This window comes from Centropristis striata, chromosome 11 (genome assembly GCF_030273125.1).
Source record: "Centropristis striata isolate RG_2023a ecotype Rhode Island chromosome 11, C.striata_1.0, whole genome shotgun sequence".
Classification (NCBI taxonomy): Eukaryota; Metazoa; Chordata; class Actinopteri; order Perciformes; family Serranidae; genus Centropristis; species Centropristis striata.
In genome coordinates this window covers 36,986,941-37,041,427 of record NC_081527.1, presented here as the reverse complement: position 1 = coordinate 37,041,427, position 54,487 = coordinate 36,986,941, and the positions used below count along the sequence as shown (strand labels likewise).

At 37.8% G+C, this 54,487-nt stretch overlaps 1 protein-coding gene and 1 pseudogene across 1 annotated transcript; both read right to left on the bottom strand.

Annotated features, from left to right (window-relative positions):
* Positions 1-29,647: 29,647 nt before the first annotated feature.
* Positions 29,648-31,261, bottom strand: LOC131981019 (tripartite motif-containing protein 16-like; annotated as a pseudogene).
* Positions 31,262-39,115: 7,854 nt separating this feature from the next.
* Positions 39,116-44,522, bottom strand: LOC131981018 (proton-coupled zinc antiporter SLC30A1-like). The gene is made up of 5 exons (XM_059345311.1): positions 44,337-44,522; positions 42,570-43,148; positions 41,595-41,861; positions 40,569-40,846; positions 39,116-39,307 (listed from the first exon to the last, which is right to left on the bottom strand). The coding sequence occupies exons 2-5, from the start codon at positions 43,138-43,140 to the stop codon at positions 39,116-39,118; spliced, it is 1,308 nt and encodes a 435-aa protein (XP_059201294.1). The 5' UTR covers positions 43,141-43,148; positions 44,337-44,522.
* Between the last annotated feature and the right edge of the window lie 9,965 nt (positions 44,523-54,487).

The following is a 54,487-nucleotide window of genomic DNA, read 5'->3' as shown; positions in this document are numbered from 1 at the left end:
TTCTGATAACTCTTATTTCTTTGTTGTGAAATTCAGTCATTAGCGAAAGCTAGCGGCTAACTGATGCTAGCGGCTAACGGATGCTAGCGGCTAACGGATGCTAGCGGCTAATTGATGCTAGCGGCTAACTGATGCTAGCGGCGCTGCTTGTTACAGCTACAAGAGTAGCCATTAGCGTATCAATGCTAACTCAAAATTGTGGTCACAATATTAGCTAACATTGGTGTTACAATCATGCCAGAGAAATTCAGAGTTGAGCAAACTCAAAAACAAAACTTAAAATATTTAGTTTAATTGTCCAACTTAAAATTTTATCGAAGTTTGTTGCCTTGAAATTTTGAGTTCACCCAACTTTTCTTTTTGTGCAGTGTAGAGCAGCATTCCAGCGTTTCATGTAAGAGAGTTTCCCGTAAATGGTAAATGGACCTGCACTTATATAGCACTTTTGTTGTCACTTTGCGACCACTCAAAGGGCTTTACACTATTCACCCACACACACACACATTCATACTGGTGGCAGAGGCGACCCTAAACGGTGCCACCTGCCACCATCAGGAATTCATTCACAGACCGATGAACGCAGCATCGGGAGCCATTTGGGGTTCAGTATCAGTATTTCCAATTTGTGGGCTCTACCAACTGAGCCAGAGCCTCTATTTCAACCCGAACTTGATGAAAACATCTGAAAGATAAGATATAAAGCTGAGATGTTTCCCCACACTTCCCATCAAATAATCCACAGAATGAAATGAGTCACTAACATCCAAGACAAGCTGCTGAGGGAGATGGAGGAGTAATCCTGAAAATATAACCCCTTTTCCTCATGAAGGCATTAAATCTCTCTGTAACATGCCTTCTAGCCTACATGAACATCTACATTTCACCACCAGAGTAGAGTGGATTACAGTAAACTAAATATTCACAGCTACATCCCTTAATCTCCTATTAACTGCTGCTGACACCACAGCAAGGTCTGTGTAAATTGAAGCTGGGCATCCACAAACAGGAGGACGCAGCTTACTGCGAGAGTGTTCAGTTTCATGTTCAGTTATAGTGTAAAGGAAGATTTGTGTTTTATTTTGAGACTTTACTTCAGAACACACAGTTTCCACTCCTCATGCACCTTTACTTTCTATAGGTTTAAAGGTTTTATGTGTAACTTTTTTCCAACCTGGTCTCACAGGAACCCGTGAAATAGCCACGGATTTGCTTAACTCAAAATCCGTGGAATAGCCACGGAATCACTAAAATTTCCGTGAAACTGACACGGATTTCGCTACAATGCAAGTTAATGACAGTCATATCCCGTGGCTATTCCAACATACAAAGTGATTATGTACATTCACTGAGTGAATATTTAGAAAATAAAACATATATTTCTCGCTAGAAATGTGATCAAAATCCATTTTTATGCAGAAATTAAGTCAAAGTATTGTTTTTTTCACTAAAAATGAGAGAACTGTCCACCATGTTTTTTGTTCTGACCGCCGGGACCTTGAAAGTCACGTGACTTGGAACAAACCAATAGGAACAAATATCCATGGAATAGCCACGGGATATGACTGTCATTAACTTGCATTGTAGCGAAATCCGTGTCAGTTTCACGGAAATTTGAGTGATTCCGTGGCTATTCCACGGATTTTGAGTTAAGCGAATCCGTGGCTATTTCACGGATTCCTGTGAGACCAGGTTCCTTTTTTCATATCTTAACTACTTTTTATTGCCAAAAGGTGAAAAGATAGTAGCTTAATTTAAAAACTGAGATCTTCGACGACTTTCTTGGTGGCTAAACCAGCCTTCTATGTAAAAAAAACAACTTTAGCCAGTTTTTCTGAGAAAATCCAACGACTGTGACATTTATGTGCAGTCACAACCGTTGCGTCTCTTCAGTGTCACTGCAGAACCAGCAGTGTGCAACACGAGCTAACATTGGCTTAGCAATAGTGTTTCCATTTCCTTGTGTAGTATTGTTGTCTAAACTTAACATACACTGCAAAAAAAGAAAAGTTGGGATTATTATTAGTCATTTGGTTTATGATTGTTATTTTATTCTCACATTCATATTTAGCCTGTGGAAAAAGATTACTGTTAAATTTAAATTTAAAGAAGGTCGCATATAAACTAAAGGGACATACGATTTTTATTTAAATTTTATTTAAGAAATGAATGCCATTGATGTGTTTGTTTGTTTTATTTGATATTCGATTTTGCATGTTTGCAATATTAAGTTAGATCAAGCTTTGCTTGTTCCATTTCGTTTGAACTTGTTTAGGTCCATTTTTTCAATAAATATCAATGTTGGCCCGCGACTTTGTCCAAGTTTTAAATTATGGCCCATTGTGTATTTGAGTTTGACACCCCTGGCTTAGATGCTGCAATAGCATCAGTTCTTACATGCTAACAACAGCACCTAAACTTCAGCAGATAAACAGTTTAGCACTGATATTCTTTAACAGCTCGGGGTCATTAAGAACACGATCAGACAATATTTAAACAATAAACTATTATGGTGGCACACTTCTATTTCCTAACTGTATGTGTTCATGTTTCCATGGAAATACAATGCTGATATTGTTGTTTTGAGACACTGTTGAGAATCAAAGAAATATAATAGAGATGGTGAAGGAACATGAGCATGAGTCTCTCTACCTTTATAATCATTATTCCATTCCTGTTTCCTCCTCTCTCTCTCTCTCTCTCTCTCTCTCTCTCTCTCTCTCTCTCTCTCTCTCTCTCTCTCTCTCTCTCTCGTTGACAAAGCAGATCTGATTGATCTAGTTCAGTGTAGGCCTGGAGGTAACACTCTTTCTGCTCTTCACTGTGCTTGAAAGACCTGCGATTATATGTGGTTCCCACAAGGACAGTCAGTAGGACAGTCAGTCAGTCAGGCCAATTAGCTAGTTAGTTAGCAAGGCAACATCCGATTAGCCAGTCAGCCAGCCATTTTTCTATTGTCTTAATTAATACCCTAATGCTCTCTGAGATTAGTCTTGAAACAAGAATACCTCTGAGGTTATTCTTGATTTTTCCTATTGTCAAAAAACCTTATAAATATATTCATATTCGTACTAATTTCATACTCGTCATACACATTTAATACTTTTTTAAATAGTCAGTAAACATTTTTCAGACAGCAGGAGATTGTGCATGTATAGGGCCTACTTTCAGTGGTAGATTAATCTACATTTGGTGCTCTAGTGAGCATTTGGGGCAGCAGGACAGTGTATTTGGAACTAAGTCAAAATAAACCACAGTGTGTGTGTTCATGGTAATAAAGGGACATGTCACCCAGTGCTACAGAGTCTGTCTGATGCAACAATGGAGCTCTGTGGAACAGTGGAAGAAGATTTATCAGGCTTCGATAGAAACAGTCATTGTAGGTAGATAGCCTACATCAGGGGTGTCAAACTCAAATACACAGTGGGCCAAAATTTAAAACTTGGACAAAGTCGCGGGCCAACATTGATATTTATTGAAAAAATTGACCTAAACAAGTTCAAACGAAATGGAACAAGCAAAGCTTGATATAACTTAATATTGCAAACATGCAAAATTGAATATCAAATAAAACAAACAAACACATCAATGGCATTCATTTCTTAAATAAAATTTAAATAAAAATCGTATGTCCCTTTATTTTATATGCGGCCTTCTTTAAATTTAAATTTAACAGTAATCTTTTTCCACAGGCTAAAAATAAATGTAAGAATAAAATAACAATAATAAACCAAATGACTAATAATAATATCCTTCAATGAATGTGCAGCCATTCAAGCCTTGGACTAGCAAGAAAAAGTGCATAAAGACAACTTTAATTGTTGCTCAGTTTGCTCCACACTGATCTACTGTGTTCAAGCCAAAACACCAGCAGAGCATTCTGGGATTTGTAGTATTATTTGCGCTGTATAATACCGGCGGGCCAGCTCTGGTTGTCATTTGGTATTTCCTCGCGGGCCAAATATAATTATACTGCGGGCCAAATTTGGCCCACGGGCCAGAGTTTGACACCTCTGGCCTACATTCATTGTTGTTTGAAAGACAGCGTATAACTGGCCATATATTTAGAAGCACATGATCATTCATTATCCTTAACCACTTCTCCGAACTCCAGGCAAGTCAAGTTGTCTCATTGAACATTTGTAGGAAAATATGTACTGGCGCAACCGCTTACCTTACCTTACCGCAGCTATTCTCAACCTTGGGGTCGGGACCCCAATTGGGGTCGAGAGATGATTTCTGGGGGTCGCCAAATCATTTTGGAAGTCAGCTCTGTCTCCACTGTGTTAAAGTGTTCATGTGTTAATGTGTTTTAGTCTTTTTGGTCACTTAATGTTTTTTTTTAGTCATTTTGTGTCTTTTTTGGTCATTTTGTGTCCTTTTTTGGTCAATTTGTGTCTTTTTTTTGGGTCATTTTGTGTCTTTTTATGATCATTTTGTGGTCAATTTGTGTTTTTTTGGTAATTTTGTTTACTAATTTGGTCATTTTGTGTCTTTTTGGTAATTTTATGTCTTTTTTGGTCATTTTGTGTCTTTTTTTGGTCATTTTGTGTCTTTTTTGGTCATTTTGTGTCTTTTTTGATCATTTTGTGGTCAATTTGTGTCTTTTTTGGTCATTTTGTTTCCTTTTTTTTGGTCATTTTGTTTCTTTTTTGGGTGATCTGAACTGTGCGTGTGAGATTGTGTTCAGTGAGCGGGGGTCGCGGACAACATGCATGTTAAATTGGGGGTCGCAACTCAAAAAGGTTGAGAACTACTGCCTTACCTTACCTTACCTTTTTCCTTATTTGATAACATAGCCAGTTACATGATTTGTACTGGCAAAACACAGACATAGCCACACTAGGGGCATGATAAAGAATAATCGCTGGAAACTGTGTCATAAGTTTTATTCACAGAGACATGCAGCTCCATGTGAAGCCTGAATGATCAAAAATGTACTTTGGAGATGTTTGCTGACCAGCTGTTTCCCAAGGCTCTCAGTGCTCAGTGAGGCACACAACACAAGATTCTGACTGCAAGACAAATGAATTGCACAAGAATGTGAAGATGGATGGAAAGATGTCTGAGATAAATTCACAGGGTTGCTGTCAGGATAAATCACCAACTCAGACAAGTAGCAACAGAAAGCAGATCCTTCTGTGACAAGGTAAAGAATAGAACGATGGAGAGAAAGGCAGAGAAACTAGTCCTTTATCATTTCCCTGTTTCTGAATTGGAGAGAAAATGTACTGAATGAAAAGTTGGAGTGTGACTGGTAAGGGGAAGCGTCTGGACACACGACTGGATCTGCTTCTGACACTATATCGCATTTAAAAATCATTGGGAATCATGTATGTTATATGTCATAACCATAGACTGTAAAACATAATTCATTGACTAGATTCATGAAGTTGAACGGTGGTTTGCCGAAACATTGTATTGAATATGGACCACATGTAAGCAGATATAAACAAAGGGATTTTGCTGTGAAATATTAATACTGATGATGAAAAAACAATTTACTCTGTGAAACACAGAAGAAAATTATTCTAATTATGAGGCCTTTTCACCCAATGAAGGATGATTAGAACTAGCCTAAATGATTTTTTTTAAAGAGTGAGAGCTGTGTCTGCATACTCGGCACAACGTCAAACACGTTCCCAGTGGGTGTTGGCCTCCGCCAGGGTTGCCCCTTGTCTCTCGATTCTGTTGGTGGTTTTCATGGACAGGATCTCAAGGAGCAGCCGGGGGGAGGAAGGGATCCGGTTTGGTGACCTTAGAATTACATCTCTTTGCAGATGATGTGGTTCTTTTGGCTTCATCAAGCCGGGACCTCCAGCACTCGTTGGGGCGGTTTGCAACCGAGTGTGAAGCGGTTGGGATGAGAGTCAGCACCTCCAAGTCTGAGGCCATGGTTCTCTGCCGGAAAACGGTGGACTGCCCCCTCTGGGTGGAGAGAGGTACTGCCTCAAGAGAAGGAGTTCCAGTATCTGGGGGTCTTGTTCAGCAGTGAGGGTAGAACGGAGCGTGAGATGGACAGGCGGTTTGGTGCGGCGTCAGCAGTGATGCGGGCGTTGTACCGGACCGTCGTGGTGAAGAAGGAGCTGAGCCTGAAGGCAAAGCTCTCGATTTACCGCTCCATCTACGTTCCAACCCTCACCTATGGTCATGAGCTTTGGGTAGTGACCGAAAGAACAAGATCGCGGATACAAGCGGCCGAAATGAGCTTCCTCCGTAGGGTGGCTGGGCTCAGCCTTAGAGATAGGGGGAGGAGCTCAGACATCTGGAGGGAGCTCGGAGTAGAGACGCTGCTCCTTCGCGTCGAAAGGAGCCAGCTGAGGTGGTTTGGGTATCTGGTAAGGATCCTCCCGGGCGCCTCCTGTTAGAGGAGTTCCGGGTACGTCCAACTGGTAGGAGGCCCTGGGGAAGACCCAGAACACGGTGGAGGGATTAAATCTCTCTCCTGGCCTGGGAACGCCTCGGGGTCCAGGAGGAGCTGGACGTTGTGGCTGGGGAGAGGGACGTCTGGAATGCCCTGCTTAGCCTGCTGCCCCCGCGACCCGGCCCCGGATAAGCGGACGAGAATGGATGAATGGATGGATAATAAAAAAGATACACACAATTTTTTTGCCAATAAAAAAGTATCAAAAGAAGAAAAGAGATGAAGGAGACAGTTAAGTTTGAGGTCTGCACATTACTCCTGGTGGTTAATGTGAAAATGTTGCAGCCTTTTATTGCCTAGCAACTGGGACTTTGCTGCTCAGCTTGTGTGTCTGTGTGTGTCTGTGTGTGAGAGTCTTGACAAGGACATGTAGCCTGGCAGGGACAGCTGGACAGAGACAAGACAGCCATGGGAAATATCATTTCTGCTTGTTAAACATCACACACGTACACACATGCCATCGTAGCCTGCAGTCCTTCTTAGAATCACTGACTGGATCAAACCTCTGAGGAAAGATCTCCATCCTTTATTTCTTCTCAGGCTAGGACCAAATCAGAATTTTATTATGTTAAAATGTTTTTAAGCATGATCATAGACGGGTTCATAATATTTTAGCAATCAGCATTGGTAAGCTATCAAGTGTTATTAATATGAAGTATGTACTAACATTTATTGTATAACAGTTATTTTTAGGGAGAACATTGTCAGAACAAGCACTGTGTTGTAAGTTAGAGACAGAGACAGGTCAACATGGCTTTGTGGTATTTTCATTCCAGTTTGACTTGATTTCATGCTGTTTTGTAGCCTGGGTATACCCAGACTGCCTTGCACGCTCAAATTTCATTTTGAACCTCCATCCAGTCTGGCAACCAGAGAGGTTTCTTAGCCCTGTTTTAGGGATCCAATCACAGAGCGGGGAGGGACGGCAAGACGATGACGCGTACTACTCGGCAGACGGAAGCTTGTAGTTTTGTAGTTCTCTTACGGATCCAACATGGCTGCTGCAGACGCGAAATTCTCTTTAGCTGTATATGGTGTTTTAAATAGTTTAGAGCGAAAGTTGAAAGGCGAAAGGTCTCTCGGCGGCTCCGCTGTCCCCCGGCTCGTAGCCAGATCACCGGCGTTACAGTACCGGGGCTATTAGCCCCTAGCGGCGCTATCGGGACAGCGGAGCCCCCAGAGACCCGCAGCAGCTTGTTTGTTGCCCATAAAATCAGTGGATGTGTGGCTGAATGACATGAGGGGGAATAAAGCGTGAAAATAAATAATCTTGCAGAAAGCGAGAACTGGAGAAGCAAAGCAGCAGCAACACTCTCTCACAGACACACACACAACAAACATCCATCTCTGTTGCTCTACTACGTCATCTGGTATAACTGATCTGATTGGCTAAGAGCTACCTACAGACGCTTTGATAGACATTCTAAGCGCCCAATAAACGGCTCCGGAGGATCGTAAACCACGCCTCCTCTACGGAGAAATGAATGGCTGGTTTCCAGACTAGATCTCATTTGAAATTAGTCTGGTGTTAGCCAGGCTAGCTGTTTTGTGTCCGTAAAGGCGAATTGTAGATATTGTGTTAGCCAGGAAATGACGACGCGCTTGCTAGTCACCGATTGGCTGATGCGGTTGAGTGATATTAAGGTGGGAGGGTTCAGCGGTGAACGGCCCTGGAATATGTAGACACTTCTTCACTGTAGCATCAGCGGAAGCGTCAGTCTTCATTGTGTGAAGACCGAATTGGGCAAGGACACGGACTGTAAATCCCTTTCTACTCACTCAAGCAACATGTGCTATGAAAACATTCCTGTCGCAGAACCTTTCCACACTCAGGAAAGCCTTACCCACTCTCTCTTCTTTCACCTTTGGCTTATGGAACTGCTAATCGGCTGTAAACAAGACTGAATTAATTCAAGCGCAGGTTAATCCGCCCAGATAACACTGCCACACCAGCAGCACTCTCTGCTGACTCAAGCTTCTTCCACACATCCAGATCTGCTGGACGCTGAGGCGGGACTGGTGCCCTCATTTGTAAAAGCTGGAAATTCACCAAGCTGTCTCTGCTCAGCAACATCTCCTCCTTTGAACACAACGTAATGAGGGTTATATTGCCAGCTAAACTCATTGTAAACACCACTGATTAGCTTGTGCTTCATTAGCACTAGTTGGTACAACAGATCATTTAACCACATCTGTAGTTTCCAAACAGTAGTTCCCCAAATGCGATTATTATTATTTATTTATTTATTTTTACCATTTTTTCCAGCATTTTCTTTAATTTTCTAGGTAATATTTTCTGTTTCAGGACAGAGGGAAATCACTCCTTGATCAAACTGCTCATAACTCTTGCAGCAAGCCAAGACATTATATGAGGTATCACAATTGGTTACAACTGACTTTCATCTTCACCGATATTACATATTTGTTGCAGTCTTCTCACAGGCGAGGGAGGATAAAGTTTGTATCAATTTGAACATGAAATATTGTGCCAATGTTTACTGAATGCTGTCTTTTAACAATGGTATTGTAGTCAAGGCTATGTGGGACCTATGAAAAGCGAGTCAGTTTTTCTTTTTCTCTTTACTAAGCTCATCGGTTTCTGCATGACAAGTTTGCAAAAGCACATGTTCCAATTTATTGGCCATCCCACCATTTGCCTTTCTCTCCCTCCCCCTCTGACTCTCCATCCCTCCCTTCCTCTTCCCTCCAGCTTTTCAAGTGGCGAGCATGAAGAGATTAGCTTCACTTTATAGTCAAAGGGCGGAATGTGATGATACGAGAGGGAATGTAACTAATCAGCAGCAGGCTGTAATCCACAGGGACAAGACAGGACAATACTGCTGGACTCCAACTCCCCACTCTGGAATGTATGACAGGACAGAAAACGCTCCAAATGCCAACCAGGAGCAGCTGGTTATTACTGTAATATGTTAATACTGAAGAAGTGAATACTGTACACATACAACTCTGTGTTTTACTGGTATTACACATATTGTGGGGACAGAAATCTCTCCACAGTCACATTAATGGGACTCTATACAAGTTTAAGTATTACATTTTAAGCAACTTTAAATTGAACCGAAATTAAAAAAAAGCCAACTTGTATTTTTTGGCCTAAAACAGTGATTTAAGCTGGTAAAACTTGGAAATATAAATTATTGACATTTAGGGCAATAATGTAAGTTAGCACAACAAAGGAAGCCAGTTGTCTGCTCAAAAACAAGTTGGTGAGTTGTTGTTACTAATATCTTTAAGTTGGGGTTCACAACAAGGGACAATAGTTCTGATAACTCTTATTTCTTTGTTGTGAAATTAGCGAAAGCTAGCGGCTAACTGATGCTAGCAGCGCTGCTTGTTACATCTACAAGCGTAGCCATTAGCGTATCAATGCTAACTCAAAATTGTGGTCGCAACATTAGCTAACATTTCATAGCGGCGTTACAATCGTGCCAATTCAGCACATTGCAGAAGTTAGCAGAAGTAAGGATTAAAAGTTATTACAATGTAAAATTATAAGTTAGTACAACTTACAGTTGAGTTGACAAAAATCTGAATTCAGAGTTGAGCCAACTCAAAAACAAAACTTAAAATATTTCTTTTAATTGTCCAACTTAAAATTTTATCGAAGTTTGTTGCCTTGAAATTTCGAGTTCAACCAACTTTTCTTTTTTTGCAGTGCACCAGGTCTGAACAACCTCATTAGCCTTGTTGTATCCATGCTATCCAACTCCAGTGTAGCTGAAAACATTCTTGCTTTCATTATATGTTTTGTGTGCCTAGAGTTGTAATCAACCCTGGTAGTGTGCTATTGACATTGAGATCAACCCGTGTCTGACTCAACTCTTGACTTGGATGGTAAAGTAGAGTAAGGCGACATGGGTTAACCCTTTCAAACACAAAATCAACCGATTCAACCCTGGTTAATCCCTTGCTGTTAAAGAGGTTTGGTGGTGACATAGCACACAAACTTCAAAATTAAATTAAATTTAGTTAAATTCTTTTGACAATTTGTGTAAATGTACCTGCACAGCAAAATCAGGAGTGTTAATTCAACTCACATAGTGTTAAATTTAACACATTTTCTGAGTTTATATAGTTCTCACAGATTCTGAGTTAAAATTACACTTTGAAAAGTGTTAATATTTTAACTCTTTAATAGTGTTAAATATTTGACACCCTTGGTGTTGTTTTATGACACCACATAAATTCACTTTAACTCCAAATTGTGTTATTCCTTTTCACTTTGTTATTTTATGACTCAAAGTGTATTTTCAACACTAAAATCATGTTACTCCCTTTCATTTTTAACATACATTATGTTACTTTGACACATTAAAGTGTATTTTTTAACCCTAAAATCATGCTATTTCCTTTCACTAATGTGATAATTAACATTCATTGTTTTGTTTTACGATACATTAAAAGTGCATTCTGTCTTTAGCCGAACATACAAGTCACAAAATGTGAAAATCAACTCCAACTGAAGTGAATCTAACTCAGGTGTTAACATGCAACAACGCTGGCAGAGCTTTTTGATCACTATAAGTGTTAAAAGAACTCCACAATCAATACTCACCAACTCAAAATTATCAACACTGAAAAAACAACACTACAGATTTTGCTGTGTGCGTAAAACCAAATTAATGAACTGATCTCCAAAAGTCGTAGAAACTATCACATTTTGAGTTATGTGACTATCTGGGACATTAAGTAACCTTTGACATTGACTTCTATCAGCAAACAAGACACTGAAACAACACTGACAAGTTTTCATGACTCTCAGGCCACACGGCCCCCCCGCTCCCTCCCTCACTGGCTGCCAAACAGTGGCATGCACTGATGAAAATAATGAGGTCTCTTTTCCCAGAACACAGGAGCGTAAGCTGACTGGAGCACATATAGTTTTTGACTTGGCAAGAGAACTTTTTCACTGAAATGTGCCGTGACGCAAATAGTTCTCCAACTCACAGCACTGATCTCCATCCCAAGGCAGTTAAAACGGAGTGGGCCGGTGGTGAAGGGGGACTCTGAAACTGCAGAGTATAAGGAGTGTTTCCCCCAAAACAAAGAATTGGCCATACAGTTTTCATGTCACTGAAAATGTAGCCCTCAACAGCATTCAGATGTATTGTATAATGGTAAAATAGGACATTAAACCTAACTTATTGCACTTTTAATGGCTTCATCCTATGTTACAAACTAACATCATTGTTGCGATCCGGGGAAGCAATGCTGTGACAACAATTTCATAGTTTGCACAGGCACAAGCAAAAAACATTCCAATTTAACTGTATTTGCTGAGCCACTTATTAATTAGGGCCTCGGGGCAATCGCACCGAGCACTGGTCCCATACAGCAATATCTGTAGGGACCAGTGCTACACTACTGTTATACTGTGGATTTCTTCTTCTTCCTCTTCCGGACGCAATTTCGTCCCGCTACTAGTCCTACAACTTGAAGAGTTGCAGGACAAATTATATATCAAAATGTGCGGTTTGATCGGGATCGGTGTGCTATTACTTTTCTCTACACAATACGAATTTGCCAAAAATTTTGCATTGAAATGAATGGGACGGCCGAAAAAAAATGAGCGAAAAAGAACAATAATTGGAGATTTTTAAACGTCTACTTCTCCGGCATAATTTCACCTAGAGACTCCATTTAAACTTTAAACAGTAGACACAAGTCTTGTGTATGGGTGTATTAATCCACGTTTCGATAGGTCATATAGTTTTTTATCAATCCCTGTTCAATGACCATGATCATTTTTGGAGAAATTCTGAGATTATAATGGGTGTGTATTGCACGGAATGTTCGTGTCACAGTGTGTGACATCATCGCCAGAGTGTAGAGTGAGAGAAGAAACTGTCAAGAAATACATTTGAAAACTGCGCTCCAGGCCGCAAATTCCACTCTACAGAAATAATTTATACATAGAAACGTAGGAAAATTAGTCTTCTCCCTCACAATCCTCTGGTAAAGCTGTCAGAGTTATAGTTTGGGCGTAAGACGCACAGATGATCCACCAACACCACCAACAGCCTCATTGGCTCCCATATTAAAAACGCAGGAAGATTTCAGAAAAAAAGGAGATGGAACAGGTTTTTTAGATCGCTCTAACAAAGCTATTTTTAAAAAAAAATTTAAATGAAGATATGGCAGTTACTATTGTCCATTGTTTTGAACTATGCAAGCAGAATTATGGTACAGACTTTGTATTTTTAAAAGTGTATTATAACTTGCAGCACTGCTTCCTGTTTATGTTTTGGCTTCAGCCCAACAAAACGTGGTGCAGCTCTATAAATGTCTGTCAATGAGTTAGTGAGTAATATGTTTGCAGACATTTGTAATATATACTGCTACAATTCAAGTAAGAGCCTTATTGAAGAAGTTAAACAATCTCTCAGCCCATCTCTGACACACAGTGATTCCTGGATTTATAGAATATGGAAGAATGCAGAATTATTTTCCTTGCAAATATAAGACAAATGCTTGGTTTGCTGGCTTTGTCTATCATGGTGGTTATGTTGAGAGGTAACCGTGGGCATTTACATAGCAGCACAATGGGACATTTTCCAGAGACATAGTGCTCCTTTTCCCGCCAGAGGAAATAAATAAATAAATAATAAAACCAAATAGGTACATAAAACACAGTAATACAAGCAGATTACAAAGTCACAGGCACCTTTCAAATTTCAATTGGCCCTCATTTATCAAACGAGCGTAGAAACAAGCGCAGATCTGAGCGTATATTCCAAATTTACGACAGTGTTCATGTGTGATTTATCAAACGTTTGTATCTCTCCAATCACAGCATAACAATGGTCGGCAGTTGATAAATGTGGCGGCTTGAAACAAACGTAATTTAAATACCACGCCCTAAAATATACCAGATGGCTCACCTCGAGAGATATTTTAATTCCAAAAGAAGATTAATTCTGTGTTACTATACAAGCCTGTGGGGGCAATGTTGTGGTCTGGGTTGCTTCAGTTGCTCAGGTTGAGCAACGATATCTGGTCAGCTGACTACCTGAAGATACTACATCTCCAGGTTTTTCCATCAATGGATTTTTTATATTCCATCATATATTCATATAGATGACAATGCCACGATTCATCGGACTCAAATTGTGAAAGAGTGGTTCGGAGAGCATGAGACATGGTTTCCATGTGCTGGAGAAGACTATCCTGTCATATTAGCTGGAAAAACAAAAAGCAACTCTGGACAGAAATAAATGTGTGTGACATTGTGACATTGCATAAGCTTTTCGAAACGATGCCATGGCAAATGCATGCCAGTGTAGTTTACATAACTATTACTTGCAACTATCACAAAGACCAACAATGTTCTTCTCTTCTTTCAACATTTTAACATACAAATAAACTGCACAGATTGATAAATAGGAAACAATGTGCTTTTAAGACCCCACAGAATTTGCTTTTTACTTTCAAAGTAGTTCAGGTGGGTTAATTACAGGGTCAGATCACCTCAGACCCTGAGACAACTGTGTTTCACAAACTGCTGGAAAGCTCTTTAATTTCATGTGCAAGGTGACCTAGACCAGCTGTTCTCAACCTTGGGGTCGGGACCCCAATTGGGGTCGCGAGATGATTTCTGGGGGTCGCCAAATCATTTTGGAAGTCAGCTCTGTCTCCATTGTGTTAAAGTGTTCATGTGTTTTAGTCTTTTTGGTCATTTAATGTCTTTTTTTAGTCATTTTGTGTCCTTTTTTGGTCAATTTGTGTCTTTTCTTTTGGTCAATTTGTGTCCTTTTTGGGTCAATTTGTGTCTTTTTTTTGGGTCATTTTGTGTCTTTTTTTGATCATTTTGTGGTCAATTTGTGTCTTTTTTGGTAATTTTGTTTACTTATTTGGTCATTTTGTGTCTTTTTTTGGTAATTTTATGTCTTTTTTCAAATAATAGTCTGGTTCATTACATACTGTCGCTATGCACTTTATGTGTTTTTTATGCACACTGTTCATTGCACCTTATTTGTTTCACAGCACCAAACATTTTTAAACTGTATATTCATATTTATTCTGCACTGGAATTCTACTCCTTAATACATACTCCTTCTTTAGACACTTTATTTTTTATTGTATTTTTATTGTATTTTTATATTTTATTGCTTGAAGTATGCCTAGGTTGTTCTTTTTATTTAATTGTGTTGTTATTGTCTCTGTGTGTAATGCTGCTGCTACACTGTAATTTCCCAGCTTGGAATAAATAAAGTCTATCTATCTATCTATCTATCTATCTATCTATCTATCTATCTATAGATCTTTCCGGCAATATAGTACATATAGGACATTTGTGGTCTGACACTATGAAAGGGGCTTATATCACACCATGACCTTAATCAGAGGTGCACAGTTCTAGCATTTATTTAGTAACTCTGATCTACTCACTCAGTCACTTACTCCAAATTAGATTTGACCCCCATGAGATGTCATGTCATTAATTTAAATAATTAATAAATGAAACCTGATTTGTGCATGTAGCAATGCATTAACACATGACTTAGACATGTAGCCTCATTATGAAGTGTTTCAGAAATGTCCTCTGAAAGAAAGTAATAGTCTATTTGCACACACACACACACACACACACACACACACACACACACAAAATGCTGTAGGCTCTCATGACTCATGGATGCACGTGTCTGTAAAAAGCTATGTTAGCTGACTGCATCAAGGAGAGCAGGATTATTTCCTGTGGTAAAGCCTGAGCTGCTACTGTATCTCTCCCAGTGTTTCTTTTGTTAGAGAGAATTTGACCTGGAAAAGAAATGATGCTCGTATTGGTATGCAGACATTATAAATTTGTATGCACATTAAGTGTGTCTGTGTTTGTTGTCATATATATTTGAACCTGGTCTCACAGGAATCCGTGGAATAGCCACGGAATCACTCAAATTTCCGTGAAACTGACACGGATTTCGCTACAATGCAAGTTAATGACAGTCATATCCCGTGGCTATTCCATGGATATTTGTTCCTATTGGTTTGTTCCAAGTCACGTGACTTTCAAGGTCCCGGCGGTCAGAACAAAAAAACATGGCGGACAGTTATCTCATTTTTAGTGAAAAAAATCAATATTTTGACTTAGTTTCTGCATAAAAATGGATTTTGATCACATTTCTAGTGAGAAATATATGTTTTATTTTCTAAATATTCACTCAGTGAATGTACATAATCACTTTGTATGTTGGAATAGCCACGGGATATGACTGGCATTAACTTGCATTGTAGCGAAATCCGTGTCAGTTTCACGGAAATTTGAGTGATTCCGTGGCTATTTCACGGATTCCTGTGAGAGTTGATATGAGTATGAGTATGATATGAGTTGATATATTGCCTTATTAACACCATTAATCAGATTTTTTTTTAAAGCTATAAGCTTTTATCACATGCTATTAACATCAGTGATACATGATTTGATTTGTTAGATATTGGCCGTTATGTACTTATATACATTGAAAAAATATTGTATGTATGTACACAGTATTATGTGGACATTTGAGAATTAAGAAGAAAATAACTTTCAAACTTGTGAAATTAGTGCCTAGTACACAGACTATGTAATGTAGACAGTGTCCAAATTATATTATGACATTTCAGCAAAAAAATCAGCCTAGCCCAGGGGTGTCAAACTCAGGCCCGCGGGCCAAATTTGGCTCGCAGTGTAATTTTATTTGGCCCGCGAGGCAATACCAAATTATTATCTTATTATTGTACTATAAAAGCTGACCCGCCGGTATTATACGGCGCATTTACCGCTAATACTACAAATCCCACAATGCCCTGCTGTTGTTTTGGCGCGTCAATCAGGACAGTCGTCATAGCAACCTCAAGCTAGAGCTGTCTCCCAGCTACCCCTTCCCAAAAATGGCGAAAAGAAAGGCAGAATTTATTAACCTGCTGAAAAAGTTTATTTTGATATTTAAATCAGAAGGATGCAAATAGAAAAGAGGCATACGATTTTTATTTATTTTTTATTTAATAAATTAATGACATTGATGTGCTTTTACTTTGAAATTTGATTTTGCATGTCTGCACTATTTAGTTATATATTGTATGTTTATAAGCGTTGCTGGTTCCATATTTAATGTTAAAGCAAAACATGTTTGGTAAATATTAAAAGGTTTATTTGTTCAATGTTGGCCCGCGATTTTATTCAAGTTTTACATTTTGGCCCATTGTGTATTTGAGTTTGACACCCCTGGCCTAGAATATCAGCCTTTAGTCAGACGGTCTCTATGTGAGTGTATCAGTGCAGTCTTCCCACTGCGGAGTGACACACTGACACTATTATGGATCACAGATTACACATGAACTCTGACAGCATGACAGGAACTAATCCAGCCCTTCAGCAGCAGCAGCACTTTGAGCAGTGAGGACACTCATGCTGCTTTTCCAACTGCGGTTTGAAATGTGCATATTTTAATATGAAGAAAAACATTTGACAAAGATCATGCTTATCTATGTCAGTTAAGTATGTGTACGCCTGAAATAAAGTTTGAAAACTCTGATACAGACTACAGAATAGCCAAACCCATTATTATATGAAATGTCACATGCTTTTCATTCTTCCTCTGTCGCTTTTGCTGTGTTCACATCATACAGTGTGGACCTTAGCTAAGAGCAGTAGTTGTCAACCTTTTTGAGTCGCGACCCCCAATTTTACATTGTGACCCCCGCTCACTGAACAGAATCTCACACGCACAGTTCAGATCATACAAAAAAGAAACAAAATGACCAAAAAAGACACAAATTGACCACAAAATGATCAAAAAAAGACACAAAAGGACCAAAAAAAGACACAAAATTACTAAAAAAAAGACACAAAATGACTAAAAAAAGTCACAGAATGACCAAAAAAAGGAAACAAAATGACCAAAAAAGACACAAATTGACCACAAAATGATCAAAAAAAGACATAAAATGACATGAAAAGACACAAAATGAACAAAAAAAGACATTAAGTGACCAAAAAGACTAAAACACATGAACACTTTAACACAGTGGAGACAGAGCTGACTTCCAAAATGATTTGGCGACCCCCAGAAATCATCTCACGACCCCAATTGGGGTCCCAACCCCAAGGTTGAGAATAGCTGGCTAAGAGCAAACGTGGGAATAACCATTCACTTCAGCCTCTCAGTTTTAATTGCAAGACAGCAGTATCAGGAATTTATCTCAGTAATATATCTAATAATATATCTAATAAATCTCTGACAAAAAAACCCAACTACAAATCCACTATCAGCCACAGCTGGCCAACATCAGGATTACATAAGTATGAAAGCCATACAAACACTATTCAGCTTATTTAAACAATAGCTTTACATTATTATTTATATGTAGCTATTGGCAGCATTGTCTTACAGGCGGTTCTCACATTTTTTCCATTCTGAACATTAAAAATAAATAAATTGAGCTTTAGTAGGTCAGTCAAGAATAGAGTCCTACATATCTAAACAGCAGCGAACTGAAACTAGTCATAAACTAGTTTCAGTTCGCTGAATTGCTCTTACAATTTTGACATATTATACAATTTCTTGCTTATCTTACTGGCGTCTGTATTTGTAACTTATTATAATCATATCTACATTGACAACAAGCAGCAGGTCTGTTTAAATGTTCCTGACACAACAGATATTTACTGACATAATAACAAGAAAACACAAGCACAAAAGAAACAGCAACTCTTCTTCTCCTTCTTCTAAAAATTCAGTAAAATACAGTTTGAAGTCCTCTGATTAGTAATAAAGACATCACAGATACAGTATTCCACTGATAGCTCCGCTATAAAATGAGATAAATCTATGCACTAAATCTACGCACAACACTTTGCTATGTTATTAATTTTATTACTATTATTATTATTATTATATATACTGTTGCTGCCATTACTATTATTACTATATACTGTAATATACTACTATTATTATTATACCGGCCTTACCGGCCTTATTTATAATTATTATTATTACTATTATTATTATTATTATTATATATTATATATCATATTATTTTACTTAAAATTACTTTATTTATATTTTTCATTTTATTTATTTTTATATTGTTTATTATCTATTATAACATATTAGATTATATATATTATATTATATACTGTACTATTATTATTATTATATACCGTCTAGTCACTATAGCATTGTTGCCATCATATCATCAGTATAATTACCAACTGATCTTCTTTTTTAACTTCTTCAGTGTCCTTGTTCTATTCTGTGTTTTTTTCTATTGTTGTTTTTATTTATGCTACCTCAGTATTTTATTCTATTGTATTTCATTGTACTTGAATACCGGACTGCTGTGACAACTGAATTTCCCTTCGGGGATGAATAAAGTAATCTATCTATCTATCTAAAACAGATAAATATAGGCTAACCAGTCTGCTTACCCATTCTCAGAGATAAAGTCCTCTTACTCTAAAATCTGACCTTCCGTCCCACTGCCTTGGGTAATGTAACATAAAGCGTCATGTTAGATTAAGCATGTTTATTTAAAGAGCGAGAAAGAGAAGCCCCATACCTTTGCTGGAGTTATTTGCAGCAGGTTTGTCCTCCGTGGCTGCAGCTTGTTTCTGCCCATTTGATCCTTGCTGCCAAAACACAGCAGAGGACGCCTGGCTCCGGCTCTGGACTGGTCCTGGTCCGGGTCTCTGGACCAGGTTCCCCTCGCTGCCGGCTCTCATCAGCCTCTCTCCGATCCGCAGCATGCATGAGCGGTTACTCTGTGGCTCCTTTCTCAGGCAGTGGCTCTTAGAGCCTGCTGATCCGGGTCGACCCAGACGTGGGGAGGACTTGGACATCTTCTCTGCTGGGCTGAGCAGAGCGCTGGTTAAATACTCCAGGGTGAAGATAATCCCTCTCTCCTTCCTCCTTTAGTCTCCTCTTTATCCTCCTGCTGCTCTCCTTTATATGCTCCTCTTGTTTCCTGCCTCTGTCTCTGATTTCTTCCTCTCATATGTAAAGAGGAGAGTTGAAGAGTTAGTTTTAGAAGAGCAGGTTTTGTCATCCAACTGACTTCTTCCTTCCAATTTTTTGGAGCATTAAGCGTTATCTCTTCTTCTCTTCTTCTTCTATTCTCTTCTTTCAGTGTCTGGATGTTTCTTCTGGAGTGTTTGTGATGGTGTCTTACACTGTAAAAAAGGTTTGTAGAAATAACAGTAAAACACTGTCAAATACATCTAAAAAGAAACAAATACGTCTAAAAAGACACAAAATGACCAAAAAAGACACAAATTGACCAAAAAAGACACAAAAGGACCAAAAAAAGACACAAAATGAATAAAAAACAACACAAAATGACTAAAAAAAAGACACAAAATGACTAAAAAAAGACACAAAATGACTAAAAAAAGACACAAAATGACCAAAAAAAGACACAAAATGACCAAAAACACACAAAATGACTAAAAAAAGACACAAAATGACTAAAAAAAGACACAAAATGACCAAAAACACACAAAATGACCAAAAAAAGACACAAAATGACCAAAAAAGACGCAAATTGACCACAAAATGATTTAAAAAAAGACACAAAATTACCAAAACTGATCAAACTGTCTTCTTCCTCCAATTTTTTGCAACATGAAGCGTTATCTCTTCTTCTCCTCTTTCAGTGTCTGGATGTTTCTTCTGGAGTGTTTGTGATGGTGTCTTACACTGTAAAAAAGGTTTGTAGAAATAACAGTAAAACACTGTCAAATACATCTAAAAAGAAACAAATACGTCTAAAAAGACACAAAATGACCAAAAAAGACACAAATTGACCAAAAAAGACACAAAAGGACCAAAAAAGACACAAAATGACTAAAAAACAACACAAAATGACTAAAAAAAGGCACAAAATGACTAAAAAAAGACACAAAATGACCAAAAAAGACACAGAATGACCAAAAAAAGGAAACAAAATGACCAAAAAAAGACACAAAATGACCAAAAAGACACAAAATGACCAAAAAAAGACACAAAATGACTAAAAAACAACACAAAATGACTAAAAAAAAGACACAAAATGACCAAAAAAGACACAAAATGACCAAAAAGACACAAAATGACCAAAAAAAGACACAAAATGACCAAAAAGACACAAAATGACCAAAAAAAGACACAAAATGACTAAAAAACAACACAAAATGACTAAAAAAAAGACACAAAATGACCAAAAAAAGACACAAAATGACCAAAAAGACACAAAATGACCAAAAAAGACACAGAATGACCAAAAAAAGGAAACAAAATGACCAAAAAAGACGCAAATTGACCACAAAATGATTAAAAAAAGACACAAAATTACCAAAAAAGACACAAAATTACCAAAAAGACACAAAATGACCAAAAAAAAAGACACAAAATGACCAAAAAGACACAAAATGACCAAAAAAGACACAAATTGACCAAAAAAGACACAAAAGGACCAAAAAAAGACACAAAATGACTAAAAAACAACAGAAAATGACCAAAAAAAGACACAAAATGACCAAAAAGACACAAAATGACCAAAAAGACACAGAATGACCAAAAAAAGGAAACAAAATGACCAAAAAAGACGCAAATTGACCACAAAATGATTAAAAAAAAGACACAAAATTACCAAAAAAGACACAAAATTACCAAAAAAAAGACATTAAGTGACCAAAAAGACTAACACACATTAACACATGAACACTTTAACACAATGGAGACAGAGCTGACTTCCAAAATCTCTCAAAAAGTCTTCTTCCTTCCAATTTTTTGCAACATGAAGCGTTATCTCTTCTTCTCCTCTTTCAGTGTCTGGATGTTTCTTCTGGAGTGTTTGTGATGGTGTCTTACACTGTAAAAAAGGTTTGTAGAAATAACAGTAAAACACTGTCAAATACATCAGAAATAGGGCATAAAATGAAAAATTGTATATCACTGTACACTGTAAAAAATATTTGTAGAAATTACAGTAAAACACTGTCAAATTGCATGAGAAATAGGGCGTAAAATAAAAAATTGCATATCACCGTAACAGACACCTTAAATTACCGAAAAATCGACTTTTGAAAACACAGTTTTACTGTAAAAATATAAAACAATTCTTGTAAAATGAATGGAAAAAAATACCATAATGTCACAAGGACACAATTACCCTAAAAACAACAGGAATATTCAGTCTAAATTACAGTTTTAGATCGTATTTACATTTAAATTTACAGTAGAAAACCCACTCACTTTTTTTTTTACGGTAAAATTCTGGCAACCACAGCTGCCGGTATTTTACTGTAAATTAAACAAAACATTTTTTTACAGTGTATTAGACGCTTTTTATTACCGTAAATCAAAGAATAGCACAAAACTTTTACTTTTTTTTTTGTCATAAACTGGAAGAAACACACAGGTTTTAGGTAAAATATAACATTTTCATGCAAAATTTGTGGAGAAATACCATGATGTATGAATTAATGACACAATTATCCTAAAAAATAACAAGATTATTCAGACTAAATCACAGTTTTTGCTGATATTTACATCAGAAATAGGGCATAAAATAAAAAAATTGTATATCACTGTATTAGACGCTTTTAATTACCGTAAATCAAAGAATAGCACAAAACTTTTACTTTTTTCTGTCATAAACTGTAGGAAACACACAGTTTTGCTGTAAAAATATAACATTTTTCATGCAAAATTTGTGGAGAAATACCATGATGTGTGAATTAATGACACAATTATCCTAAAAAATAACAAGATTATTCAGACTAAATCACAGTTTTTGCTGATATTTACATCAGAAATAGGGCATAAAATGAAAAATTGTATATCACTGTATTAGACGCTTTTAATTACCGTAAATCAAAGAATAGCACAAAACTTTTACTTTTTTTCTGTCATAAACTGGAAGAAACACACAGGTTTTTAGGTAAAATATAACATTTTCATGCAAAATTTGTGGAGAAATACCATGATGTGTGAATTAATGACACAATTATCCTAAAAAATAACAAGATTATTCAGACTAAATCACAGTTTTTGCTGATATTTACATCAGAAATAGGGCATAAAATGAAAAATTGTATATCACTGTATTAGACGCTTTTAATTACCGTAAATCAAAGAATAGCACAAAACTTTTACTTTTTTTCTGTCATAAACTGTAGGAAACACACAGTTTTGCTGTAAAAATATAACATTTTCATGCAAAATTTGTGGAGAAATACCATGATGGATGAATTAATGACACAATTATCCTAAAAAATAACAAGATTATTCAGACTAAATCACAGTTTTTGCTGATATTTACATCAGAAATATAACATAAAAAAACATAAAACATAAAACATAAAATGAAAAATTGTATATCACTGTATTAGACGCTTTTAATTACCGTAGCACAAAACTTTTACTTTTTTTCTGTCATAAACTGGAAGAAACACACAGGTTTTTAGGTAAAATATAACATTTTCATGCAAAATTTGTGGAGAAATACCATGATGTATGAATTAATGACACAATTATCCTAAAAAATAACAAGATTATTCAGACTAAATCACAAATTTTTGCTGATATTTACATTTAAATTTAGAATAGAAAATCCACTCACTGTAATTTTTATGGTGAAGTTCTGGCCGGTATTTTTCCGTAAATTAAACAGATTATTTTTTACAGTGTAGTTCTCTCTTCAGCTCAGTTCCTGTCTTTGCTACCTTGCTCCTCTGTTATTTCTGCATCACATTACTGTCCTCCAGTCAGTCTGTCCCTTTTCTTTTGTCTTTCTTCTTTGTCCCTCTGCAGGTATCTTTGTCCCTGTGTTTACAGCAGTGATCAGTGTGCAAAGCAGCAGCAGTTAACAGTGTAAAGCCAGAACACTGTATAATACTATAATACTTCCTGTCTTTCTCACGCTGTCTCATTGTCAGCACTGAGCTCCCTCTGTGCGCCCAAACTCCTCTGGGAGATTTCTCTCTCTCTTTCTCTCTGTCTCTCTCCTCCCCCTCTCTCTCTCTTTCACCTTCCACCTCCTCCTCTTTTTTCCCATTTCTTCCCCCCATGAATCTATCTTTCTATCTTTTCTTTTCCTTCCATCTCTCTTCACTAAGCTGTGTCCACATGAAAATGCGGCTCACACGTTGGCTTCTCAATCCAACATGTCTCAATCCTCACATTAGCCTGAACTAGAAATTGTAATGTTCTTTGCTTTCATCCCTGAGCTTTTATATAGTTTTAGAACACCCCAATTTTTCCATTTTTTTATTGAAAATCAAGCAGTTCAAGTCAAATCAACAGCTTGAAAGGGTACAAAGGTAAGTGGTGAACTGCCAGAGGTAAATAAAAAAAGGTCAAATATAATGTACGTTTCAGAATTATACAAGTAGGCCTTTTTTCAGGGAACAAGATAAGGAGAAGAGGGAACTCTATGGAGTCTTGGGCTATTTTGTCCATTTTTGAATTCTTTTCATGTCTTTGTAAGTCATTTTGTGTCTTTTTTTAGCCATTTTGTGTCTTTTTTGTCATTTTGTGTCTTTTGGTGTCTTTTTTTGGTCATTTTGTGTCTTTTTTTAGTCCTTTAGTCCAACATAAAATGTTATTTTGAATCTTTTTTTTTACTTTCAAAACACTATCATGCTCAATAAAGAATTTTAAATGTTGCAAATGTGCATTGATTTCAGAGTACACTGAGACATTAAACTGCATCATTTTCAATTAAATTCTGGAAAAATTGGGGTGTTCTAAAACTTTTGACTGGTAGTGTATATATATATATATATATATATATATATATATATCAAGAACATTAAGAACCAAGTTTATAAAAGCTGCAGTTTACTGCACATCTATCATGACAGTTTTGTAGTTGTGTACACTTGGACAATGGATTGTTGTGGGATTGTGGGAATAAGATTCTTAGATTGCACAAACCAGGTGTGTGTCCTTTGTGAGAGTGTTGGGCATGGATCTAAAACTTTGTTAATCCAGACATGGCTGCAGTTCTAAGAGAGCAACAGTTCATAAACTGGTTCAAGACTTGCTACTTTTGACACCAGAGCTCAGAGGTGTATGTTGACGACACCAACCAGTTTCTGCTAAAGCTCTGTGCAGAACTTTCCTTTTCATGTTCGGAGAGATAAAGGAGACAGTTAACCTGAAAGTTGTTTTACTTTAACAATTTAAGTAGAAACATCTTTTAACATTAAGTTGGATTACATTACTTAATTAACTTGTTGTTGTTAGTTGTCAACAAAGAACAGAGAAGCTCAGATCAAAATCCACACAGAGCAAGTGTGACTTAATCAAAATCAATCAAATCAAATCAAAATTACTTTATTTATCCCCGTTTCCATCAATTTCCATCAGATAACAATGGGTTTCCTTTGAAGAAAACTTTCCCCAGGATTCACAAAGTGTCAGTATATCATGATGGGGTTAGCTCTGTTATTAATGTACTGAATGTACCCGTGTTACCTGGAATCTAATATGTTTTCTGTTGCCTTTTGTTCTACAACTACTTGCTAAATATGATGACCAGATCATGCCCTGCCTTTAAATGTTGCTGCACAAAAAAACAGGATGTACACTTTTGACAATGCGTCATTCTCCTGTGGTTTGATAAGGCTACACATCTACCGTCTTGTTACGGTTTCCCACAATGCAGAGGACGCTGCATTCTGATTCTTTGACGACAAGAATCTTAATGGCTTTAATAATGTGTGCGTGTGTGTGTGCATGTGCACCCACATGAGTTGATATGGTCTATTTTTGGTGATTCAACATCCCCATTGTAGCATGCATAGACATGTAGACATGACATATACACACACACTGGATCATGGCAGTAGTAACATGACAAAAGAAGACAAACTAAGTTACCTCAGGGCATTTTGTTTCCTTTTATGGTAATTTTCTGGGGGGGGTTTTTGTCATTTTGTGTCTTTTTTGGTAATTTTGTGTCTTTTCTGGTCATTTTGTGTCTGTTTTTGGTCATTTTGTGTCTTTTTTTTGTCATTTTCTGTCTTTTCTCGTCATCTTATTTCCTTTTCTGGTCATTTTCTGTCTGTTTTTGGTCATTTTGTGTCTTTTTTAGTCATTTTGTGTCTTTTCTGGTCATTTTGTGTCTGTTTTTGGTCATTTTGTGTCTTTTTTTGATCAGTTTGTGTCTTTTTTTGATAATTTTGTGGTCAATTTGTGTCTCTTTTGGTCATTTTGTTTCCTTTTTTTTGGTCATTTTGTCCAATCATCCACAATGCAGAGGACGCTGTATTCTGATTCTTTGACGACAAGAATCTTAATGGCTTTAATAATGTGTAAACCCACATGAGTTGAAATGGTCTATTTTTGATGATTCAACATCCCCTTTGTAGCATGCATAGACATGTAGACATGACTTATACTGCACAGACACATACACACTGGATCATGGCAGTAGTACCGTGACAAAAGAAGACAAACTAAGTTACCTCAGGGCATCAAAAGAGGAAAAGGGGAAAGGGAGTTACTAAGAAAAGAGGGAGATGTCCATGTAGAACAGCGAAATGCATGAACAGCATTCAAGATAAAATAAATATGTGGATCAGTTTATGTTTTTTCCATTACATTGTATATTTAGGCTATCCTAAACATATCACAGTTGCAAGTGGAGTCATGCACACGGTTCTCAGTCATGACAAACTGACATAATGAGATGTGACTGAACACAATGGAGCAGGATGTGAAGCGTACTAATCAAAGTTGAGGACAAAAATGGTCAAGTAGACCAAAGAACTGTACAGAGACTGTCCCACATTATAGACCCTGTGCATTGTTGGAGTTTTCATGCCATTTTTATGCCACTGTAAAAATTAGACTTCCACAATAAAATTATCTGAATCAGAATCAACTTAAATCAGCAGCTGAGAACAAGGACAACAAAACTGAATAAAGGTGAACAAAGACAATTTTCAATAAAGAACCTTCACCTTAAAGGCTCCTTATTGTGAAAAATGTGTTTTCCTGGCCACTACATATGTTCTTTAGTCATCATTCAGCCAACATAACCTGAGAATGTGGAAAGCTGAAACCTCTGCATTGTTTATAGCAGCTGTTCTCAACCTTGGGGTCAGGACCCCAATTGTGGTCGCGAGATGATTTCTGGGGGTCGCCAAATCATTTTGGAAGTCAGCTCTGTCTCCACTGTGTTAAAGTGTTCATGTGTTAATGTGTTTTAGTCTTTTTTTGGTCATTTTGTGTCTTTTTAGGTCATTTTGTGTCTTTTTTTGATCATTTTGTTTCCTTTTTTTGTCATTTTGTCTTTTTTTGGTCATTTTGTGTCTTTTTTGGTAATTTTGTGTGTTTTTTGCTCATTTTGTGTCTTTTTTGATCATTTTGTGGTCAATTTGTGTGTTTTTTGGTCATTTTGTTTACTTTTTACTTTTTACACATCAGGTTCTTGTTCACTTTGTCAATCTTGTAAACAATGTAGCCAAAGCAACAACCTTACCTGAATGTGGTGTGCCTGAGGCTCAGCTGTGGCTTCATCCGTGGTGGCTTCACATTCATTAATAATATCCCTTTGCCACATCCACTGCAAACTCTCAGGCGCAATTTAGAACATATTTCCTTGCTGCAGTGAGGGCAATACATATTGAAGTTAATATATTTTCTCTGTAACACAGTGGCTTACCTCTCCCCTTCACTGCAGATACATCCTAGCTACTGTAATGTTAGTACTTTATAAGGAGAGACAGCAAGATGGAGACAGATAACTTTCTTTAGCAGCCTTTTTACTCAGTCACCAAACTTCATAACAACTTCACTTCCTGGTTTCTCACATCCCACCAGACTGAATTAACCAATCAGAAGCCAGTCCTAAAGATGCAGCTGCAAACATTCAACATGTAAATATGTAAATAATAAATGTGCAACATAAATACATAAACAGCCAACTGATTAAAATTATAACATTGTAAAAGCATCTTTTAGTAAATTAACTCAAATATAAATTATATTAACTTCTGAACCACAAGTTGGCTAGCTGACGTGTTTTAGCTAGCATTAACGTTAGCACTTGTTCAGCTAACCTCTACCAAACAGCACATTGTACATTAAAAGAATTGATATTATAGAAAAATGTGACAAATTTATATTTATATAATTTTTTGCTTCTTTGTTTGTATTTGTATTAATGCACAAATTTATCTACGTTATTTATCTATTTATGTTAATGTATTTATTCTTGCACTTATGTACTTAATTTGTAATTTAAATGTATTAATTTATTTTTTTTCTTCCATTTATTAATTCATAAATTAATAGACTCTACCTGACGACACACTTCAAATGCCAGCCCTCTCATTTACATAATACATTTAAAAAATGAGAAAATAATACATAAATAAATAATAAGAGTATGAAACACAAAGTGAGAATAAATATATATTTATTTTTGCATTTATGTTTTATTTGTAATTAAAAAATGTAGTTATGTTTCTGAAGTGGAGCCTGATCATTCACATATAATAATGAATAAATATTCATTCATTCATTCATTAACCTTAACCAATCCTAGCTGACATTGGCAAGAATGAATGAATATGATCAATAAAATATATTTATATTCATGCTGCTGTGAATGTTGCGGATCAACTCAAATAAAATGCAGAACATGAATGTTGTTGTTACACAGTTTATCCAGCAGGGAGCGCTGTGGGATCAACTCACAGCAGAGACACAGTCCTTCTGCATGATGGCAAATATAGGATCCAGTGTTTCTGGAGTAAAATAATCCTACTTTTCTCCATGTTTTCTCTAATAAAATGTTTTTAAAACAGATGATGAATGATCGATGAAGAGCTCAGCTCAGAATGTAGAAAGTTTGGTGAAAGTGCTGCTCAAGTGGAGATTTCTGTTGGAGGGAAAACTCCAAACAATATTTTTAAGATTATTTTTTTTTTAACCGAAATTTAACTGAAACTGAAAATTACACACATCTTCTGTAAATTAAAAACCCAACTGTTACTTTAAGTTTTACACCAATACTAACAAATTCCTACAATATCCTGCAAAAAAGAATATTATTTCTACAATATTTCTTCTACTTTCTTAGATCACATACAAATAAATGTGAAATAACACTTATTATCAGTAATTAAAAATATATAGCTCATAATTAACAATACAACTGTTAATTCAAGTTTAACACAAAAAAGAAAAAAAATACATATATTTCATATTTCTGTACAAGAAAGTTTCTGTGGTTTTTATACAATTTACTTCTACTTTAAAATAACAATAATTATCTGTAATTAAATATGTAGGTCATGATATGAGGGTTTATATCCACAATAACAATTGAATGTTTTTATTTGTAATTTTTATGTAAATCTTATTAGTTTTATATTAATATTTACTTTTACATTCAAACACTGTAACACCTGATTTTACAGAAAATAACATTTTACATTTTTTTTCACTTTTTTTCAATTTAAATTGCAAATATTATCCGTAAATTAACATGCCAACCTTTATTTTAAGTATCATGCCAATAAAAGTTATTTCTAATTTATTTGTAGAATAAAGTTACTGTATTGTTTTAGTTTTTCAGTTAATATCTGTTTTTTAAAATTACTTAAAGGTTTAGGGTTGATGTCCACAATAATAATTAAATGTTTTTCTAATGTACGTATTTTTTTACTTTAAATCTTATCAGTTTTTATTTACAGCTACTTTTAAATTTAAATGTCATTTCACAGAAAAAAATCACTTTTTTAAAATTTTAAGTTATACAAAAAATTTTAACTTTTAGATAAGTTATTGTATTATTTAAACAGTATATTGTTGATTTCCTGGTTAAATCACAACAGTAAATAATTGTCATCTCCAATAATTTTGTTGCTCATTGAAGGTTTATGGCCATACTAACTGTAATTTAATCATAATGTAAAGTTGAGAACATTTTAAAGACACTGCAGGTGAATCCAGTAAAATGTTAAACTCACAGATTTCACAGTGAAACTTCCCCAGTTGATTACTGACATGAAGACAATTATTGTTTGTATTACAAGTTTTGTTTAAATATGTAAATGAGGCGTTATCTATTGTTAACATTTGGTGAATTTCGGAGAAATTTACAGACGCAGATAAACAAAGTGAAGTTAAAGAAACATGTTCTCTTTCCACCAGTCTGAAAGAAGAACATTTAAATTTAACCTGAAATCTGGAGAGTTTAACCTGCTGCTGTTTACATCACTTCTGTTTATTTGAGTTTACAGAACTCAGCAGAGAATCTATAACCACAAAGACGAATTCCAGCGTGGAGCGGCTGAGTGAACGTGGTCTGGACTCTGTGGAGGAGGATCATGGTTCCAGAGACGCTGTAGAAGGACAGAATACCTGCACTGTGATCCAGATAAACTCCGACTCTGGAGCACCGAGGACCTGAGATGGGAGTTTGGACTTTGTTGTACAGAAAGTTATATCTTTTACTGTTAAAATCTAACGCCTAAGATCTGTTATTGTATCCAAACGGAGAGTCATCTGAGCTCCCTGCTATGCTGATGTTCTTGTAAGAGACTGCTACAGTAACTCCTTTCCCACTCCACTCCACTTCCCAGTAACAACGTCCAGTCAGACTCTGTCTACTCAGGACATGAGGCACACGAGTGAATCTATCTGGATGATCAGAATAAGACTGTTGTTGACTTGTAAATGTTACTTTCCTGTTGCCCTCAGATAATAACAGACATCTGTGTGCTGTGTTTGGGTCCAGAGTGATTTCACATGAATACTGTAAGAACTCAGCTCTGGTCTTTGGCTCTGCTGCCGCCAGTAAAACATCCACTTCAGTCAGTGAGACGTCTGTCCATGTGTCTCTCAGGATGTCCTGCAGTTTGTGTCTGACTCGTGATACGGCTGCTGTCCCGTGGTCAAAGCAGCGGCGAGGACGGATCTGGATGCTGGATGTGGACTCACTGAGTGCTGACAGTGAGGGGTAGCTGTGTAGAAACTGGTTGTGGTCCTCTGTGTTTGAAAGCTTCTTCAGTTCAGCGTCTTTCCTCTTCAGCTCTCTGATCTCCTGCTGCAGCTTCTCCTCCACCTCTTTGACTCCACTCACTTCAGTTTCCTGCTGGGATCTGACCTGCTGCTTCACCTCAGAGCTTCTTTTCTGCATGAGATGGATCAGGTCAGTGAACATCTTCTCACTGTACTCCACTGCTTTATCAGCAGAGTGATTGATGGCCTCCAGCTCCTGTTGAAGCAGCTTCACATCTTTCTCTCTGTCCTGGATTCTCTGCTGGATGTTTTGTCGACTCACCTCCAGCTCTTTCTGCCTCTCGCTCCTTTCTGCTACAGCTGAGACCGTGTCGTGGCCTTTATGTTGGTCCACAGAGCAGAGATAACAGAAAGACAGCCGATCAGTCCGGCAGAACATCTTCATCACCTCATCGTGACAAGAGCAGATGTTCTCCTGCAGCTTCTTGGAGGGCTCCACCAGCTCGTGTTTCTTCAATGGAGCCACATCATAATGAGGCTGGAGGTGTTGCTCACTCCCGCTGCAGACGCCACAGGCCACATCTTCAGGTCCAGCATAGCAGTGGTCAGCAGGAGCAGCTTGGAGGCCAGTCTTTTTCAGCTGCTCCACTAATTCTGCTAACATGGTGTTTTTCTCCAGCTTTGGCCTCGGTCTGAAGTTCTTCCTGCACTGAGGGCAGCTGTAGGCTGGTTTCTGATCCTCTCCATCCCAGTGGCTGTTAATACACTTCATGCAGTAGCTGTGTCCACAGGAAAGAGTCACCGGATCCTTCAGTGCATCCAGACAGATCGAACAAGAGATGGTCTCCTGGTCCAGCTGAACTCCTTTCTGCGCCATTTCACCTCTCAGAGATGAAGCCCGTGTGACTGTGACTCTCCTGTGAGCGTCTTTAAAAAGTTCATTTTTATTGTGTTGTTTATTATAACACAGAGAGTAGTTAACAAGCTTTTTCGACATTCCAGTACAAGGAGCAGCACTTTATTATTCACCTTTGTATCATCATTAATAAAATGAAGCCTCAGTTAACCCTGAAAGCTGGAACCTGAAGATTAATCTGGTGGACTGGTTGGGTACTTTGTGTGTGTGTGTGTGTGTGTGTGTGTGTGTGTGTGTGTGTGTGTGTGTGTGTCATTCCCAATGTAGAGTCACTGGTTCAGTTCAATATTTAATCTACATTCCAGTTAGGTTTCAGACCTAATTTTTCCACCACCACAGCTCTTCTTAAATCCACCAATGATGTGTTCTCTTCCTTTGATAAGGGCCAAACAATTTTTATTGATCTCTCAAAGGCCTTTGATATGGTTGACCACTATCTCCTCCTCGATAAGCTTTGTTCTGTTGGTTTAGATGAAATGCTTTCCTTTGGTTTAATGCCTTCCTTCATAATTCATCAAAAGTTGGATTAATGGACTCAAAATTCATTGTTCACCGCCAGAGAAGGCTGCCTCAATGAACCAGAGTGAGCTAAACTTTATTTGCAAGACAGCAAATTATTGAAATCCAGCCTGCAACCAAAACTTCTTCTAACGCCTTCTGCAACAAAAGGATTTCTGCTTCCCCTTTCCATCAATGGACTTTGGTAATGTACTGGGCTTTAGATAAAATGAGCAGCAAGGACTAAGTATTGACCTGTAATCAGTGATTTGGTTCATCTGTTTTTTTCAGTATTATTGATGTAATATTTGTGTAGCCAAATCGCAGACTAATTCTACCAAATTACTTGATTTCCACAAGCTAATTCACACCCAAGTTTTTTTAAATTGGCTTTTAAAGGCCATTCTTCCCCCCAACAACCACCTTTATGATTTTACGACTCCTCGTTGTAAGCATGTGGTTCGGTCATCTAAAAGTTAATTATTAATCAGTGTTCCAAATTGATAGTTTAGTAACTTTATGAGACTTATTTAGGTGAATTGGCTCTTTTCTCTGTTTACTGAATTGAGTGGGATTGAAGTCAGGAAATATGGGTATGGCTCCCTCTGTTGGGCAACTATGAGAACCTAACTCCATATCATGGTTAGTGGCTAAAGCTTGGAACCTGTTTTGCAGCTGTATCACCATTTTTGTTGACGTTCTGTACTGAGTAGATGAATTAAACATTTTGCCGGAACCAGGATGTAAAGAGCAGCACAATCCTATGAGGGGGAAATATTAAAATTGTGAAAGGGGAAGATGAAACGCACTAGGAAAGGCTATAAAAACAGAGTCCCCAATTAAAATATGTAGGTCACAGTTTATTGTCTATTAAAAACAAGACATAAACGAAGAAATAAAAGAAGAGTCTGATGTTTCACTCCTGCTAAGCTACTTCAGAGGATCAACTGGTCTTGTTGGAGCTAAAAGATTTAAAAAGAAAAAGAGGCAGTGCCAGGTAGGTTCCAGGTAGACTGGGATCCCTTCTTGGTTTCGGAGCAATTTTCCCTCCAAAAAGAACATCTATCTCTCTTATAAAGATGGTAAATTGGCAATATGTACATTAAAACAGTGATAACCATGTTAATACTTATATATATAATTTAGGGCTGTCAAAATGAAGGTGGTAATCGTCAAGATATATTTTAAAATACATAATGCGTTAAAACATAGTAAAGCAATTAACGCATTTTGTTTTCCTAAGAGAATATAGTGCACTAATCTGCTTGAAGGAAGAAAGTTTCAGTTTAAAAAGTTGCCTGATGGAACTATTTATAAAACCAAGATGTGGATCATTTGCAGCATTTGAATTCATCCACCACAGAAGCTCGATGTCTTTAAGATATCATCTTAATGTGAAACACCCTCTGCAACAACCCATTGCCACTGGTCGGCAGTCCACATTACAGGAATGTCATGTTTGAATAATGAAAACCATCAGTGATTGAGAAGATGGAGAATAATGGTGAGGGGGCCTTTAGGCAGAAAGTTTTAGTTTAAAAAGTTGGCTGATGGAACTATGATGATATGAATGTCATCAATGCCCTGGCTGGTTGGGCAACCAAAAATTGCCGACCCTTGAATATAGTGGAAGATGATGGTTTAACAGATGTCAATCAAATTGCATCTGGAGACATTTCTTATAATTTACCTGCAAAAGGAACAGTATTGTCACACAAAGGTTTCCACTACAGCCCAATACCCGGAATGAGGCGGGTCAGACTTGCCGAAACGCCCCTAATTTGAGCCGTCTGGAGCAAGGTTATAATAGTTTTGGATTTTTCATTAGTTTTAGTTTTAATTTCGTTGTCAATTTTTGTTTTCAAATTCAGTTAGTTTTAGTTAGTTTTTAGAGTGAGTTTGCTAGTTTTGATTAGTTTTATTTTTTTGAAAATGCTTAGTTTTAGTTTAGTTTTTATTAGTTTTAGTGTTAGTTTTAGTTTTTTGTAATGGGGTATTTTTTGGGTGCCAGATTCAATAAGGTCACAATAAATGTTTCCTTTATTTCCTTTGTCTGATCCATCTCGGCCCCAATAAATTTACTAAGTCATAAAACCAGATAGATGAAATAGATTTCATATCAACCAAAAAGGTTTATGTATGAAAAAAGTTGTCAAAGACGAAAACGAAGGACATTTTCACTATAATTTTAGTTAGTTTTAGTTAGTTTTGTAACCACACAATACAGTTTCAGTTAGTTATCGTTTTTTAAAAAACTTCCGTTTTTATTTTTATTGCAGTTAACGAAAATGTTTTTTCAATTCTAGTTTTCGTTATTTCGTTAGTTTTCGTTAACTATAATAACCTTGGTCTGGAGCGGTCTTTTGACGGGACTTTTTCGTCCCTGGCGAAGAGCAGGGCCGTTTATTTTTTCTCCCCTGAAAAAAATCCTGGTTGCTGATTGGATAGAAAGCTAAGCAGGATGTGACGTAGTACTCGACAACAACACGCGCCATTTGTAAATGCCGGTGAAGCAGTGTTGCCAACTTAGCAATGTTATAGATTAATAAAATTAGCAATGGTCTACATTATGACCTTTAGTAAAATGCTGCTTAGAGGTGTATCTGGCGGGCCATGGAACACACATTTTATATGGCAGGCACAGCACACAGAAATAAGGAGTATCAACAGAAAGGACATACTGATAACGCTTTGCACATTGCCACATAATTTGAGGGCAAGTAGATAAAAAACTAAAGCGCTCTTTGTGCTCCAATTCAAGGCCATGGGGCCAGGTGGAAATAGATACTGACGAACACTAGATAAGATACAGAAGTGTGCTGTTAGCTTTTTTCCTTCCACAGGGCGGTGACTGGAAGCTGAAGCACCAAGAGGCTAGGACTATAGCCTGCGTGCCAACGTAATGGGCGGGCCGAGTCTAAACCATGGTGCGGCCCCAACAGTTTTGACCAATAAGATAGTCGCACATTCATATTATAAAACTCTGTGTAAAAGTTAGTTAGGTATCCTTTTCTGGGAGGTGGTTACAGCTAACTGCTTTGCAGCCTGTGATTTCTGAACAGAGAAGGTCGATGTACATCATTTTACTCTTTCATTATTGTCTTAAATAAATAGTCAAAAGGATTTTACTCTCCTCTCATCTGTTCTGCAAAAAAACCCAACTCTAACAGCAACTTTGTTGCTATATTTAGCGACTTTTCAGACCCCCTTAGCGACTATTTTTCAAAAAAAGTGACTGGCGACAAATCCAGCAAGCGGCACTGTCCTCCTGCAGCAGTCTCTCCCAGCTACAGTCACAGAGCCGGAGGGGATGTTAACCGGTTAGCGTCGAGTCTGCAAATTGCTGATAGGCTAACAGTTAGCTCTGTAGCAGTACAGTGTATATGTGCTAACAGGCTAACAGTTAGCTCTGTAGCAGTACAGTGTGTATGTGCTAACAGGCTAACAGTTAGCTCTGTAGCAGTACAGTGTGTATGTGCTGCTGCTGCAGGAGGTGTTCACTTAGCGATCTCTGTTTGTTTACAACAAGCACCGGACACTCTGTGCACAGTTAGCATTGCTGGTTAATTCACGATTGTTATGTTTATGATCAGTGGAAACACTGTGCATAATTAGCCATGCTGGTTTGTTTATGATCAGCAGCTGATGTTGTGCACAGTTAGCGACGGCGGCCACAGTTGCGTTTCCCGTGTTTAATCCATTGCATATGTGATCACGGTCTAAACTGTCGCTAAACGATTACGTGACGATCGAAAACCAAACATCACCTCCAGAGTCTCTAAATCCCTCTGGGGGCCTTTTTGTAATGGAGACACGCAGAGTGAGCGGACATTTAAGAGGGCGTGGCCTGAGACTTTCTCGGTGGCCACTCTTCCCCCTAAAGGAAACACGGCTATATTCACACAATGTATGAAACCGAGAAGCCCCTTAAATTATCTTAAAAGGAAAAGAGACATATTTTAGTATAATTATTTGTTTTATTCCAACATATGCATGGGAGGGAAAACAGAAATTCCAGGTACATAGGAAGCGGCACGAGAAAAAAAAAACCCTTAATTGTCACATTTCACTTGATGGTCTGGGTGAAATTGAACATTTCCATTTGATCAAATAATCATCTAGTGATATTCTCAACAGCTTTAAATGATTCCTTGACCCAGAAAATGTAGATTTTGACACCAAGATTGACCTTCTGAGTGGCTTGGAAGATGTATTGGTTCTCATAGACTTTATATGGGTGCCACCTCGGATCGGCCATCTTGATGAAGTGGCTCCTACCAAAAATTGAAACCTATGGTGATAGAGAGCACGTGGAAAAAATTTGGTGCTTTTGTCCAGCGTGTCCCCTTTATTTAGCTAAGCCGCCTAACTATATCCTCCACTGCAGTCCTTTGAGTCAGATAAAGGTGTTCTCAATGACCAGTGTCTGGGGCTCCTCCTTTTTTTCTCCAGCTGTTGGTGCCAGTAGGCTCCTGTCCTCCTCCTCTAGGGGAGAACAGCACATATTCCTAGCGCAGGCCTTTCCACAGGCGAGGCTGCAGGTCAGAAGAGGAGGCGGGGAGGAGTCCTCTCTGTGGACGGCAGGCGAGAGATCCCCCCCCACTGCCTCCAGAGGACCCAGAGCTAGAGGCAAACTCTGGCTGAACGGTGCAGCAGCTCACTCCGACACTCTGCAGCACCCTGGTGACCCCCAGCATCAGGTCAGCACACCTGGACATGTGGAAAATGATCCTGCATTAATATTTATGATAACAAGTCAATAACAACCCCTAGAATCTGGAAAAAAGGAATGTGGGTATGGTTATTTGACCACACCTGTCCCCCAGTGTGTGCTGGGACTGGCTCCAACCTCCTGTGGTGATTTACAGAGAGTATTAGAGGATATAGATACAGTAAGGCAGCTATTCTCAACCTTGGGGTCGGGACCCCAATTGGGGTCGCAAGATGATTTGTGGGGGTTGCCAAATCATTTTGGAAGTCAGCTCTGTCTCCACTGTGTTAAAGTGTTCATGTGTTTTAGTGTTTTTGGTCATTTAATGTCTTTTTTTGTCATTTTGTGTCTTTTTTTTGTCATTTTGTGTCTTTTTTTGTCATTTTGTGTCTTTTTTTGGTCATTTTGTATTGTTTTTTTTAATCTTTTTGTGGTCAATTTGTGTCTTTTTTGGTCTTTTTGTTTCCGTTTTGGTCAATTTGTCTTTTTTTAGTAATTTTGTGTCTTTTTTGGTCATTTTGTGTCTTTTTTGGTCAATTTGTGTCTTTTTGTGGTCATTTTTGGTCATTTTGTGGTCAATTTGAGTCTTTTTTGGATCATTTTGTGTCTTTTTTTGTCAATTTGAGTCTTTTTTGGATCATTTTGTGTCTTTTTTGGTAATTGTGTTTCCTTTTTGGTCAATTTGTCTTTTTTTAGTAATTTTGTGTCTTTTTTTGGTCATTTTGTTTCTTTTTTGGGCCATTTTGTGTCCTTTTTGGTCAATTTGTGTCTTTTTGATCATTTTGTGGTCAATTTGAGTCCTTTTTTGCTTAATTTTATGTCATTTTTTGGGCAATTTTGTTTTTTTTTCTGACAAATCCCAAAGTAGCACAGACAGGGAGATGTTTTAGTTGTTCTCTGCTTCATTATTCGTCCAAAATTCGTCGTATCAACTGAGTTTGTATGATCTGAACTGTGCGTGTGAGATTGTGTTCAGTGAGCGGGGGTCACAGACAAAATGCATGTTAAATTGGGGGTCGCGACTCAAAAAGGTTGAGAACTACTGCAGTAAGGGATGGTTTTGTCTCACCCCAAGCATGAAATAAAACTCAATCAAACTATATAAACCACCATTAAAAGCCCATAAAAGCCATTGTCATTTTTTTTATACCAATACTTACTCCAAATAACCAAACCTTCATGAGCTTTCAGGGGAACATCTTTATTTTTCAACTTGGACCTCGTGTCCCTCTGTTTTTCTCACTAAGTGACTGAGTCACAAAACTGACTGTAGTCATTTAATTTTACTTAATATATTTGATAAAATGTATTAAATATAAATGCGTCCTTGATTTTGAGGCAGTTGTTTAAGTAACTTTAATATAAAAATGTTTGAGATAGAATCTACTTATTTTGATCACATTAAATATAATCTTTATGTGTATGTAATTCTAAATCAAGAGAATTTTGAATGAATCCAACACAATAAAATTAGTCAGTTTTTAAATGACAGGCACTTCCTGTTAAGTTGTTATTAACTGAACTTGTAACGTAGTTAGATTTAATTAATAATATTGCGTGCAATCTGTTGCCTCAATTTTATTGAGTAGCTATTGTTTATCTTTTTATAGATATTAGCGTAAGTGGCGGTGTTGTCCTGTTGTCAGTACGCATAAAAGCACGGCAGCATAACGGCAAAATGAATCGCTCAGTAAGCCAGTAGAGGGAGCAAAATATCAACTCATTCATGACTGATTATACAATATCTTATAAATATATTATTTGCCTTGAGTGATTACACTGTAGCTATTTTTGCAGATTCTGGATGTAATGCTCAATACTGGACCAATTGAAAAAAAAATGTTATCTTGTTATTGTTATTATAATGTTATTTTACGCCTCAGAGTGCTGTCTTTACCTACAGTTTGATACAGGCACATTAGTTTAGAATGACAAACACATATTTAAGGTGTTCAGTTTTACTTTTTGGTTACAAAAAAGTAATCCATACCTTTAAACCAATCAGCAGGACAATTTCTCAGTGGCCCTGGTATAAATAGTTACAACCAAGGTTATAATAGTTTTGGATTTTTCATTAGTTTTAGTTTTAATTTCGTTGTGAATTTTTGTTTTCAAATTCAGTTAGTTTTAGTTAGTTTTCAGAGTGAGTTTGCTAGTTTTAGTTTAGTTTTTATTAGTTTTAGTGTTAGTTTTAGTTTTTTTGTAATAGATATGTGCCTTCATTTCCTTTGGTTTATCATCTCAGCCCCAATAAGGTTATTAACTCTTACAGTTCGGGGTGTTTTGTATTTTGGTTGGAGTGTAGACATCCCAGTCTCAGTAAACATATTCACCATGTGTTCCTGCATGTTGAAATAGAAACACTGAATTATGTATGAAAAAAGTTGACAAAGACAAAAACTAAGGACATTTTCACTATAATTTTAGTTAGTTTTAGTTAGTTTTGTAACCACACAATACAGTTTCAGTTAGTTATCGTTTTTTTTTTAAACTTTTTATTTCAGTTAACAAAAATGTTTTTTCAATTTTAGTTTTCGTTATTTTGTTAGTTTTCGTTAACTATAATAACCTTGGTTACAACCAGCAGGTAAAAACATTTGTTCACTTCACCTGTGCACAGGAAACCCAGCATGGCAGTGAACATGGACAGAGGCTGCCATGAAGGATTCAGTTAACTCCCAGATGTGGAGGTGGTGCACAGCCTGAACCCCAGGCACACTCGTAATCCTCCGTCCAAGATCAGACACACAAATATGTGGAGGTGTGGCCTGTAGCAGCAGCAGTCCATACCTTAGCACCTGGAGAGATGTACGGGTAAAACAACAGTTGTTATTATAACTGGAAAATTTCCTCTGGGGAAATTCTGAAAGGGCCACGGGGGCTACTGCCGGTATGTGTACACTATGATGAGATTCTTCAGAAATGTCAAACTATGCCCTTTAACCTCAAAATGTGTGTGTGTGTGTGTGTGTGTGTGTGTGTGTGTGTAGTGAAAATCGCATAAAGTTACCTGTGTGTGGGTTTGAAGCATATGTATGCATGTGTGAGGAGTGTGTGCGCGCTTACGCGTGTGTGTGTGTGTGTATCTGTAACTGTAATCACATCAAAGATCAAAGGCAATCAGATCAAAGCAATCAACAGAATTAACTGACACCTGTTCCGGCTCAGTGACAGCAGTGGTAGACAGACTGGAATTTCTGTCCTCGAACAGAAAGCACTTTTGGCAAAACCATAATACCTATCATTGATCCGACTTCACTTTGAGCGTCATGAGTTCTTCCTGAACGTCTACATATGTTTTTTTTTTAAGAAAAATGAAAAAATAGCTTTGTTAGAGCGATCTAAAAAACTGTTACATCTCCCTTTTTCCGAAATCTTCCTGCGTTTTTAATATGGGAGCCAATGAGGCTGTTGGTGGTTTTGGTGGATCATCTGTGCGTCCTACGCCCAAACTATAACTCTGACAGCTTTACCAGAGGATTGTGAGTGAGAAGACTAATTTTCCTACGTTTCTATGTATAAATTATCTCTGTAGAGTGGTATTCGCGGCCTGGAGCGCAAATTTATTTTTTGACAATTTCTTCTCTCCCTCTACACTCTGGTGATGATGTCACACACTGTGACAGGAACATTCCGTGCAATACACACCCATTATAATCTCAGAATTTCTCCAAAAATGATCATGGTCATTGAACAGGGATTGATAAAAAACTATATGACCGATCGAAACATAGATTAATACACCGATACACAAGACTTGTGTCTACTGTTTAAAGTTTAAATGGAGTCTCTAGGTGAAATTATGCCGGAGAAGTAGACGTTTAAAGATCTCCAATTATTATTCTTCTTCGCTCATTTTTTGTCGGCCGTCCCATTCATTTCAATGCAAAATTTTGGGCAGTTTTTCAAACAAAGCTCCCTTGTGGGACAATAAAGATAACCCTTGAACTTCTTGAACTTTCTTGAAATCAGTGAGTTGAATGTGACATTTGTAACTTCACCCAAGTGCTTAAAAGTGGTGTTTAAACTAAATGGCATGGCCTAAAAACAGAGCCTGACCTGTGGCGCTGCTGTGGCAATCAGCATCATGACAGCCAGCAGGGAAAGGCCAGGATCCAGGTAGAGCAGAAGCCAACAGGTTTCAGAGCTTTGAGGTGATTGTGGGCTGATCAGCAGCATCACAAGGCTGTTGATCAGAGCCAGGAGGGACGTACAGAGGCCCTGAGTGATGTGGACGAAGGACAGGAATCTGATTGGACACTGGCTGTTTGGTACAGTATTCTCAATGTGATGTGATGATTTGCAGACAGGGGAGGTTTTAGATGCATTTTGACTGTCTGATGGGAAAAAAAACATGATTGTTTTAAGAGTTGTTTGATCAGAGCTACAGTAAATCTGTTCCTGTGGAGATAAACAAATAAAGAGACAGGAAAAAAAACAACACATTTTCCTTAATAACCCATGATTATCATGTGAATTTAAAAAAACATGAAGAAAGGGAGGTAAGGTGCACAGTCTTCAATTCAATTTGCCATGATGCTATTTAGTGTTCATAAATCAACATGGTCTCACAGGAATCCGTGAAATAGCCACGGAATCACTCAAATTTCCGTGAAACTGACACGGATTTCGCTACAATGCAAGTTAATGACAGTCATATCCCGTGGCTATTCCAACATACAAAGTGATTATGTACATTCACTGAGTGAATATTTAGAAAATAAAACATATATTTCTCACCAGAAATGTGATCAAAATCCATTTTTATGCAGAAACTAAGTCAAAATATAGATTTTTTCACTAAAAATGAGAGACCTTAAAAGTCACGTGACTTGGAACAAACCAATAGGAAAACATATTAACTTGCATTGTAGCGAAATCCGTGTCAGTTTCACGGAAATTTGAGTGATTCCGTGGCTATTCCACGGATTTTGAGTTAAGCAAATCCGTGGCTATTTCACGGATTCCTGTGAGACCAGGTTCTCATAAATATATTGCACATTGAAGGACAATTTATTGCACAAATTATTGCACATTGCACAGTAATAAAGTCCATATGGAAAGATGAGAAAGTGTGTCTCTTACCAAGATGTCCCATGTAGACGTTGTCTTTGGAAATGTCTTCTGAACGATATTTGCAAACCTTTAAATCTGCAGCACCGTCGGCTGCTCCACCTGCTACATGCAGGTGGACTTCTGCCTGTTGTGAAGCTCCAGTGTCAGGGATGCTGGAGGTCCCAGGGATGCTGGAGGTCCCTGGGTTACAGAGGACAAGTGTCCCGTTGTGGGGCGAGTCCTCCACAGCAGATTGGACTAGAGTACCGTCCTCCAGGACCGGCCCTAAAGCCAAGACTGGGGGAGTTGAACACACAAATGAAAAACAAACATGGATGCTGCTGGATGTTCCTTACAGCTGAATATACACTTGGCACATACACTACTGGTCAAAAGTTTTAGAACACACCAACTTTTCCAGAATTTAATTGAAAATGATGCAGTTTAATGTCTCAGTGTACTCTGGAATTAATGCACATTTGCAACATTTAAAATTCTTTATTGAGCATGATAGTGTTTTGAAAGTTAAAAAAAGATTCAAAATCACATTTTATGTTGGACTAAAGGACTAAAAAAAGACACAAAATTACCAAAAAAAGACACAAAAAGACAAAATGACTTACAAAGACATGAAAAGAATTAAAAAATGGACAAAATAGCCCAAGACTCCATAGAGTTAAGTTGCTAATCCACTTCTTGTTACCTGAAAAAAGGCCAATTTGTTCTTTATGTACTTTATGTAAAAGTATACATAAACTTTAAGTAAATTTACACATTCGGTTTATGTAGAAATTTGCATTAACGTTGTTTAATTTATCTATATTACTTTTAAATGAAAGAAAAACATTGCATTTAATTTTACCTTTTACATTCAACTTATGTAACAAAATTACATGGAAAATTTACATGTAATTAAATTACATAAAGTCCACGTTTTTGGCTTAATTTTTTTTTTTTGAGTGCATGATCTCTCAGAGTGAACACATAATTTGAAGGTGATGTTACCTTTGTGGTTGACTTCAAGGTGGGATTCAGTCTCTGAATGCGTGCCGGCCCCGGGCTTCTGAGCCTGCAGCTGGTCCCAGTTCAGCCAGACCACCAGGACCTTATGGAGCAGACTGACAGCTCCTACAGCCACCAGCAGCAGGGGGCGCTGCACCGGCTGAGGCTCCAGGGAACAACTGATGATTTCCAGGAAGTAAGAGAGACACAGAGAGGTCAGGAGGAGAGCGGAGATGAAAGCAGCCACAGGCTGAATCCTGCTGCTGGAGTAGGACACACCGCAGTGAGTCACAGTCCCAGGTGGAGGTTTAATGGAGGAGTCTGCAGGCCGGGTGGAGGGAGGTGCTGCAGGTGGAGGAGGTGCAGAGGAGTCCAAAGAGGAGAGTGGTGGAGGTTGGTGAGGTTTTGTTGTGTTTGCTGTCTGAGTGGGAGGAAAGGCTATGCGGAAGAGGATGAAGAGCGTGTAGAAACCGTCCACTAAGGTGATGAGGGACTTGCAGAGCTGACTGATGGTGACCTCACACACCAGCAGCAGGACGCTCCCTCCCAGCATGCACCAGTGTAGCAACGTCATACCTGCAACTGGGAGTATAAAGGACACACTAGAATACTTCATACATTCAAACAAACACTAACATTTGTTGCATCTTTTATATTAACCATGGAGACACCCGCGTAACAAACACGTTAAATCTTCTATTTTTTGTTGGAACCTGGTCTCACAGGAATCCGTGAAATAGCCACGGATTCGCTCAACTCAAAATCCGTGGAATAGCCATGGAATCACAGTTCAGATCACCCAAAAAAGAAACAAAATGACCAAAAAAAGGAAACAAAATGACCAAAAAAGACACAAATTGACCACAAAATGATCAAAAAAGACACAAAATGACCCAAAAAAGAAACAAAATGACCAAAAAAAGACACAAACTGACTAAAAAAGACACAAAATGACCAAAAAACCCACAAAATGACTAAAAAAAAAACACAAAATGACCCAAAAAACCCACAAAATGACTAAAAAAAGACACAAAATAGACACAAAATGACCAAAAAAGACACAAATTGACCACAAAATGATCAAAAAAGACCCAAAATGACCCAAAAAAGAAACAAAATGACCAAAAAAAGACACAAAATGACTAAAAAAGATACAAAATGACCAAAAAACCCACAAAATGACTAAAAAAAAGACACAAAATGACTCAAAAAACCCACAAAATGACTAAAAAAAGACACAAAATGACCCAAAAAAGAAACAAAATTACCTAAAAAAGACACAAAATGACAAAAAAAAAAGACACAAAATGACCAAAAAAGACACAAAATTACCAAAAAAAGACATTTAGTGACCAAAAAGACTAAAACACATTAACACATGAACACTTTAACACAGTGGAGACAGAGCTGACTTCCAAAATGATTTGGCGACCCCCAGAAATCATCTCGAGACCCCAATTGGGGTCCCGACCCCAAGGTTGAGAACCACTGCTCTAGCGTGCCAGAACATGACCGAGCCTGATTGGATTGTCATTCATTCCTGTTCAGTTTTGAGATAACTGTACTTTTACTTTTCTTATTTTCTGAACTTCATGCATCTAGTTTATCACATCAGATGCAAATTTTTATACGTTTTTACTCCACTCCAGTGATTTGATTACTTCAGTTAAATATAAAAAGTTTCCACACTACACACAATGAACTATTTGAACAAGCAAAACTTGTGAAAATGACCTACTTTTTTATCTTTTCAGTCTAAAGTTTAATTACCCCAGAAAGTGGACGACTCTCAGCCAGCAGGCAAAGACAGAAAGGTTGAGTTCTTGGATGTGATCTGTGCGCTGAAATCAGAAAAATGTAATTCATGGTGCTCACTATCTCTCCCACTACACTCCTCCTCTGCTCTAATCGCAGTCATGTGAGCTGGGAGGGGGAGGAGGTGGAGGAGGTGGGTGGTGTCTCCTCCTCAGTCATCCCTGTTTGCATTCCCTCCTCAACTCACTGGAAAGAGAAAATACCTCCAGCCCACCTACCCTCACATACTCTGGGTGCAGATACAGTGAAGCTAATTTGCACTAATTAAATCCCCATTGTGTTGTCAGGATTATATAACCAGATTAAAAGGTTAACATGGTGGAAACATCACGCTGCTTAATGTTAAATAAATAGAAGGATCACTTCTGAGTGTAGTAACAATACAGTTTGATCTGTTTGTTGTGAAAAACGATAGATATGTACACTACTGGTCAAAAGTTTTAGAACACACCAAGTTTTCCAGAATTGAATTGAAAATGATGCAGTTTAATGTCTCAGTGTACTCTGAAATCAATGCACATTTGCAACATTTAAAATTCTTTATTGAGCATGATAGTGTTTTGAAAGTAAAAAAAATATTCAAAATCACATTTTATGTAAAAAAAAAATATTAAAAAAACCCCACAAAATTACTAAAAAAAGACACAAAATGACTAAAAAAAAGACAAATTGACCAAATAAGACACAAAAAGACACAAAATGACTAAAAAGACACAAAATGACTAAAAAACCCACCAAAAGACACAACATGACTGAAAAAAGACACAAAATGACAAAAAAAACACCAAAAGACACAAAATGACTAAAAAAGACACAAAATGACTAAAAAACCCACCAAAAGACACAAAATGACTAAAAAAAGACACAAAATGACTAAAAAAAGACACAAAATGACTTACAAAGACATGAAAAGAATTCAAAAATGGACAAAATAGCCCAAGACTCCATAGAGTTAAGTTGTTAACCCACTTCTTGTTCCCTGAAAAAGGCCTACTTGTATAATTCTGAAATGTACATTATTTTCCAGTTTTGGTTAAGCTTACCTTTTTTTATTTACCTCTGGCAGTTCACCACTTACCTTTGTACCCTTTCAAGCTGTTCATTTGACTTGAACTGCTTGAATTTCAATAAAAAACTGGAAAAATTGGGGTGTTCTAAAACTTTTGACCAGTAGTGTATATTTTAATTTTATTTTTCATTTTTTATTATTGTTTATTTGGCTACTGTTCGCCCCTCCTGTTTTTCTTTGAGGGGGAGAGAGTTGTATTTTCTCATTATCATTACTATTTATTGTTTTTTGCTTATTTTATGTGAATGTGACTCTCTGGTTCGGGAGGCGGGGGGTTGTTCTAAAAGGGGTAAAAATGGGTGAATTGTACCTTTTCTGATTGAATATGTATTATGTCCTGACAACCCAATAAAGATATATATGGGGGAAAAAAACTATAGACAGATATATATATATAGATATATAACTATAGACATATATATATATATATATATATATATATATATATATATATATATATATATATATATAAGTACCATTGCTGAACCTGCCCTGAATTCTTGAAAGTCAAAGCATGTTCAATTTACTTAAGTTTTAGAACACCCCAATTTTTCCAGTTTTTTATTGAAATTCAAGCAGTTCAAGTCAAATGAACAGCTTGAAAGGGTCCAAAGGTAAGTGGTGAACTGCCAGAGGTAAATAAAAAAAGGTAAGCTTAACCAAAACTGAAAAATAATGTACATTTCAGAATTATACAAGTAGGCCTTTTTCAGGGAACAAGAAATGGGTTAACAACTTAACTCTATGGAGTCTTGGGCTATTTTGTCCATTTTTGAATTCTTTTCATGTCTTTGTAAGTCATTTTGTGTCTTTTTTTGGTCATTTTGTGTCTTTTTTTAGTCATTTTGTGTCTTTTTTTAGTCATTTTGTGTCTTTTTTTTGTCATTTTGTGTCTTTTTTAGTAATTTTGTGTCTTTTTTTAGTAATTTTGTGTCTTTTTTTGGTCATTTTGTGTCTTTTTTTAGTCATTTTGTGTCTTTTTAGTCATTTTGTGTCATTTTGTGTCTTTTTTGGTCATTTTGTGTCTTTTTTTAGTCGTTTTGTGTCTTTTTTTTGTCATTTTGTGTCTTTTTTTAGTCATTTTGTGTCTTTTTTTGGTCCTTTAGTCCAACATAAAATGTGATTTTGAATCTTTTTTTTTACTTTCAAAACACTATCATGCTCAACAAAGAATTTTAAATGTTGCAAATGTGCATTAATTTCAGAGTACACTGAGACATTAAACTGCATCATTTTCAATTAAATTCTGGAAAAGTTGGTGTGTTCTAAAACTTTTGACCAGTAGTGTATGTACATTTAAGTGTTCATGGAATGGATTCTGCTTGTTTACTAAATGATACAGTAATAGAAAAAAAGCTAAATCTACATTTCCTCAAAATATCAGATGTATTTTGTATACAACTTTTGTATGTATCATCTCTTACGAGCTGTCATAGTGCACTATGACCCCCCAGATGACAGTGCTCTCCCATCAGCCCCGGCTCTTGAGGACCAGTGTGCAGAGGTCTGTTGCAGTCCAGTGGACTGCGAGTCAACAGGCCAGATCGGGGCTGACACCATGGATAAATCCCTACTGTTCGGCCAGCACATTCCTGAGGCACGGCTAAACACAAGGAATGACCCGGCGAGGAAGCATCTGATCATTTTCATCATTTTGCCGCCAACAGAGAGCAGCTCACCATGAAAAGTCTCTCTTTCATTAACCCTCTATGGCACGCATTATGATGCCAGTTAGGAAAAAGTGGTAACACTTTACAATAACCAACTAAGTGATGTTTATAGATGGTTTATAGACCAATTATTAACCATTTACAAAGTGCTATACAACCAACTTTTTAAAGGTATATGACTCATTTAAAAATCATTAACATACTTAATTTGGTGTTAAAAATGTTAAAATGAGTGCAACTAAAACTATCAATAAACTATTAATTATAATTGAATTGTTTGTTAATGGTAAAGTAACTATAAACTTACATTAATATGCTATATTTGCCATTTATAAATGATAGTTCAAAATTAATAAATTATCTATTTACTATTATAAATGGCCTATATACAGTTTATAAATAATGATTAAGCTTTAATAAACTGTCTATTTACCATCTTTAAATGATGGTTATTGTAAAGTGTTACCGAAAAAGTTAGTTTTTTTTGTCTTAAAATAGACTAAATAAACATAATCTGAAGAAATTGTATAATTCTTTTTTTCTTTTGGAAGTTTTTGGGGTTTGTTGCCCCTAGGCAACATGGTAACACAAGTAATATTAAGATAATTGACCTTATAAACATGTGTAAAAGATTCAGTAGCTTCAACAGGGTACAAAACATAACATTTTGAATTTAAAAACATTATAAAAGGAACTTTTTTAACCGGTTTCCTGTCTGAAACATTGTACCATTGAACCATGATTGTCTTTAACAGTCTAAGTGTATGAAACTATCAAAAATGAAGGTTTAACTCACCTATCAGTAGGAATATATTTTTTCCAGATGGAAAAGGGCCAGGAAATTACGTTTTGAGCAATTTGTCATGTGACAAAGTAAAGCTTTGCTATTGGTTCCCTATACGCTTCCCCCTTTTTTTAAAGTATCGCATCACTCAAAAACATGCAAAAATTGATATGTTGCCTGAGGGCAACACTGTACCATAGAGGGTTAAGACAATTAATGTTTGTATTACAAGTTTTCTGAAATGTTATGTTTAAATATGCAGTTGAAACCAGAAGTTTACATACACTATATAAAAAGACACATATGCTTTTTCTTCTCACTGTCTGACATGAAATCAGACAATCACTTTTCCTGTTTTAGGTCCGTTAGGATTACCAAAATTATTTCTATTTGCTAAATGCCAGAATAATGAGAGAAGGATTTTTTTAGACAATTTTTTGACTTTCTTCAAAGTCAGAAGTTTACATACACTAACATTATTATGCCTTGAAACAATTTGGGAAAGCCCAGATGATGCAACTTCTGACTTTGAAGAAAGTCAAAAAATTGTCTAAAAAAATCCTTCTCTCCTTATTCTGCCATTTAGCAAATAGAAATAATTTTGGTAATCCTAACGGACCTAAAACAGGAAAAGTGATTGTCTGATTTCATGTCAGACACTGAGAAAAAAAGCATATGTGTCTTTATATAGTGTATGTAAACTTCTGGTTTCAACTGTAAATGCATATTTTGGATCTTTCCTTTCCACTCGTCTGAAAGAAGACATGTTATGGAAGCAAAATAGCTCCAAAATTGACCAGCACATGTAAAAAACGACTGCCTACTACATATATAATATATGCAATATATATTTTTATATATGATATATTATATTCTATATGTGTATTTTTTTCTTATTCCTTGTTGGACTAGTTATGCACTAGTAGTGGTAATAATAACGATGATCAACATGCTATTTTTCTTAGCTACTCTGTTACTTAGTTACTCTGGTATGTAGTTACTTTCGGATATAGTAACTATTTACTTACTTTTGTATTTAGTTACTTTGGTACTTAGTTACTTTTGTATTTAGTTACTTTGGTACCTAGTTACTCACTATGGCTTTTTGGGGTTTTTTTGGACACACTATGTTGAAATACTAAAAAAAATGGTCATTGTTTAGTTTGGTCAAAAATGACTGAAAATGATTTAAAATAGCACGTTGAACATGGTCATAGTATATAATATGTCCAAAAATAGCCAAAAAAAACACCATATTATATTTTGTCCAAAATATGGAAGGAAAAAGAAAATGCCATAGTATGGTTACTTCGGTTTTTAGTTACTACTTTTGTATTTAGTTACTTTGGTACTTACTCACTTTTGTACTTAGTTACTTATGCTATTAAGTTACTGACTTAAATTCGATATTTCAAGGCTACCTCTCAATTTCTGGCTTCTCCCTTAAAGTAGCATTATCACTTTTAGAACATATGGATTTGTTGGGGCTTCTGCTGCCATTTACCTTTCCATTCCCACAACAATATACAGACAATGTTTCTACAATGCCAGGTAATGTCAGCTGATTTAATTTTTTTTCTTAAGTGAAAATGACTCACAATATATATATAAAAGATACATTATCAGCTTAATTAATTGATTCTGAGAAACATTGAGAATTACATCACAACTTACCTCTGCAGCCTGCCTCTGTTGTTCTCCTGATCCCAGCAGCCTCCGTTGCTTTGTGGGCTGGTGCTGCTGGTTTGATGCATTGTCGCCACACAGAGACGAAAAACTAGCCTGGGTATACCCAGACTGCCTTGCGCGCTCGATTTTATTCCGAACTGCCAAAGGGTCTGGAAACCAGGGAGGTTTCTTAGCCCTGTTTTAGGGATCCAATCACAGAGCGGGGAGGGACGGCAAGACCATGACGCGTACAACCCGGCAGACGGAAGCTTGTAGTTTTCTTACGGATCCAACATGGCCGTTACGGTGTTATGGTAGCGGGGCTATTAGCCTCTCCTGAAGCACTGCAGCAATGGTGTCTGCAGTTGCGTTCTGGATGGTAATGTAACGGTATGAGGCACCACTTTCACAAACTTTTGCTTCACCGTGCCCTCTCTGGCTTATAAGCCAATCATTGTTCAGGCCGAGGGGATATAAGTAGGACGTGTCCCTGGTCCTGGCCTCTCGCTTTCTGCCTCTTCGGCCCACCCACTTCCGGGTCGTTGCTCTCGCCGCTCGCCTCGGAGTACAAGTAGGCACATCTTAGCGGGCTGTTTGTTCACATTCATCAGCTTTTTATTTAATTCAAACCTTAACTCCTTTTTAATAAATCCAGTGACTCCATTGCGGTTGAGGCGATATATTATTGGGGTCGTTCCCACCCCCATTGGGGTGAGCTTATGATGTTAATTGTTGTTAGCCAGGTGCTAAGCTCCCTTTTATAATCTGCTGGTCGCATGCTGCGTGGTGGCTGTCTCCCCTGCTGCGCAGACCCCCTTACCCTCTCCCTCTTTGGACAGGACGCCAATTTAACTGGACTCTGAACTGGATTTTTCTGAATTGTGTCATTGCGGCTGTTTAGCCACGGCTATTTTGCTACCTGTCTGTTGTCGCTACTTCGCCGGCTTGGCTAGGGGTCCTGCTATCTTCGGTCGACTTTCTATGTCCTTGTGCTAATTTTAACAAATAAAGTTTTGTCTGCTCAGAGCTCAAAGCTTGACGGACCTTCTTCTCTTAGTAACGGTTGCTAAGGTTGAATTGGAAGAGGGCCGTTCAAGTGAGTTTTGAACGGTCAATTGTGTAAACAATGGCGTGTCCTCAGTCATCAGTCCTCAGTCAGATCCACCTCTCGCTCCTCCCCAGTCCAAATCTGGGCTGCTCCCAGTTTCTGAAACCAAGATGGCAACTAGATGCTTCAAAATAATGCTAAGTACAAATAAACTGTAGCCCATCCGCAGCTTTGCATAAAGACTGGAAACCGGCCAATGAAAAGATCACTAATTAATTTGTTACAAATGTATTCAATCTGTGCAACAACAGAAAAATAAAAACAACAGGTTGTGATTTTAGAAGGCATAATGTGTAATAATTGTTAAAATAAATTAGCAATGAATGTCATCTCAAGGAGTTGGGTTACCCCTTTGAGAAATTTTAACCTTCTGGGTTAATCTGTAAGTGCTAAAGGGTGATTAAAATCACAGTTTAATAACTTCTTACTGTCTCATAATCTCCTGTATTATTAGAAAATGGCTGAGTGGGAGTGGATTAGTGCAGTCTGGAATTCCTCACATACAGAGCAGAGTTCCCACCCTGCCACATCTACACACCCTCACTCCAGGAGACATGAGGGAGTGAGGGGCTTTCTTTGTTTTCTTGTAGTAGACACAAAATAAAGATTAGAGGAATTTATGTAAAAAGAACAACATTTTACGTAGCAGAAACACATGTTTTATGTTTTTAGAAAGAGATTTTGTTTTTGCATATGGACATGTACCCAAACGTGTAGTGAGGGTGAACTGGGAACGTCTAGTGGAGGCCCCTGTCTGCAGGGTCTTCAACTCACACCTTCGGAAGAATTTCTCCAGCATCCCGGGTGAGGCTGGGAACATGGAGTCCGAATGGGCCATGTTCAAAGCCTCAATTGTTGACGTGGCTGGTGGAGCTATGGCCTGAGGGCCGTCGGTGCCTGTCGTGGCGGCAACCCAAGAACCTTGATCTGAGCTTGAGGGAGGCCGTCAAGCTGAAGAAGGAGGTCTTTCGGTCTTGGTTGGCTGAGGGGTCTCCGGAAGCAGCAGACAGGTACCGTTCGGCCAGAAGGGCTGCAGCTGTGGCAGTTGCTGAAGCAAAAGCTCGGGTATGTGAGGAATTCTGGAGAGACCATGGAGGAGGACTTTCGGTCGGCCGAAAGTCCTCCTCCATGGTCTCAAAGAGGTTCTGGAAAACAGTTGGGCGACTCAGGAAGGGAAAGCAGGGCTTTGAGGAACTCCTTAATCCAGCCAAAACGTCCTCCGCAGAGGAGGCAGAGTCTGAAGACTCAGGGGAAGACTCATCAGTATCCCTGGCAGAGGTTACCGAGGTAGTTAAAAAGCTGCCTGGTTGTAAGGCGCCAGGGTTGGATGAGATTCGCCCTGAAATGCTGAAGGCTCTGGACACTGTTGGGCTGTCATGGTTGGCATGCCTCTTCAGTGTTGCGTGAAGGTTTGGGACAGTGCCAGTGGAGTGGCAGACCAGGGTGGTGGTTCCCATTTTCAAAAACCCCTTTTTGAAAATGGGAACCACCACCCTGGTCTGGCAAACCTCCATGCGACCTTAGCACTAGAGGGTGTGTTCCAATTACCGTGGAATTACACTTCTCAGCCTCCCCGAGAAAGTCTACTCCAGGGTGCTGGAAAGGAGGCTCCGGCCGATTGTCGAACCGCAGATTCAGGAGGAACAATGTGGCTTTCGTCCTGGCCGTGGAACAACAGACCAGCTCTTTACCCTTGCGAGACTTCTGGAGGGGGCATGGGAGTTTGCCCATCCAGTCTACATGTGTTTTGTGGACTTGGAGAAGGCCTACGACCGTGTTCCTCGGGGAGTCTTGTGGGGGGTACTGCAGGAATATGGGGTACTGGGCCTGTTGCTATGAGCTATCCGGTCCCTATATAACCAAAGTGAGAGCTGTGTCCGCATACTCGGCACAACGTCAAACACGTTCCCGGTGGGTGTTGGCCTCCGCCAGGGTTGCCCCTTGTCTCCGATTCTGTTGGTGGTCTTCATGGACAGGATCTCAAGGAGCAGCCGGGGGAGGAAGGGATCCGGTTTGGTGACCTTAGAATTGCATCTCTGCTTTTTGCAGATGATGTGGTTCTTTTGGCTTCATCAAGCCGGGACCTCCAGCACTCGTTGGGGCGGTTTGCAGCTTAGTGCGAAGCGGTTGGGATGAGAGTCAGCACCTCCAAGTCTGAGGCCATGGTTCTCTGCCGGAAAACGGTGGACTGCCCCCTCTGGGTGGAGAGAGGTACTGCCTCAAGAGAAGGAGTTCCAGTATCTGGGGGTCTTGTTCAGCAGTGAGGGTAGAACGGAGCGTGAGATGGACAGGCGGTTTGGTGCAGCATCAGCAGTGATGCGGGCGTTGTACCGGACCGTCGTGGTGACATTTTTAATGACATTTTGAAAATTGAGGGATATATTCTCCATTGCAGAACGGAGAGATTCAAAAGATCCTTTGCTCCTACAGCCATCAGGCTGTCTAATTCTTCTCTAATTCTTCAATAATCTACAGATGAGCTAACAGACTAACTGAATTTCCTCTTGGGGGTAAATGAAGTTATTTTGAATTTGAGCATTCCTGCGTCTGCTACACTAACAACAAACTGCTCACTTGTTATCAGAAAGCAAAAGGAAGAAATCTGAATTTTATATTTTTGGGTTTATTGATGGCTCCCCCAAATTTTGCACACATCAACATATGTATATATATATATGTTGGATATGTTACATGACTATCCTGACACCTGTGTTGTCCAGTTTTGTCTTCTTTGTAGCTGTTCTGAATAAAATGCTACGTTGGTGTGACATCACATTATGCATCACTGTATTACATAACGTCCTTAACCCAAGATGAAACTGCATGTAAATCAGGATGACATCACTTCAATTGCAGCTTTTCAATGCTTTATATAGAACATGGCTGTTACACTGCAAAGACATCACACAAAAAAACCCAATGATGCAAAGAACCTGAAACCATAGAGTGTGAGCGAGTCGGAGATTCAAGTCCAGTTTCTATGTAAAAAAAAAAAAAAAAACAGCTCGTAATCCTCTGAAAGGTTGGATAAGACGGTCACAGATGACAGATGTGCTTCACTGTGTGTGTTTGTCTGTCTGTGTGTGTGTTTGTCTGTGTGTGTGTGTGTGTGTGTGTGTGTGTGTGTGTGTGTGTGTTTGAAAGAGTGAGAGAATATTGTGTATGCCTGTATGTGTCCTATAATAAGTGTGTCAGTGTGAGAGGGTAGAGCTGAACATGTGTGTGTGTCGCAAATGTCACTAAAGCTGCTGTTTTCTGATTGGCTGCTGCCTACTCACACTCAATATGCACCCCGCTGGCACTGAGTTGTGTGAGCGAGCGAGAGAGTGAGAGAGTGAGGGAATATAAAGGGGAAAGACAGGAATAATATACAGAAGAAGAGAAATTAATGGCTTTCATACAAGTGCAACCAGTTGACATCAGACCACTTTAACAGCTGCTAAGGAGGTAAGACTCTCTTTGTCCTTTGAGTGCAGAAATTTGCTTGGCTGGAAAGTTTTGTGAGGCCTATGAGACACATTGATGAAACTAGGAATTAAAATCGGCTCCAGGAGATTATGTTTTTCTGTGTGCTTTATACAGTTGACAACAGAAACATACAAGATGTTCTGCTGCGAAGCTCAGCCTCACAGTGATGCGACTCAATAAATGAGTTTAATAAGCTTTAACATGTTGGATCACAAAATGTTATACTAATACTTCTCTAGTTGATTACTGTACATATATGTGCATGACATTGCGTGCCAATGGCTCAATTAATCTGAGTGTGGAATACAGGAATCTGTTGATGTTCACTGTGTGTGTGTG

Coding starts and splice junctions, on each gene's coding strand:
- LOC131981018 (XM_059345311.1), bottom strand. CDS start 43,140: ATGACGTTGCTACACTGGTGCATGCTGGGAGGGAGCGTCCTGCTGCTG. Junction 41,862..42,569: donor CCTTGAAGTCAACCACAAAG/GTAACATCACCT, acceptor CAACTCCCCCAG/TCTTGGCTTTAGGGCCGGTC. Junction 40,847..41,594: donor CGTCTACATGGGACATCTTG/GTAAGAGACACA, acceptor TTTTCCCATCAG/ACAGTCAAAATGCATCTAAA.